Here is a 69821-nt window from a genome sequence, read left to right on the forward strand (position 1 = left end):
TCTGGCCTGGGGCTGTCAGTATACAACAGCATGCCGCCTGCAATCTGAGGGAGGAGATTCTTTAAGATGTCCAAAACAACATGCCAGCAGTTTGAAAATAAATCAATGTTACTTCTGAAAGATCTGCAGGTTGAGGTGGTGGCAATGTCATGTTTTATTAGGTTTTTTTTGGGAGCGGCCACTGTTGAAAATGGTCCGTGCTGCTGCCTCTCAGCTCCAGGGTGTTGGGTTCAATTTCAGCCTTGTGTTTGTGTGTCTTTTCAGCTGTCGAAGACAGGCGGGACAGATTGGATTGGCCCTCCCCTGATGTGTTGCCTGACTCACCTAAAGCAGGTTTTTAGTGACCCCAAACCGCAGAGCTCTAGTGTGGGAAGGAGGGCTCTGGTTCCACTCTGTCATACATTTGTCATCATGCATGGATTGCCTACGGACAGTTACTGCTATGGCATGGGGCCACTGGGCCCATTTTACAAATTCAGAAAGGCTCACCCAGCATGGTGCTCAAAGGGTTTCAGAGCATCATGCTCTACTGACCTAGCTAGCCATGCTAGCCCAGGTGTCTCATTTTAACCTGGCCTTTCTCCTTAACAGGTGAAGGAGCTGCCTCTCTGTACCCCGCCCCCCCCCCCCCAAAAAAAAAACAACAACTCAATGGTATCTTCCTTACGCCAAACCAGTAGACATAAAGCAGAATGAAGGCCCAACTATAAGAGCAGCAGGGGCTTCACTATCATTCACTGTCCACACTGTTGCCACGAATGTGGGCTACAGAAAGCTCCGTATTTACAACTATTTAGAAAAGCCAGAATCTACTGCTAACAGGGGAACGGATGCAGTGGTTTCCAAAGAAGAACCATCATCTTTGTAGCTGTGGTGTCAAACAGATCCATTTCTGCTGCTGTGAAAGACTAAGCCACTAAGTCACCGATCACCAGCAGCTCCAGGCTGGAGCGAGGGATATTCTTGTGGCAAGGTGGAGGAAACCGAAAGCTAACTGTATGCTTATACGCTTTAAACATGATCATGGCATGGACAGAATGATCACAAGGAAACAGGAATGAGTTCAGGTGGGCGACTCTTTGCACTGGTAGATTCTGGTCGTTAAAAGCCGAACCTGCTCCTTTCTCGAGGGTGAGGGGAGATGGCCAACGGACCCTTGCAACAAAGTCACATGAAAGACGAGCTGGCCACAAGGATGCCAGAGAACGATCTTCCAGAACCCCCTAGGCTAGTTATGCAACCTGAGGTTCCCAATAATGGGAAAAGGATTCAGACTGCGGAGGCAAAGACACCAACGTGCTTCCAGTATCTTTTCGCAGGTGCGCCCTCTGTGCCCAGAACCGGAGCCTTTTGCAGCCCAGGTCTCGTCCTGGTCGGTGGTGCGCCCACCAACAGTGCCAAGACCCCAAACCAGCTCTGCAGCCACTCTTCGGACAGCTGGCTCGCTGTCTTCCGCGTTCTCCTCAAGTCCGTGCCTGCTTCCTCTTTTCACAGTCCGCCGTCTGCTCTTTCCACTAGGGAACAGCCTTGCAGCTCTCTTTTCTCAGAAGCGGGGACTGTCTCAGTTTCCTGCCTCTTCTTGATAACAGCCAGTCGTAGGCTCGGCCGGTTCAAACAGGATCTCCATCTCAAAGAAACCCTAATGAAAGAGCTGTACTGTAACTGTCATCCTCCCTCCATTTGTCATCTTCTTAGGTTTCTACAGGCCCTGAACTACAGAACCAGCTCTTTCAGTGGGTTAAACCTGGCTTTGCAGTAGACCTCACTCCCTTCGAGCATTGGGTGTTCAGAGATCAAGAAAGCCAGGGAGGATCTGAGAACATGAACCTCCTACGCCGAGAGCCAGACAGACACAGCAATCAACTGAAAATAGATACAAAACAGTGCAAGAGGAGAAGGAAACAAATGATCAGGCTGTTTGAGAAACAGTTATTCTCGGGAAGTGTTTAAGAAACAGAAATTCACAGACTATGACATGATTAATCAAAAGGTCATAACAGGTTTGGCACTTTTACCCTCAAAATCGTGCCACCCATTCTCTGAGGAAGAGCACTTCCACAGAAAATGTCAGAGCCCAAGAAAAAAAAAGGACAAACAGAAAGCAGTTTTAAAGATACAAAAAATACATATGTAGAAGTTTGTTTCTCAGGCATATTACAAAAAATTAATAGTTCCCATTCTGATCAGTGAACCTACATTAAATGTTGGTATACAGTCATATGAAACAGCATATTTTTTAAAAAGGCACGTCAGTTAATCATTATGCCCTTATTCATTTTGGTTCAGCATTATTCCTGGTAACTTAAAGATATTACTAAACGAGTTGTTTAGTTTTTTTAAACGTTTAAATTTTAGCAGCTTAAAAAAAACAGAAAACAAATGCCAAAATAGTTGGTTGTTTAAAAAGGCGAGTTGCACAACAAATTGAACACCAGAAAAATGGATCTAAGTGCACACAGCAATGTATTACTTTTAAATAAACTAACAGGAGTGGAAGTTCTGTTTGCTACGGAAGCTAAACGAGACGTCAGCCAAGCGTTCATGGGGCAGGCTTTGGGGATTTGCAGAAAGTGGCCTGGGCCCGTCTAGATCCAGGAACTCGGGGCTGAGAGTCTCCTCAGGCAGGTTGACTCTCCTGGGGGACGCCACCTCAGTCAAGTCCCCGGGATGGGAGTAGTAGGACCAGCAGGTGGAGGCCGAGCCCAGGGAGGAGGTCTCGGAGGCAGGGAAGCTGGTGAGGCTGCCTGAGTCGAGGCGCTCTGAGAAGGAGGTGGACTCAGGGAGGCTGAGGCACTGGAGGTCGCTGGAGGAGAAGGAGGAAGAGCAGGGCGCCTGGGGCTCGTGGAGGTTGAGTTTGGCTACCAGCGGTTTGCCAACAGTGACCAGCTGTCTCTCCTGGACCTCCTCGTCCATGTGGGAATACTGGTAGTGAAGGCAGACTGTGAATGTCAGGTCCCTCTGCACAAAGAAAAAAACGCCCACAGTCACCCAGCTAGTAAAGCTCACGCATCAGGACAGCTTATTTTAAAAGATCTTCAATGCACGAGTGAGCTAGGGACCTTCAGTCTTTGCAGAGCGCTGAGCCGTGTGTACAGGCAGGCTGGCTCTGTAGCAGGCAGGCTGTCCATTGTGAAGAGCAGGCTGCCAGCGTCCTGGGGGCTCTCCTGATTGGTCATCTTCAAATCCACTTCCAGGTCCTGCCACACACACACACAACACACTGTTTGTGGCCTTAATTTCATAGCAGAATGATGATGGGTCTTAATATCTTAATACCTTTTTATTACAATTAAAATCGCTAATCCAGTTTTTGGTCAATAATATGCATAAGTATTTTCTTCACAACTGAAGAGATGTTATTTTTTCTCTCATTAATCACATTATTCCTTCATTTAAGTCACTGAAAGGCAGCTCAGATGGAGATGACTGCTCTATTAAAGTGAGTTTGTCTTTCCCGTGACATGGGGTGAAAAGCTTTAGGCTTTGATTCTTATTTCCTGTTTTTGCTGACATTTATCTTCTTTTACCCATAACAGAGTTCAACCGGAGCCTTCAAGTTCTCCGTGTTTCGTGTTTCGCTCCCCTGCGCGTGAAATTAAAACGTTTAACTGTTGAGACAGACTCCTGAAACGAGGAAAAATGCAAGCCTGCGGATTGCTAAAGCAGGTAAGCCCCACACAGTTTGTGAAAAACTTTGTTCACCGTTGGCAAAAGAGCCGACACGTACTGTATTACGTGTGGAGAAAAAGCTGCTAAACAGCTCGACCTGCTGCCCCTCTCGAATGACAGTCAAGGGCAATTCACACCGAAAGCGTTTCTGAAGCATGTTTTAGTCGTCCGTCTCACGGAACAGATACGCTTCCGTTTTAACCCAATGTTTCAATCCACACCGGCTCCGCCAGACGCGTGTCTCACGTCCGTCCTCCAGCATTTTCTTTTAAGCTCCGAGTCTATTTTCTTTCCGCTTGCGCACGTGAGTGAAGCGTAAAACCCACAGAAATCCATTCAAATCGCACAAAACTCACACTTTCTATATATACCCCGTGAACTATATAAGCACAATCTAAAGCAATATTCTGATCATGCCGGCCCAGAGTGGCGCACCGATAACGGTGCAACTTTTCACTTTGCTGTCACGAGCACAATAACTAGCTGATGACACCGACACGGGTAGAGTATTTTTTGAGCCACAATTAACAGAGATCCACCCGCTCGTGTCGGGTTTTAATCAGCTACACTGTGTTGTAATTACAGGTAGTCCAACTTAGGCTGTTTCTCTCTCTCTCTAATGTTCTGGTGACTTTCCCACGTTTGGATACGGAACGCAAGTGTCGGAGTTGGTGTGGATTGGACGCTTTCGCTGCGCTGACGTGTCGCTTCTGGCGTGAATTTGGGGTCACTCGTAGAATTATTGATATAGCAGGTGCAGTTAAAAGTACGCTGATAGAGCGCGTTAAGATGAGCAGGTGCTTTTCACTGCAATTAGATAAGTCTGTGGATGTTGTTGATTTGGCCAATTCGCTCGTTTACGTTAGATACGAGTTTGAGGGTATGTCCCATGGGTACTTTCTGTTCCATAAGCCGCTACAAACAAGAACTACAGGAGAGCACATATTTCAGCTTCTGAACGAATTTATCGACTGGAAAAAATGCGTCGGAGTTTGTTCAGACAGTGTACAGCGATGACAAACAGACACAGCGGTGTAGTTGCACGAATTAGAGAGGTTGCTCCAGATATGAAGTGGACGCACTGCAGCATCCACCGCGAGGCCTTGGCAGTCAAGAAAATGCCTGAGGATTTGATATCTGTTAGACTTTGCTGTCAAAGTTGTGAATTGTATCAAGGCTCGACCGATGACTTCACATCGGCTTTGGTCTACTAAACAGGCCCACCCCTCTCACTGAAATGGTAAGTGCTCAGTGCTATTTTTCTTATATGTGTGTGTGCGCGCGCTCATGTTGGTCATTGAGATTTTCTGTGGTTCCTATGAGATGACTTGTAGGTGGTACTTGGATGCTTTGGTTTGATCAGGGGTGGTACTTGGTCCAAAGCGTTTGAGAACCACTGTTCTAGGGCAATGTGCTGCCTCACCTCGGAGAAGTCTGTGAGCTGGGCGCTGCAGGAGATGATATTTGCGGGCTTGTCCAGGACGCGGGTGTAGATGATCATTATGTTGGAGAACTCGGCAGCGAAGCCCAGCTGCACCGTCACCCCACATTCAAACTGCAGGTGCCTTCGGTCTGGGAGCACTGAGACACAGGGGCGACAAACACAAAGCTGGCTAGAGATGATCAAGAGCTCCATTTTCCAATTGCACTTCCCCTCAGCCTTGTATGGCTGAGTTTTCTCCTCATTGACTGTTTCACACGCCATTGTGTCTGTTTCTCTCTATTCACCCCACTGCTGTTTCTTTATTGCTTACTACGCCGTGCCATATTGTCTTAGGTTAATAATAATAATAATCCCTTATACTTACATAGCTCATTTCTGGACACTCACCAAGAGCTTTACAGGTAATGGGGATCCCCTCCACCACCACCAGTGTGCAGCCCCACCTGGATGATGCGCCAGTGCGCTCCCCACACACCAGCTCTCAGTGGTGAGCAGAGTTCAGAGATGGGGATGATTAGGAGGCTATGATTGGTAAAGACCAGAGGGAAACAGGACTCCGGGGCAACACTCCTACTCTTTTCGGGGGTTTTAATGACCACAGAGAGACAGGACCTTGGGTTTATGTCTCATCTGGAGGACAGTGACTTTTTTTTTTACAGTATACAGTCCCCGTCACTATACTGGGGCATCAGGACCCACACAGACTGCAGGGTGAGTGCCCCCTGCTGGCCCCACTAACACCTCTTCCAGCAACAACCTTAGCTTTCCCAGGAGGTCACCCAACCATAAGTGGGTTGTCAGTTGTGAGTTGCAGGGTGATATGGCTGCTGGCAATCCTTGGGCTGCACTAAGGATACTGTTCCAAATTAGAATTTGAGCATTTATTCTAAGAATCTGTCTTGGATGACACTGGGTGTCCTTGGGCATGGTGGAGGACCAGGAGCCACTGTCCAGGGTCAGGGCTGGGGCTGTGCCCATGGATGGGATGTCAGGCTGCTCTGTGCCAGGTTGGAATTGGGGGACTGGGGATCTCACCGTGCGCGATAGCCCACTGCAGGTTGCGTGCAGACGTCACCTCTGGGCTGTCGGAGGTCCGGATACGGTCAGTGAGCGCCCTTCTCTCAGACAGGTTACTTCGCAGCTCCAGGGCCTGTCTGCCCCGCGTGATCTCACACTGGCCCATGTCTGCAGAGAGGGAGACCGGAGGAGTCACGCAGCGGGAGAGAGGGGGCTAGCCCCGACAACCGCTGAGATCCGGAGAGAAACAGACCGGGGAGAGGCGAGAAAGGCGCATCAAGGACACTGAGGCCGTCACCTTCAGCCACTCTGTCCAGCATGACCGTGACCTTCTCGTCCTCTAGGAGGCGCTGTTTAAGGAAGCTGATGAAGATGCCATTGGAGAGGGAGCCTTTATTCACTTCGTAGGCCTCAGCGTCCACACACCTGCAATCACGCGCGGAGTCCCTCAGCCAAACACAGGATTTCAGTTCAACCACTGGGGAAGTGCACCTTAGTGTGTTAATTTACAGCCAGTTCCCTTAACGTTTTTTAGTAATACAACAATATGGAATAAACTGCATGAATTTCATCCTCGCTAGAGGAAATAGTCAGGTTTGGCATCTTGTTGTATAAAAGACAGAAAGGGCTCTTTCTGTCTTTATTACAGAAAAAATCTTATCAATACAATTGAATTAATATCTGAGATTTCCTCATGCAAACTCTAAGTTATTTATATATATAAAGAGGGAGAGAGGATAAGTCACTGAAAAAGACAAGACAGAAGCAGCTGAAATTCCGTTTTTCCACAGTTAGGCACTGGCAGGTCACTCAATTCACTTTGAAGACTGCTAGCTGAAACAAATCAATGCACTGATCAGTCTTACTCTTTTATTTCTGACTCTTTAAATCCATAGGACTGTAACAGCTTTCTAAACAGGGTGAAAAGGCGGTCTGGTCAGACTCACGTGGCATAGCCAAATACAATGTTTGCCGTCACCTTCAAAGACCCAGGCTGAGGTATGATGTCGTCGTTCAGGTTCCTGGAGTAAAATGCAAAGTCGTGAATTTGTGCACCTCTGGGCACTGCAGCACTGTAAGGATACAGTAGGCCTCAACGAGACCTCCCATTCACCTGACAATGAGTCTGTCGTTGGACTACTTGCTGAAAAACAGCACTGAATCATAATGGGTGAGCGACCAGGGGCCAGTGGCACAATTCTCTACAGCTAATGACTTAATTAAGTTCGGTTAATTAAAAACTGATTCAATTAAGAGGTAAAAGGTAATGAATGAAATGTAATCAGGATAATGAAAACCAAAAGAGCTTGCAGCCAACCAGGAAAATGAGGATGAAGCCCGTTTTGGCTTGTTTATGACAAAGCAAAGCTTGTGAGGCCATTGTTGGATTTCTGTGTAATCCCGCTGCTTTTTAGGCAACTGGTGACTGTTTCAACAAAGGTATTTTACACCGATGCCTTTAATTCAGCCAGTACCTGTTCCTTGTAGACAACGAGGTGTGACTGGACGCTGGGGGGGGGGGGGGGCAGGCTTACCTTTTACGACACATGTCCAGCAGGAAGACGTTGAGGCCCGTCTCGCGCTCCTGCATGCGCTGCAGGACGTCCTGCACCCACAGGCAGTGCTCGGAGGTGTAGGAGGCCGGGGCGTCGATGGGCACCATGAAGCTGTTCCCATAGTTCTCGTAGCCGTGGCCTGCAAAGTACAGCAGCCCTGCGGGGGCACGCAAGGGCCGCCAGGGGCGGACGGTTATCACGGGCCCTGGAGAAAAGGGCCACGCTGAGCCCCTGGGGAAAATAACTGGACCAGCTGAGCAATTCAAAGGACTGCAGCCCCAAGTAAGATGAATCTGAACCTCCCTGAACGTTAGCTGTACACACCCATGCCCATTCTCGCACAACCACACTAGTATTGCTAATTGTGGGGCTTGCCATTGACTCTCAATTGTATTTATTCTTTATTTTAGTCTGTACACCACCCAGGCGTAAAACCTCACAGGACATGGTACAAGGGGACTGTGCTTTTGTGGATCTCACATCATTTCCTTTGCTTAAACTGTGCATGTACTTCATTTTGCTATGCTTTTACCCCATTCCTGGTGCGTTTTTATCGTGGCTCTTGATGTTTTATTACAAGTACATGAGGAAGATTACAAATCAGAGGTGGCCCCTTGGTCATTCGAGTCCGTTTGGTAGTTGTTAATTGATCCAAAGACCTCATCCGGATGTGCCAGGGTATGGGCTTCAGCAGCTAGCCTGGGTAGCTTACTGCAGACTCTCACAACCGCCTGCATTGTGTCCTCTGAACAGTTGAAAGAGATCCACTGGAATGACTTTGTCCCCCCTGTAACCTCTGTTCAAGCTTAAAAAGGTTCCTCTCGGTGCAGGCTGTTTTTTTTCCCTGGATGGTCTGCCGTAGTGCACTTTGTCTGAACGGTGCTACGGCACAGATGACGAGCAGGCAGACTGACCGTAGACCCCTCTGTCCAGCAGCAGCAGGAACTCGGAGACGGCACTCTGCATCTCCTGCCTGTTCAGGTCCAGCAGGGAGACCACCTTGAAGTCGAGCTGACGCAGCAGGTTGGTCAGCTCGTGCACGTCGGCCATGGGCGCCTGCAGCTGGCGGTGGTGGTGATAGTTCATGTTGCCCATCAGCAGGGCCACCTTGTCTGTGGCTGAGAGGGGGACAGACAGTGATTGGGAGAGGAGGGCGGGCTCATGTCCAGCAGAGGTCATGAGCCAGCTGAACATGGCAGAACTATCGACACTGAACATCATCAGAAGGTCAAATCGGGTCATCGAGCTCGTCTGGTTCGATTTCTCTGGAGTTGCATTACCAATATTGCTCTTGTGTGGGGGGGAAAACCCTGCAAGTATGCAGTCCCCTTGAGTCCCACCCCCTGGAAAGGAAAAACTTGGTCAACCCTACCCAGCATGCCTTTGGGAGGTAGGAGCTAACCAGAGCATCTGGCAAAACCAGGTGAACAGAGGGAGAACATGCAAACTCCCCTTAGACTAGCACCTCAATCAGTCCAGAATTGAACCTAGGACTGGAGTTCTGAGGGAGAAATGCTTGAAATTGGTGAGAAGGGATATAAGGATGAACTAAATCAACACCCAGGTAGGCTACAGTCAATTTATCTGTACATTTTAAGCAATATAGCTAACCTGATCACATGTGGAATAAACATACATATATTGGCACACCACAGGGTTTACAAAGAAGCTGCCTGTATCCTTAATTATCATGTTTTTTCATTTTAATTCAGTTTTTATTGACAGTGTTCAGACTTACCATAGAAGCGACTGAGCTGTCTGGTTAGGTCTGGGACAAATCCTGTGAAAGACAGTAAATTATTCCCAATTTTTATTTTCCAGTGCAAAAGATGCCAAAGGGGCTATATTACACAGACATGGTACTTCACAAATCATAGCACAGGTCATGGAATGCCATCATTTATGTTCCCTGACTAAGCTTCTCAAACAGTGAGCACTGGCTCAGTGTGTAGTGGAGAGGTCTCAGGTGTACAGCAAAATCAGAAGAGATTATATTTACATAGTGTGGATCAGGAATTTCCTGGAGATCATTATGTAGTTCAGTACATTACTGTGCTATATGATACTGAAGGAAATATTAAACAGTTATGTTCATTGCAACAAGCTCACCTTTCACACTGACATGCTTCAACAAAGTGAAGTTGAATATTTGACATTCAAACTACATTTCATTTTGAAATGAACGTTATTTCTTGTGATATCAGTGCTGATTATTTTAAAATCTTGTGGCCTACTGGTGAAGGATGTGAGACGTTGGGCTGTCTGGGAAGCACTGGACTGGTTTGGGGATTTATTAGTGTAGAGAGCACAGTAGAGCCCTCTGCTGGCGAAAAAGAGTGAACAAGAGGTTTTGCTTCAGTAGTGGGGGGGGAGGTAGCAGGGATGGGCTGGAAACACACCTTCATCTCTCTCATCCCAGGAAGAGCCAGTAAACGAGCCAGGACCTGAACAATGCCCATCCAGAGGAGAAAGAAAAACAAAGACAACGACATCAGGAGTTACAGTCTGTCTCATCCCCCACAGGCTTGATAACTGGAGATGCTCTGATGCCAGTCTTGTCTGCAAACTAACCCAAATGGCTGCAGCATTGCTCTGTGTGTCTTCCCTTCTGTTCACTATTCCACGGTAGGTAGTTCACTCCTGCTAAAATCAGAGGGCAGCTCAAAACTTTCTGCCATTTGTAAAGGAAACCTGACACAGTTACTATGCTGACTGCAGAACAGCCTGCCTCTAACCTCACCCTGGGTTTGTAAGTAAGCCAGTGAAACATAGCTCCTCTCCTGAAGCAGCTGCAGTCTAGCGCAAAACTGCCAAGAGTTCAAGAAAATGGAACAGTATTCTCAATTAGTTTTGTTGAACCCCCGTTAATTACTCCAGCACTGCAAGCCTTGATCCATCAGTGCTATGTACCTCTGAACTATTAACCATACAGAGAAATGCTCTCCCTCACTCTCTCTTACCTATTTCCACATGGGCTTGGTCACTCCACAGCTCATGGTAGGCATTATAGACTCTGCAGCTGTACTGGCCTCTGTCTGCGGTTGTCACACAGCTGATCTGGAAGCAAACACACAACACACACAGGCCACACTCAGCTGCTATAACAGAGTGAAAACAGCAGCACGATTTAGGATATGCTGGTTTGTGAGAGGCACTGTTACTGAATGTACAAAATCATTTGATTTTTTTATTCCTCAAACTTTGTATTAAAAACTATATTTGGGGACACTTTTTTTCTGAGGACTTTTAAGTTGAATTTCGGCAAAAATTGTTTTCTACAAAGGGTGTGTCGGGGTGTGGAACAGTATTGGGTATGCAGGTACACTGTATGGGGGGGGTATGAGGGGAATGTGGAATGGGTTGTATACAGTAGGTGTAATTTGGGTTCTGTCTCTGGACATACAAGCACAGGATATGGGATTCCTGTCGGGATTACATCTGTATCCATAAAACCAGTGCGTTACGTTTACTGTGAAGTGTACTGAGCGTCTGGATGGTGTTTTCGTTAACAACCCCCAGAATCCACTGCTGCTTCTCCAAGTGGGGGTCTTACCTGCAGACGGGGCTGGAGGGCCTGACGAATGGGCTCTTTGTTGTGGTACCACTGGTACTGTGGTGGGGGGTCGCCCTTGGCGATGCACTCCAGGCACAAGGGGTCTCCCTCAGACAGCGCCAGGGGTTTGGGCTGTGTGGCGATTTGCAGGCTCATGGCAGAAGGGAAGAAGCCACTGGCTGGAGACCCTAGATCCCAGAGACAGTCAGTGGCTGAGCGAACCTTAACAGAGCTGCTGGGGCCAGTGGTCCCCTCATCCCAGACTTGGCATTGTAGCAGAGTCATTTGTACTGTAGACACAGGTCAGTGAAGCAAGCAAATCCGATAATAAATAATACAAAGGCAAACAGAATGTTAGGTTATCACTTTAAAAGTGCAGAAAGTAAATTTCGATGTTATGTTAAAATTGTACAATCCATCAGTAAGACCTCATTTCAAATATTGCATACAAGTGTGGTCACTACCTCACAAAAAATGTATAATCCATTACCTATAAAGAGCTTAGAGTGGAGTGTCTAGAAAAGCACTTTATATGTGTAAGGAATTATTATCATCATTATTGGTAGTAGTTGTTGGTTTTTTTTCCTATTAAAATAAACTTTATTTCACAAAAAACATTTCACAATAAGTGGTTCAAGTGGGTAGCTGCGTCAGCATGTGGAGTCTGCAAAGGAACAAGTAACAGGTTTATTCCATGCTGAAAAGAGAAGAGAGAAAACACAACGTTTCGGCCGTGAAGCCACACACCTGAAGAAAGCTCCACGGCCGAAACGTTGTTTTTTCTCTCTTCTCTTTTCAGCACGGCTTTCACAATAAGTACACGCTTTATCAAATTATCAAACTTACATCAAATAAGAACTTTCTGAATCAGGTGCTTATTAGTAGTTGTTGCTGTTAGTAGTAGTATTACTATTAGCTATACCTGGGATGGAGGTGCTGCTCTGGGCCAGGCGCACCTGAGCCCAGTCAGAGAAGAGGAAGTTCTCTCCATGGTGGACTCGGCAGATGTAGTGTCCCTGCTGGGCAGCGCTGAAGGGGCAGATGACCAGCTCTGGGGAGCTGCCATTGGGCACCTAGGACACATGGACACCCTGACACTAACACAGTGCAGCTCATTTACTGCCACAGCATTTCCTACAGCACACATCTTCTGTTGCATTCTCTAATGTGCAATTTGCTTTTGTCCTTCTGATGCATGTTTGTGACAATCTGCATTTTATTAACGGAAGCTGTCTTGACTGTCTGTCAGCCATAGAAAAAGCTCTCTTCTTCTAAAGAACCTCTGAGCTCTGGGCAGGTACTGAAAATCTGCATGACGCTCAGTATAGAGGCATCCGGAGTGCACCAAGGTGCTGCTACAGGCAGGCACAGTGAAAAGAGCAACACGACACACCTGTAGCAGTGACCAGACCAGAACAAAGACTGATATCAAGCAGTAAGCTTCCTTATACTTATTTTGAGGACAAGAATGGAAACTATGTGGATTTAAAACTAAGAACAGGAGGCACTTCTTTATCCAAAGGGTTGTGGGTGTATGCAACAAGCCACCCATCCGTGTGGTTGAAGCCAGTACCCTGGATCCATTCATTACACAGCTGGGTGAGATCCTTAGAACAATCAACTACTGACAACTAAAGGTCCCGATGGGCTGAATGGCCTCCTGTAGTTTGTAACTGTTCTTTTGTGCCTGAGTGTTGTGCCAAGATGCTCTCAGTAAATCACGTATGTTGCAGCTTTCGCCATCGAGAAGTCACCGAGAGCTTGCGGCAGCCTGGGGCGTGCTGTGGGCGTCCCCTACCTCTTCCTTTCCTCTGAACCACTGGTAGGCCAAGCCCGGGGGGCCACTGGCCTTGCAGGTCAAGGTCACCCGCCCCCCCTCTGGCGCGCGCTGGGCCTGCGGCTGCACCAGAATCCGAATCTGTTCCATCACTGCAGCAACAACAGAGCCAGACAAACAAGTCATGCCCTCTGGGGCTGCGAGCATGACGTCACTGCGGCCTGCGACACACTAGGGTCCCAACCGGGCTGTATCCCGCTTACTGCTCACTGAAGAACACAAAAACGCGCTTTAAAAAGCCCTCGACTGCACGGGCAACTGGGCACCAAAGAGAAATTACAGTCCATTAAAACGGGATTTTGTTTTCAATTGCAGCCACACCTTGCATTATGTTTGTAAAAGATCAAACAAACGAGATCTGTTACAACCAATGATAGTCCAAGCGAAATCAAAGGAAAAGACTGGCAAGGTAATACGAGTGACACTTTGAAGGGCACTTGAGCACTTTATTATTTTAGCAACCTGTGCAACTTGTAGAACGTGAATTCACATTTAACCTTGCTTTATAACCCTGTAATCAAGGAAAGCCACCTCTGTGCTCTCCCGCCTGCTGAGGTCTGTGAAAAGTGCAGACTACAGCAGTCACCCTGACAGGCTCAGTGCAGTGTCTGTGTGCCGGCGGCGCGGAGACCTTTCTCAGTGAGGTAGCGCACAGCCTCCTGGTGGTCTATTCTCTTCAGGCACTGCAGCAGGTAGCCCAGCGAGCAGGAGCGGTCAGCCAGCAGGGCCAGCAGGTAACGGCTGGGGCTGCCCTTGGCACTGAGCACTTGCAGAGAGCAGCTCATCAGTTCCTTCTCACTGCGGCACAGACACAGCAGGAAGAGCAATCAGGTTGCCAGCTCTACACCGATTACAGTCCTTATTACTGTGTTATTACAGGAATAATAACTTATGTTATTACTATTGCAGATTATACAGTATTAGCAATGATATCATGAGAAACATTAGAAAACAGCTTGGTTTATTACGTAGCCTTGTCAAGCGCTGCTGGTTTGGACCCCATGCGAGGCGGTAGTAGGTCCTTCCCCAGAAGGGATCCGTTAAGTGCCAAAAGTATCCAAGCGAAGCCGTAGTCGAGGGATAGAGCAAGAGATTCAAGAGCCAAAAGAGTCGATCAGAAGAATGGAGTCTTTCCAAAAAGGCAGGATGCAGGTTGAGCTCGGGAGAGGGAACCTCAATAGTGAGCGGACACTGAGTGGAGTGAGAGGGTATAAACAGGGAAATCGTCTGGAGTGATGATTGATTAATTAGCGCGTGATTGTCTACTGTGAGAGGTGCTCTTGGCTATGTAGGGACGTGCGGTTCGTGACAAGCTTAACATTTATCAGTGATAGTTGGCCAATCCCCTGAAGGCAGGAGATAGCTGCAGAATACAGAATGAATGGTTCATAAGAATTGAAAAAATGTTCTATTCGTATAATGCTTGTTTAGGTCATATACCGTGTGGTTTATAAGATTTTGACAAGGCTCCATTCTTGAAAGCTTCTGGTATTTTATCCCCCTTCTCACCTGCAGCGCAGGTGGGGCTGGTCAGTCAGAGCGGTGGCCAGCTGCCTCCAGCCACGAGTGGGATTGTCCAGCATGTCAGCCAGACGGTGCAGGACTCCATCGCCCAGAGTTCCCAGGGGCAGGTTCCACTCCTCCATCTCCAGGCCAGGGCTGCCTGCCGCGGTGCCTTCGTGTTGGAAAGCACAGCACCCAGGCAAGAACAGAAGCACACCCAGATTACAGAGACGCCACTTCCACATCATCATCGTAAGCACGGAAAAAGGTAAAATCAGTCGAATGCATCTTTCATCTAATCCTCCCTGTACCCTTAATCTTTTAACCTGGCGCCACTGTGTATCAATCTGTATCCATGGGCTCAATCGCTTCTACATTGGGGATCATTCTGTGTGGCGTCTGCATGTTCTCCCCCGGTCCAGTTTCCTCCCACCTTCTTAATGACCTGTTCTCTAGGTTAATGGGTGTTTCAGAATTTTCCCTGTAGATGACCTTGTGCCCTGAGCTTCCAGGAGGAACACACAACTTTCCGTGATGAATAAACTTTTATTGGGCAACAGCCGTCGTCCATCCAAGCGTCCATCAAATGGTTCAGGTCCAGTAAGCCAGAACCGATCCCGCTAGCAATGAGCAAGGCCTGGTACACACTGGACAGGATGCCAATCCGTCACAGGGCAGACAGACACACAGACACCAGGGCCAATTTCCCCAGAAGACAGTTAAGCCACCAGCATGTCTTTGGACAGTGGGAGGAAACTGGAGCAGCTGAACATTAAGAAACCCACGTGAACATATCCAGGATTGAACCCTAGCGCTGCGAGGCAGCAACGCTCAACATTGCACCATTCTACCGCCCCGAAAGTATCGTCTAATTAAAAAAAAAACTTTGTATAACTTCGAGTTCAGCCGCAACCACCGGGAGGTTTGCGCTGTTCTGGTCTGACGGTCTGCGCGGCGTCACATGAGCCCACCCCACGCCCACGCTGGTGAGAGCCAGCTGGACACAAAGCGCTTTGTCTTCCTACCCGCTCAGCAACCCACGCACGCACGCATCCCCGCCGTGGCGGTGACAGGCACTGCCCTTCACTGCCACCGAGGGCAATGCGAGTTATCGACGGGAGCTTCTGAGTTATCGCTTTTTATATAGATGTCATGTACTGTATACATACGAAGATGATGACTAATAGAAGCGGAGAGCGTTCACATTGCTTTTTCGCGTTACAGATTTTGCAAGCGGGCAAGGAGTTCTGAATCTAAATGCGTCCTCTCGCGTCGCGTATTTTATCTGCCGTTTAGTTCAACCTAATAGTTCATTTAGAGCACACCCGCCTCCCAGACGTGGCAACGATTGCAATCAGCACCTTCACACCTACTCTATACGGGTCAAGGAGAAACTCTTACTAAGAATAAACCGAAAGGCGGCCGTTGATCTTAGGCGATTATTTTGCCCAGTCTTTTCAACATTTCTGCGCGTGAAATAGTATATAACTCGAACAACAATGTGAAGTTATTTTTTTCCCCCTGAAAATAAAGCAATAGTCCCCTTTTAAGGACTTTTTAAAGGTGTTAAAATCAATTGCTAGACCGTTACACTGAATCCAGCAGCGCATCTGACGATCGTACGTGACACGAGTTCAGTAAACCACCGAGCAAGAAAAGTGAAAATCGAATAGTTTCTAGAACATTTTATACTACAGATAGGCTGCAATAAAAAACAGACAATTAAGAATTAAACGTGGTTGGTTTAACACGTCTAGACACTATTATTAAATATGCGCACGGAAGGTGTCAACCTGGAAAAGAACATTTCTGTGTAAAACTTTTAAACAATTAGAACTTCGCTTTGTTAATCCATTTGTGTGACGGTTCTAACACTTACCCTTTTACCTATTTGCACACCTGGGCATTTTACTGAAGCAACCCGTTTTAAAACACTTTAGACACGAGTATAACAGCAAACCTCACAGCTGGGCGCCCAAAGGCGCTATATACGCATTTTCCCTAAAGAACTATATTATTTTCGAATTCGTAAAATTGCTTGCGCCTCTGCTTAAATGTCCCGATTCTTCCAAACCAATTGACATGCGCTTAGCTCGTATGCATTCCTCTGTCGCAGTTCCTCGGGAGTCGTGCAGTATTGTTTAAACCTGATTTACGGTGCGTCAGAAGGATATAAAAAAACTTCAGCATCGACAAATAACTGCCCAGCTTGCCCTTACCTGCCACTAACTGGCTCGTTTCCGGGAGATCAGTGCCACAGGGGGACTCCGATAAAGTATTCAGCGCAAAGGCCGGTGAGTTCAGTTTGTTTTCAATGAACAGTGTTCACCGTTCAGCCCCAGATTCAACGTGTTTGCACTTGTGAAGTACAGGCAGGATGATGAAAGAGGCAAGAAGGCGAGAGAAAAATAAAAGGAGCGACAAGCTGTGCTGCTGAAAAGAAGGGAGGGCTGGGGGCGATCGCGTCGACTGCTCATGTCAAAAGTGGTTTAAAAATTAGCTGGTTTTTACCCTCCGGCGCAGGCAAACTCGGAAGGAAGCGAAGAGCCCGACAGGCGCGCGCGCGCGCACACACACCCGCCGAGGACCTGAAACTGTTCCCCCTGCATCACGCTCAATCACTTTAAATGTTCAACTTCTGCTTTCGCCTCTGTCTCTTCTGTTCCTCTTTCCCCCCCGCTAATATTTGCATGAGCAAAGGAGAACAGTGTTTCTAAAAAAAAAACCACCTGCCGAGGTTGACCTTTGCGCCCTGACAATTAATAATCAGAAGGACCTGGTTTATTTCATGCTGAAAAGAGAAGAAACAACGTTTCGGCTTTGGAGCCTTCTTCTGGTGCGATCTTACTTATTTATACAAGCTAGATTTACTCATGTACATAAATGCAATTGTTTTACCTGCAATAGAGAATTGCTATAGCACTGAATTTTTGTAATGAATTTATCTTATATACACAGTGCCCTTTAACAAAAACATTTATTTCATATTACATGCTTCCCCCAGCCCAACACATTTCTATAAAATGTACAAGCTGTTGCATGTTCTCGTTTCACACTGTAAGCCTCCTATCTTGGCCATCAGCCAGCTCTCACTACCAAGTTTCTTTTCCTTTAACACTCTCTTCTGTGTGCTGCACAGTTCCCAGCAAAAACTGCACCTTTGGAACAGGGGAGAAAGATTCCACACTGATCTCCTCGTTATAAACGCACAAAACCCAGCAAATACATACAGTACAGGCATCTGACTGGTGCTGCCTGTGCACTTTGCAGAGGGTGTGTATCTAGATGATTTCACTGTCCTCTCTCTTGCAAACATTATAGTCTATATTATTATACAGTCAGATCTGCATCCTGGGGTGGTGAATCATCAGGGTTTCAGGACTGGCTGTGATCTGCTGATTTTTTTTTGCAAAAGTCACGTGGCTCAGGGGGGAGGACACGCACTGCTCTTCAGCCCTCCCTGCCTGCACGCTGGACTGCAGCAACTCGGCGAGGGGACTCAGGAGAAGCAAGACGCCAGGGAGAAAGTTAGAACGAGGAGACCGCCGAACCAAGAGAGTTCCGCAGCGTTCATCGCGCCTGGTCGGGGCTCGTTTGCTCAGGTCTGAAAGGGGGCGTGTCCGCATGTGCTGCTCTGTGAGGGCGGGGAGGGGGTGTGGAGGGCCATGCCAGTCCCTGAGGATTCGGGCCCGTCCGCAGCGCTGTCCTACAGCTTCTTGCCCTTGTGGAGTCGGTTGAAGCGCCACATGTTCTCCTTCCTCAGCAGTTTCCAGTATTCCCTGCTCTCAGGATCCAGGTCTTGAAGCTTTTTAGGGGGTCCCAGGTCGATCTGGAACAGCCTACAGGCAGGGAAACCAGTGAGTACAGCTGCACTGTTACCTTCTTCTAAACTTCTAAAAGTCTTCTAAAACTTCAAAACCGTACCCCCTCTGTTCTGTGAGTAACTTCCCCTAAAAGGAATAGATATCACAAAGCAGCCATCAAATAATCTAGGAAATACTTCACGTGCAAGAGCAAATTGAGAACTTCAAATGCTGGAGCAGCAATGAATAGTTGCAGTACATCACACATAGCATGAAACAGAACTTCCCTGTCTTCTTCTTATTCAGCACTGAAACAAGGGAAAAGCTTTGCTCCTTTGTCTCAAGAGGATCCAGAGCAGCAGATGCTTCAGTACCGGTTTTAAATGCCTAAAAACCATTTTTTTTAAAAAACCCGAAGAGTGTGAAGAGTAATAGTGGGGCCTGCTGAGTGCTCACCAGTCAGGGTATTGGTGGGGTGGCTGCAGTGGGGTGTCTTGGCCCTGCTTGTAGATGTTCACTCCCATAGCATGAGAGGTCAGCTTCACCGGGTCCTTGCACACCTCAGGACCCTTCGGGGCGTCCTTCACCATGCCTTTCCCCTTCCCCTTTGCAGCTGTCATAAAAGCAAGGGGAAAAAAAACCCACACACAAACAGAATTTGAGAAAGCAGTAATGAACTTGCCAAAGAAAACAAAAAAAAAAACAGAATAAAAAAGGGAACACCTTTCATCTGAAACAAGAATGCTGTTACACCTTGCAGAGAGGCATTTTGAAAAGCATGTCCCACTTTATTACAAGCCCAGAGTGTGCCTGTAATTGCAAGTTAAGATACTGGAAATCTCTCCATCTGATCGGTAGCAAATTCTGCAGCGGTTACGCCAGTGAAAAGCCGGCTGCAGCCGAGCACATCTCCTGGGGCACGCTCAAATCATCTCGTGCATCCGTGGATAACATCTAGGGGGAAAACATCTTAAACTACAGAGCTAGACGGGCCGTCTCAACGCTGCAGTCCCAGCTGGAGAGATAACACACCAGGAAAAGAGACTGGCTTAATATGGGAGTGCGAGGAGGGTGCAGGAGTTCAGAGACCTACAACCAGGCCGCCTGCAGGGGCTGCACTTGACTTCACACAGGAAGCTCTAACAGGAACTCGGCTTCTACTTCAGCAGGCCTAGCAGGAGGGTGCCTTGCTGTTCTGCTCTGCGTGGCGCCCAGCCGATTCCTGCTCTCAGCGCCCTACGAAAAACACAAATTTGTGCGCATTGCTCTTTTAACTTACGTCTCTTCTTCTCCAGCTCCGGAGCTTTGGGAACTCGATAGGAAAAACAACATGCTGCAGTTACCGACAAAGTCGGGGGGGTTTGGGGGACAATACAGATGAAAAGGGGAATCTGCGTCTGTAGGAGGAACTGGTGGAGGACTCACAGGAGTGTCTGTCAGTCACTTCCTGGCATCTACAGTCAGCAATGTTATTTATAAGACAGACAAGTAAGAGGTACGGTTTTACACAAATCACAGTGGTTTCTCAAGCTCCCCTGTGCATGTTGTGGGTTTTAATTGAAAACTAGTTCAATAAAATACAACGAGAAGGACCCAGGTTTCCACTAGTGACGGATTAACAGTGTAAAAACCGCATCCAAATTTTACCGTAGAAAAAGAAATTCTGGACGTTGGTATTGAAGTCCACAGTCAAGGTTTGTGCCAAAGGTGTGTGCATGTATATATACACCAAACATTGACTTCTTTTATTTATGTTCTATGGGAGAGGAATAGGCAGGATTGTGATGGACCATTCTTATGTTGGTGCTGCCCTCTACTGGTGTAAAAGAGAATCAACGGCTAACATCAGCAGTGAAAGCAAAGGCATTAAATACAGCATGTGTGACCTACGATGGTCTGGTGACCTGTCTGGTGTGCATTTATGTCTTGCAGTCTGAACTTCCAGGACCGATCCTGGATTGTTGCAGCCCTTGTCTGGAGGAGGGGGAGGTCTCATATGTATGGATGATTAGTACTCAACCTCTTCTATCTGGAGAAGGCCCAATCAATAAGGATTCTAAATTTACACTTATAATTAGACTAAAATCTATTATAATTAATAACAGTACTATTAATAACAGAATACAAAAAACAGAACTGCTATCAAAGATGATCTGTTGGGCAAGACTGTTGACAGTATACAATTAAATTCATTAATTTTTTTTACCAATTACGCACTTCTGGATATGGGGTTAAACGTCCTTAAGGGTGAAACACTGAAAAGTGGAAAATGATACTAAAAAAAGACTTTTGCCCAGCAGTCCATGATTGTGATGACTACTTTGATTACTACTGTACACCTACTGATTCCTACTCACTGTCCTTAGTCTTCTCGACTTCTCCTTGAATGGAAGGAGGATAAGGAGATGTGTCAATGTGAATGGAGGGCAGGAAAAGCAAAATGAAATAAAGAAGAACCATGATCTTGTAAAACTTGGTCTGGTTTCCCCCAGCAGTGAAGAGGCTGTGTTTTAGTTTTGCTTAATCAAATGCTCAAGTACAGTAATTATTGTAGTATTTGGCATAATTAACGGTAGTGTTAATTAGTGCATATCAAGCACATGATTTTCTTTTAGAGCGTTTTTAAACACCCACTATGCAAAAAAATCTGTTAAACCAATTCAGCAGGCACAGGTCATCTCCTTGCACACTTGTTTGCAAGCATCACTGCACTGCAAATGGCTTACTGACAGCAACTCTCATCTGCTGCGCACTACCACAGAAGACTTCGAATACTGCCTCCAGGTGCCCCGATTACTTTAGCATTAAGATCCTGTGCCACCCGATTGCTTTGTTATGCTGTAGAGTGTTTATAGTTAGGAAACAGAAATACCCAGCTGTGGGACAGGGGGCATTCAGCCACTCAGGGTGGATTCTGCAGCCTCCCTGAAAGACTCTTAGGAAATACAGCCTGGTTTCACCCCACCTCACCAAAACAACCTTCTCACTACTGATACACACAGTGCACGGGAAGCCCATGACATGACATGACTGGTTTCCTAAGCCAAACAAGAAGACGGTCTTAAGCTGGGCCTTTAGACTCCTGCACAAACTGCCTGCCTGTAACATATAGTAGTAAACGCATCAGACTGGCAGTTTGCCCTCAGTGGAAGATCAGGCCCTTGGACTGAGGAGCTCACCGGCCAAAAAGAGTAAAGTCAGAACCTGCGTCACTGGACTCTGAGAAGATGCCCGACTTTCCAAGGAAGCTGGCACAGAAGAGTCGCACGTAAGGTGGCTTTTTAGACTGGCCATTGATGGGCCAAACCTTGGGGCTGAAACTGGGCTGTGTACAACGACACCCACTTATTGGTACAACTCACCAGTTGGTCTACCTGACCTCTTACTTGTTTTTTTGTCATCCATCCCCGTTTTTTTGTCTTGGCAACAAAACAAAAGAAAAAAGAAAACTTGCAATGGAGGGAGGCCATCTGGTATCATACTAAGCAAAGGCCTGTAAGATGCTTGTTTCACTTAGAACTATACTGTACATAAGCACACTGGCAGTAGGTCAAGGGCTGGTATTATCTTAACTCTTTCTCCTTCAGTGTACAGCACACCTAATAGCCCTTGGGTAGCAGTGAGGTGCGGTGGTCAGGGTTCGAAGCTTGAAACAGGTTGTAGGCTCAAATCCCAGGTGTTGTACTGCTGTGGTACCCATAAGGAAGGTAAGGTCGTTCAGCTGGCTTGTTCCAGTAAATATCCAGCTGTATAAATGCATACACATAGTAGTTGCTTTGGATAAATATGATTGCAAACACAAAATAAACCACAGCACCTCAGTACCCCATCGATAAAAATGAGAAATCTAACAACCAGGAGGACGAACTGTAATTCTTTTTAATTTGGTCTCAATTTTAAACCGTAGCCACCAGCTATTATAAACTATATTTATACTTAGATAATTCACTAGAAGAGGTAAGACATAACAGTTCAAGTAAAACATGACAGACGCTTAATTAGCAAATGACAGGAACTGGGATCCATAAATGACGTTCAAGAATTTATCGCTACCGGTTATGCAGTCAGATACCAAAAACGCATTATGTCAAGCAACTCTTCGCTCACTGTAAAGTACAGCACCGCCCGCGAATGAATGGAAAGGTGTTACTCGGGTGAAAATACAGGGAATAACAAAATAATAATTGATTCAGAATACACCCTTTGAACAAATCGCACCAAGAAAGCTCAGGGTTCTTTATGTGTCAAGGTCAAATGTTGATAATGTTAGTTAATGACTTAAACGAACACGTTACTACATAATCGCCCTTCTTAAGCTTACCGGGTTTCTTCGCATATCCGCAGGCCTGGATTCTACCGAAAACATTATCTACACCTGTGCGTCCATAGGTGCTGGTCGCAAATAATCTCAATCTAGTTAAAGAAAGCAGCAAGTTTGCAGACATTATTGTACAACACCCCGATCAGTGTAGAAACACGCTTAAGATCGGTGTTTCCGGTGTCGTCACCAAGCTTCCGGTTTAGAAAAAAAACATACCGTGAGGAAGATGGCGGACGTATACGCGAATGTGCAGAAGAGCTCTTTAAAACTGAAGGGAATTGGAGAACTTTCCTCTGGGAAAAAGTAAGGACAGTAAGGGCAAATGCAACAGATTTTGTTCGTAATCTGGAATAGGGCTCTAAGAGTGATATTGTATTCTATTTAACCAAGTACAAACTAAAGTTTGGCCTAAAAGTCACATGAGTAATGTATATGAATATATTCTTATTTATCTGTAAGACATCAATATCATGTAATTATCAAGCAGGTTATTTAAACGTCATACCCTCTGTGGCAGCCGTACGATATCTGAATCTCGTACTTCTACTTGTTTGTAGACTTCGCTCTTAAATTCGCTGTTTGTGATGAACGGATCATACCGGTTTGCTTACTACGCGGGCGAACTGGTAATGGTGCTTGTGAAATTGTTTTTAATGTATTGCGTGCCGGGACTGTTTTCCCATCTGTAGGAAAAAGAAGAAGTCCAAGGAGAGCAAGAAGCATCTGGAGCAGATCCTGACCACACAGACCAAAGAAGACGAGGCGAAAAAGGTGTACCTCGATAAAAGGACTCCGGCCCAGGTGGCGTTCGATAAGACGCAGGAAAAGAGGGTATGTTTTCCTTCTTCTCTCAACGGGGATTTTTCAGTTTTGTCATTCCAGTAACAATAACACGTCGAAATGTTATGTGCTATGTATCACTTGAATTGCACGTCGGTTCGCTTATGCACTCTAAAGGTGGTGACTTAACTTCAGTACTGCCCGACACATTTTTACTCAGCTCTCAGGTATATTACAAAGGAACAAGTGATAGGTTTATTCCATGCTGAAAAAAAGAAGAAAGAGAACACAACGTTTCGGCCGTGGAGCCTTCTTCAGGTTCACACCTGAACTCTCTTTTCTCTTTTCTTCAGCATGGAATAAACCTATTACTTGTTCCTTTGCAAGCCTACGCATGCTGACGCAGCTACCCACCTGAACTACTACCGCTCTCAGGTATATTAGCCTTGCAAAGGAACAAGCCGAGGTTAATTATGTTTGTCGTGCCTATTTCAGTAGAATTTTAGGAGACTAGGGTGACTTTGGGTTGTTTTTAAATTTAATTTAGAATGCAGGACTAATGGCTTTTTTTTGCAAAATGATCATTGGTTCATGTTTATATAGTCTTCTTGTTTGTATTTCTTTTCATGTCACGCAGCAAATGGAAAGAATATTAAACAAGGCATCGAAGACTCACAAGCAGAGAGTTGAGGTAAGAAACTAAATTTTTGTTTTAACTTTGCTTTGTTTACACTAACAGTGCCCATTGGGTTAAGGGATAATCTTTTGAGATTAGGGAATGGTCCTTCAAAAAATAAAAGGAGATTTCAATGCACTGATTTTTCCCTTGTTTTGAACTTTGAAAATAAGCTTTTCTTTTTTTTTGCCTTTTAGGATTTTAACCGGCATTTGGACACCCTAACGGAACATTATGACATCCCCAAAGTCAGCTGGACCAAATAAACAAGAGCTCTCTGCCCCTCCTGGTGCTTTGGACGTGAACCTCTTTAATTTGGGGGCACAAAAAGATGTGTCCCATCGTTAAACTTCATGACTGGACATTGACAAAGGAAGAAAAAGGATTTTAGGAAATTCTTACTTGAAGGTTGAGATATGTATACTATTGGTAGTTTCCTTAATCCCATGTGTTTAAGTTCATTATTATTTTTATTAAAATGTTTTCCTGACTTTGGCATCATTTAAATCATGGTTTGGAGAGAAAAAAGGAGAAGAGTATATTCTGTACAATTCATCAATAAATATGCAGTTTCTCCCTGTAATGACATGCTTGCCATCGTGTGTATGATAACTATTTGGGTTTTACCATTAATGCCATTGTAAGTGTGTTTTCTTTTCATTAATGTTTAATGTTTTTTTTGTACTTATTAAAGATCAAAGCTCATTCATTATATTTTTCTAAAGTATCTTTTCACATGACTTTTTAATTTCCATATGAAAACCTGTGATTAAATGCAAATATTATAGACTAAACCTCTCTCATATTCCAGAATTCACAGAATGGTTCTAGCTATAGTAGCACGGCTGTGAACTAATAAAAAATGAACATAGACATAGCCTATACATATTGTGCAAATTAAAATAATGGTTTAAAGGTCACCCACGTCTTTACTCTGAGCTAAGGAAAAAAGGCTTAACAGTTTGATAAACGTGGAATTGAGTGCAGAAACTGTTTCTATAGGGTGCGTCACACTATTTGCAAAAAAACTATAGAAAAATTAGTCGACAATTTAACGAGAATCAATGAGAGAGCGGTTAATTTCCATTGTAAAATCTATTTCCATTCAAAGAGATAACAATGAAGCCTAAGGGAGAATTCAAATATTACTCGGTGTCAATAGTTAAAACTCTTAATACCAGCAGGGCAAGAAGCGATCAACATTCCTGTCGCTGTGTTGTAGATGTTGGAACGAATCTCGGGGATAAATGCCGTGTCGCCCCACTCATTGACTCTTCAAAGTGTCCGTCATGCCCTGTCTTCCGGGAAGAGGAAGAGCTGCGCCCTACTTCCGGTGTTTTGCTGGTGTTCTATGGTGAATTGGGTGCCGCTGTATGAGGATACATGGACCCGCTTTGTCGATCTCATTGAGCATTAATTTTCCCTGATAATTGCCTGTAAATATTCTTAATCGATCGCTCCACCTGGGTGAGAAGAAACGGCTTCAGGATGTCGGCTAGTGCGGTGTATGTCTTGGATCTTAAAGGAAAGGTAAGACTTGCGGGGTGGTGAGTGGTGGGGGGCTACAGTTAATTCTTAATGAGTAGCTAACCGTGCACCTGCATTTCTGTCGGACATACATATGGGGAAGTTTTGTATTTTTAGGAAGCAAAAAATAAAACCTTGCTTCTGCATTAGATGGATACAGGACATATATCATAATAGGCTGAACCAGGACAGGCAGGGCTAAGCGTGATTACACGGATTGGATATCGCAGGTCAGCGGATAAGAAACTGTTTAAATTAATTTTTACACGTCGCTGCTTCACAAAATAAGCAACGCCGCAATGATATTATTTTTTCACTGAGTTTCGTACTGAACAATCAACAAATTATGATCTGTAAAAACACGTTAAATTGTATTAATGATCACTTTTGTGAATCTGAGCACATTTGTGTACAGAATTAAGTATTGTTTTTTTTTTCATCGTAGTTCTATTGTCTTTGCTTGTAGAGGGTGCTACATATGTTGCCTGACCTAAGTGGAAGTCCTCTGTACTTGCGCTGCGCAAACCTTTCTCCTGGGGAAGTTGCCTCTAACGGCGAAGTTCTCTCGTATAGTGCAGAGAACGTGACTCTTCAATGGTGACTCAATTTTCGTCCAAATGCGAATTTAGCTGGGGAGGGGGTGGGGTGGGAGTTAAGTAATTTTCAGCTCCTTTTTTTTAAAAAAAACACCCCTGTTCAGTTTTGAAATGTTTACCTTGGCCAGTCGGGGCAGTTTTTATGTGCGCTCTAAATAGATAATCCTCACATTCCTTCCCCTGGATTTTCGTTCCATAGCAACGTGTTTCAAACCCAGCGTCCAAATCTCCCCGGTCAGATGACCCGGGCAGCACGGGTCTCGCAATTTCAAAATCGAAGGTTTTACCTTCAGACTTAAGTCTAGAAGTCTCACAACCCAAGTCCTGCAATGTAGGAACTGGGGGTCCTGTTGGGGTTTGGGGTGGGGATCCTCTGGTTTACTCCTGGTGGATAACAGGGCAGCAGGTTTTGCCGAGCTCCTTCAATCAGATATCACACAATGTGCTCTGGGAGAACTCCAGTCCAGCAGCTTTCACTGGTAACTGTTATATCATCTGTTTCTTAAAAACATTTTAACTGTCCAATTAAACAGGTGATTAAGTCATTGTAGAGATCACAAGGAAGAAGACCGAGAACCTTTCATCACAAAAGGACTAGTTAGACAAATTACAGTACTGTTATAATTAATCAGTAACACTTGTTCCCTATCTCTAAAAATCAATGATTAGGTTACTTATAAGACCGGTTCTGTTGATTTTCCCAGAGCAGTTTGAGACATATTTCAGCAAAAGCACAATACAGAGGAGAGTAGGAATAGTGTTAAATTAGCACAATTAAGGATTATTTGGACTAACTGAACCCCCTTCCACAGGTCTTGAACTGCTGACAATTTAGGGATTACCTGCAGTAGACTAGTATTTAGTATTACCTGTTAGACTATTGGCCTCTGACTGTCCTGTATTTGTAGAGCCCTGTCTATTTCTGCAGTATAGCTTGAGTTCCAAAGGGACAAAAACTATGAAGTGTGAAATCGATTTAGGAGAGCGACTGTGGTGGGACTGTCCAGGCATCGCGTTTTCCTCTTGGTGGGAATCTTGTATTTCCTCCGAAGTCGTTACTCATTTGTCTTTGAATGCCAGGTGCTCATCTGCCGGAATTACCGTGGAGATGTGGACATGTCCGAGATCGAGCACTTCATGCCCATTCTGATGGACAAGGAGGAGGAGGGCACCCTGTCCCCGATTCTGGCCCACGGAGGCGTTCGCTTCATGTGGATCAAACACAATAACCTGTACCGTATCCTTTCCGCGGCCTGGATCGGCAAGGATGTGGGGAGACGAGAGAGTAAAATGACTCCTTCCCTTCCTTCCTTTGAAGCTCCCAGTTAAAAATCTCCTTTAATATTGGCCTTTTCCGATTGCTCTGATACCTTGTCCCTCTGAGCTGTACTGACACAGCTGTGTTCATGCTGATCCTAACCTTAACCCATCCTTAACCCTCATGACCACTGCCTGTTGATGGATGCTTTATTAATATTCCTGTTACATAGATAATGCATTTAGTAAATTGTTGATAACTGGACTATACTTTTCACCTTCATGTATTCGACTTCAATCTAAAGTGTGGCTAAAACAACACCAGCTCTTGCTTTCTTTAACATGTCATTTCAACAGTTGTTGCAACCTCCAAGAAAAACGCCTGTGTCTCCTTGGTCTTCTCCTTCCTCTACAAGATTGTTCAGGTGGGAAGTGTTTTATTTCTTCTGGCCCAAAATAAACGTTTGGAATTGTTGTGATTCATCTTTTTAGTGCCTAGGCTTTGCATGCAGAATTCACTGCACACGTGTACACGTCTTTTTGTTCTTGACGTTGGTTTGAAGAAGAGATGTAAATGAACAAGATCCAGTCCAACGAGATTAGCAACTCGCAGGAAACCTGGAGACTGCAAAATGACTTCATATGCTTGTTCATTTCTGTACCTCGAGCAGTGTTTCTGTTGGCAATAAATCTTTGTGCTTTGCACAATAATGCTCTTTAATGTGAGTACAGTTCTGGGTTATGTGTTCTATTGAAATCGGTTTACTATCATAAAAGGTGCCCCTGCCCTATTTTTAAAATCTTAAAATAAAGAATTACCTATTACAAAACCTTTTAAAACTTGATCCTCTGTGCACATTTAACAAAGTCTTGCACAACATTTTGAATCCTGTTTTTCAAACGAATTATATAGTCGGCTCTGCAACCTTTTTATACTTACCAGCTTTATTTCTTGTGTGTCCAAAAATACAGCAGGGAAGATGCAATATCTTGGAATGACAAAATTACTGGCACGTGTTAGGTATTGAGAAAAAAACATCTGATGATGAAAAAAAGTGAATTGGTGTTGCTGACACTTGTATCTCAGCTGTGTGCACTGACGCTGTCCTGTGGTGTTTCGCAGGTCTTCTCCGAGTATTTCAAGGAGCTGGAAGAGGAGAGTATTCGGGATAATTTCGTCATCATCTACGAGCTGATGGATGAGCTGATGGACTTTGGTTACCCTCAAACTACAGATAGTAAAATCCTGCAGGAGTGAGTGTTCCCATTTTTTCAGCATTCCTTCTAGTTTTAACACCTTTAGCCATTTTCTAGGTATTTTTGCATTATTATTATTATTATTATTATTATTATTAATAATATACTAGTCTTTGTGTTGCAAAGAGATTCATGATCCTTGCCACAGTTGTCTTTAGTTGCTCTGATCCCATGGGATTGCATGGAAAGATGAGGATGGTATCCCTCAATCCATGTCTTTCTCCAGGTATATCACACAGGAAGGACACAAGCTGGACACTGGAGCCCCCCGCCCCCCCGCCACCGTCACCAACGCTGTGTCCTGGAGGTCGGAGGGCATCAAGTACCGGAAAAACGAAGTCTTCTTGGATGTCATTGAGTCGGTCAACCTCCTGGTACAGAATCAAACTGGAGACTTACAAAGATCGGAAGAATCAGTGAATAAATTGTGGCAGTGTGCAATATTGTAAAACGGACGCGAAATTAGATTGAATCAACTCTTCAGTTCATCTAAAAATGGCAAATTACAAAGCTTTTACTGCACAGACGTTTTCCATTGGATGGAACAGAAAAAACGTCAAAGGTGCTGTCAGGTGTTGGATATGTAACACCTTACTGCCACAGCTAGAGCTTTAGTTATTCCAGGCGTTCTTAACTTATCCAGTTATCATCTGTTATTCAATATTCAGCGGAAAGGCATTGATAGGAACAATAACATTTCTTTGCTGTGTTTAATCTTAATGCGAGCACAGTCTGTGTTAGTTCTGAAATTGTGCATGCAGGGTTTTTTTCCCTCTTGTAACCTTTTCAATTCTAGGTAATGTATTGTTAATTAGGTCTGAGGTGTTGAAGATATTAATTCATGGTTTTTAATTGGGCCGATCAGACTGAGAGTTGCAGGTGATGTCATTGTCCAAAAAAGGGATTGCAAAAACATGACCGAGTGTGGCCACATGATCACCCTGCTCGCTTGTTCACTCTTGACTTCCTCAGTTCACCGGCTTCTTTCTGGGAATATTCTCTCCCCAGGTCAGTGCCAATGGGAACGTGCTGCGCAGTGAGATCGTGGGCTCCATTAAGATGCGAGTCTTTCTGTCAGGAATGCCAGAGTTACGCCTGGGCTTGAACGACAAGGTCCTCTTTGAGAACACTGGCCGTGAGTTTCCCCGATGGCTTTTTGTTTTTTAAGCATGATGAGCACGGGGAGCCCTGCCCCATGTGCTTCTAGCTCAGAAGATCTAAAACCCTGGTTCCATGAACCTGCAAAACCGATAGAGCCCTTGCTCTTTTAACCTTATGTTTTCATTTTAATTTTAATTAACTCTTAAATAGACTTGCCCTCCCCCCTGCCAGCACCTACAGCATTCTATTTGAATTTCATGTTTTATATTTAATTATAACACTTAGGCTTTGCTATATGTTAATTCCGGCCATATGTTAAGCAGTAAGTTTTGTTTTATGAAAAGAGGGAGCTTTATTCAGTTTGTTAAATTAGCTGACCTGTTAGGAGTAGTTTCTCTTGACAGTGCAGGGTAATGCCCTCCCCCTGCCAGCACCTAATGGTATCTTTACAGTAGACCTGCTCTCCCCCTGCCAGCACCTAATGGTGTCTTTACAGTAGACCTGCTCTCCCCCTGCCAGCACCTTATGGTGTCTTTACAGTAGACCTGCTCTCCCCCTGCCAGCACCTAATGGTGTCTTTACAGTAGACTTGCTCTCCCCCTGCCAGCACCTAATGGTGTCTTTACAGTAGACTTGCTCTCCCCCTGCCAGCACCTAATGGTGTCTTTACAGTAGACTGCCTGGTAACCTGCCTTGTTGCAGCTGTCACTGCAGCTGCTGTTCTGTGCGCTGTTTCCAGAACAACTCCAGACCCAAATGGACAGGAATATGGGAGCCCCGATTTATTCAAAGAGTTTCAAGCAGAACCTCTTTTTTTGGACCAAACTGGTACGGTGCAGTTGGTGTCCCTCACTTTTAAAACACAGCTTGGAATGGCGGCTGAACAGAGTTAAACGCCGCCAAGTCAATAACTGCATAGAGTCGACTGCCATACCAAATGAGCAACAGAAATATCGGTGCATAACTCACGCAGTTAACAGCTGTGTCGATGAAAGAACGAGAGCATTGGCTGTTGTGTAGTTTGATTAGTTTTAGTCCTGATTTAAGGATGGTTTTCAAACCTGTCTCGGCTGATTGAAAACAGCACAATTTTGGCCTCTGAAGCTCCATTCTCTGAGCTTCACTATAGTGTTAAGACAGGTCTTCCTTCTGCTGGTCCTGAGGACTTGCACACCAGCTGAGCACTCGATTGAACAACAGAACTTTTAATAGACCTCATAGTAGGATTCATCTGAAGCTTTTAATGGTTTTCAGTTCCTACACATGAAAGAGGCTGCCGTTTAACTACTGCGTTTCTGAAGTAACTTAATACTCCGCCTCCGAGTACAGAAAAAACTTTGGGGAGGTTCCAGCCCGTGACGTAGGGTGAACACGAGTAAAGAGCCGAGCTGCGGGCCTGAGGGCCGGGGACCCCTGAGCTAAGGTGTTTGTCTGTGCCAGGAGGAAAGAGCAAGTCGGTGGAGCTGGAGGATGTGAAGTTCCACCAGTGCGTGCGGCTGTCCCGCTTCGAGAACGACCGCACCATCTCCTTCATCCCGCCGGACGGCGAGTTCGAGCTCATGTCCTACCGCCTCAACACACACGTGAGTTGCTTGGTTTTAAAAAAAACAGCAATCTGTAGCGTGCGGCACGGTGGCGCAGTGGTTAGCATTGCTGCCTCGCAGCTCTGGGGCCCAAAGTTCGATTTCACACCAGGGCTTCTATTTGGGTGGAGTTTGCATGTTCTCCTCATGTTCACGTGGGTTTCCTCCAGGTGCTCCGGTTTTCTTCCGCAGTCCAAGGGCATACTGGGAGGTTAAGTGGCTTCTGGGAAAACTGGCCCTGATGCGAGTGTATGTGTGCCCTGTGATGGACTGGAGTGATGTGGGGTGTACCCCACCTTGCGCCCGTTGTTTGCCTGGATAGGCTCTGGTTAATGGCTGAGTCCAGATTCGACCCCAGTTTTGAGACTGGGGTGCCCCAGCCCGCCATGTCTTATGTGTCCCACATCATTTTTTTTAAAGATTCAGAGCACCTGAACACCTGCATGCTCACGGACTAGAAAGCTAATTTAATTCTTGAGCACTTGAGAGCTGAGGAGCACTCAGGTTGTTCCAGCTGAATTGCATAATTGTACCTGTCGGCTTACAATTAAATTTTCCCAAGTATTTAGAAATTGGTGATTTTAGCATTTACATATTAAACCCTCTAGATTGGGGCTCTCTTTCTAGGGGGCACTCTAGAGCAGGGGGGCATTCCTGCAGAGCTGTAAGGATTTGTTTTTTAATTGGGAGAACTTGAAGAGATTGAAATAACAGTTAACCTGCTCCTAGTTGTCTACTAATTACTTAGATTAGAATGATAATCCGCAGACGCAGTGGACCGGATTATGGCACCCCTAATCCCTAATCCAGACCACAGGGCAAAATGGGCCTTGCAGAGTCATCACCACTTAAACTACAGAGGAGTCTATTCCAGTCCCTGCTCACTGGTTTGTACTGGGAACGGTGGATTGCTGAACCCATATTTGGACTGCTGTGGACAAATTAGGCTTTAGAAAACAGTTCAGTTCTTTCATTTGGATAAGTCATTACTTCAGGTCTTGGACACAGATGTGTGGTTTCCTTAGGATCTTTGGAGTGCAGGCGGGGCGCCACTTTTCTTCAGATGGTTTGTGTGCATTGCAGGTGAAGCCGCTGATCTGGATTGAGTCAGTGATCGAGAAGCACTCGCACAGCCGGATCGAGTACATGATCAAGGTACTGAGTCTGCCTCTTCCTTCTCCTGTCCCTCCACACCGGGTGTGTCAGACTCACTTCCTGGAGGGCCTTGAGTTGTCTGGTTAGCCTTGCAACTCGAGCAGTCAATGAGACAATTTAAAAAATAATTTTCTTAGGCATGTGTAGGAATTTTCTTAATGTTTTCTGCTGTGTTTACTCAGAATATTCAATTCACTAGGTGTAGTTACCTATGAATCACTTGGGAGCCTTGCTAGATATATTATAATTCTGCAGTTAATTAAATAATTAGACAAATTATGTAACAGAGCTTGTGTGGAACAGAAACTTAAAGACACAAGGCCCTTCCTCCAGGAATTGAGTTTGACTCTCCTGCTCTACACATTCCTTTAAGCATGAAGTTCTTATTCACCCGGTTGTGAAATGTCCAAGAGCAGCTGTCTGTCTGTGGATGTATTTGGAGGAACTGACATCTTTTTCAGACTCAGGTTTCAGATTCAAGTGTCCCTCAAATAGCTGAAACTTTCAAGCTTCAGTCTTGAAAGTTATGAAACATCTAAAGAAAGTAAACTGGTTATATGTGATGGGTGACTTCCAGTCCTCAGGGAGATGTCCAGCATGTTTTGTGGGTCTTTTTAAATCATCAGCAGCTTCAGACCTATGCAGGAGGGTTAGTGTGGTTCAATTAAGCCTTATGTTACGAGACAGAAAGATAAAAGCAGTCAGCGATTTATCTTTTGTATTTACAAATTTATTTACAATAAAAATAATATAATTATAATAACCATTACTTATAACAAGTAAAAAGAACAAACCAAAGTTCACTTATCTAAAAGTCCTGGTCCATAAATGCACTTCCATCACTTTTCTGTAGATGAAGATGTTCCCAGGATTTTCTCATTCAATTTGTATGTCCGCCAAAACAGATAAAACGATCAGCAAAGTTCAATATCCTTCGATAAATAGTAAATCCACACACAAATCCTGGCCACACGTAAAGTGTCCTCAAAGACTGCTGAATCCCATGAGCAAAGTGTGCTTGAAGAACAAAAACCCCATGCAAATCTGTTGGTCGATCGCCCTTTATATACCCGAGCCACTTCTCGAACTTTCTGAACCCCTCACGTGACCTGTCCACACTCAACGGATTACGTAGTCATTCTAGAACATTCTGATTCCGAAAACACAAAATAATATTAATTATTTATATGAAACAAAGTTATTAACAATGAACTCTCTAGTCAATATGAAACAAAAATGTATGTATATTTATTCGTAACACCTAATAGAGCTCGTTTAGACTGGAGGTTGAAGCTGTTTGTCTTGTGGTGGGCCACATGGTGCCTCCCGCGGAGGAGCAGCTGAGGGGGGTGGGGGGTCGAGCCCTCCGTTCAAGCCCCCATGCCAGCATTCACTGCCTGTGAAATCCCCCCCCGCACACACGCTCAACACAGCCCACCTCTCTCCACCAGGCCAAGAGCCAGTTCAAAAGAAGATCGACGGCCAACAACGTCGAGATCCACATCCCTGTTCCCAATGATGCCGATTCTCCCAAGTTCAAAACCACGGTCGGGAGCGTGAAATGGGTGCCGGAGAACAGCGAGATCGTGTGGTCCATCAAGTCGTTCCCGGTAAGCGCCGCGCACGGGGCGGGCTTTTGAGCCCTTTGTGACCCACAAGGGCTCGATAGGCCCACCAGCAGAAAGAGTCTATGAGCCCTGCATCTGGGCTTCCCGGTTTTCGGTGAGCTGGGACGGACGAAGAGCCGGGTTCCACTAAACAAACTGCATCTCAGCCACATTCGAGCGGCATATTCTGCAAAGGTTTCTCCTGCCTGAAAGAAAGAAATGTCGCTTTTTTGAGTTTCACCAGGCGTCAATAAAACATTTTTTTTCATTGGACACGTGAGTCATTGTTTGTAGCCAAATCATGGTTCTGTGAATATATTGCACTTCTCGTCCTTGAAAAATAATAAAACAATACATGCACACATCGTATAAAATAATAATTTGACCGTCTAATAATTTCAAGATAGGTAGAAACCTGTTTCTACAGGTCACACTCAGTCACCTATTTTTGTAGACTGATGTAATTTTATGTATTAATGTATATAAAAAGACTGTAGTAGTATTATAACTTGGATTCATTACTTTTCTCAGGGAGGCAAGGAATACCTGATGAGGGCTCATTTCGGGCTACCCAGCGTAGAGGCTGAAGACAAGGAAGGAAAACCGCCGATAAGTGTGAAGTTTGAGATCCCCTACTTCACCACCTCCGGAATCCAGGTAGGCGCTGCGTTACTGCTTTCTTCCACCAGATGGCGCGCTGCCTTTACAAAGCGCTGCCGAATGCGAGAACAGACTCTGGAGGCAGCGCAAGGCGGCGCTATTGGTTCACGAAGGAAGCGTGGCGCCCTCCAAATCGTTAACGTGGGACACATCAGCGTGGGGGAGTGCACGCCGTACGGAGCAGCAGGAGCAAATCTTTTTAGTTCTGAGGGGATTAAAACGCATAGGTAGTGTGTTTAATCCCAGCATTTCCAAAGATATATTTATTTCATTTTCAGCAGGGGTACAAGTGCTTCTTACAATTTAGAATCATATAATGTTGGGAGTGCAATATGTCGTAGGCTTCAGCGTGAGGGTATGTTCTTTCTTAAAGAGTTCTGGTATCAATTATTAGACGTCCCTGTAGTATCAGACCCTGAGTAGTGATGACTGCGCTGAATTTCGAGCTTGGTGCTTTGTCACAGTTGTATCGTTTCAGCGTGAAGCTCGCTCGCTCATTTTTTGTCTTGTGTTGGATTGGGCCAGGCTTGGATGGGATGTTTTGGAAGACGCGACCTCTGGGGAGCGTTTTTTTTATTAAAAAGCTCAGGTGTGACGAGGCAGAGAGAGCGAAAAGGTGTGCGCTGGTGGGGGGGGGGGTCTGCAAACCAACATGTGCTTCTCTCTGGGCAGGTACAGAGCGTGCCAGCCCTCAGACCTGTGCTGCCACTCTGAGAGGGCAGGGCTGGGTCTGGGCGCTGCGGTTTCTAAGAGCTGCTCCCTGTCTGAATGTGGCGGGGCCTCGCTGCGCCCTGTTGAGGATTCCAGGGCAGGGAAATGAAGGGAAATGAAAGTTCAGGTGCACAGCCAGGTGCCGCAGACCAGTCGTCCCTGTTTTTCCATTTAGAACAGCCTGGAGGACAACTGCTTGCCATCCAGTCTGCAGAGAGGGATAAGCCTGCCTCCAGCTATTTGTCTGGTTGACTGAAAAGGCTATTTCTCTCTGCCAGTGTACCTTTTTGTCTCCAGTGTTTTTGAGCTGCAATTTAGTTCAATCCGAGAGTAATTAATTTGTCTTACTCACCATTTTGTTGCCTGTTTTCCTGTAGTGCCCAATCTTTTCAACACCCCATTTAATCTCCATCTGTCCATTTTCCAACTGCTTTATTCAGTTTGGGGGGAGCCGGAGCCTATCCCGACAAGGACGCACGCACACTCACACCAGGGCATGTTTTTCCATTTTCAGTCTTAATTATCACACTGCTACATCTCCTCTGCGAATGATCACATACTTAAAATCGAAGTTATCCTTAAAATGGAGCATTCCTGACCTACAAAGCCCAGTACTGCTTCCTGACATTTATTAGTCCCGATTTCGGTTGCTGTACGTTAAGTCTTTCTGGTACAGTGCTTTGTAGTGATGCTCAGACTGCTCAGTCCTGCTGTATTGTATGGAAATGGCTTCACCACTACTACAATACTCCTCGTGCTTGTGCCATGTGACCTTCAGAAACTGCCTGTCGATTGTAAGAAAACTCCACAGACAAATTGTCTGTCTGCTTTTTGCGCTCAGTATCACATCCAGGAAGAAATGGATCATCAGACGATTATAACCTGGGTGCCAGAAGCAGACAGACCCGTTTTGATGCATTCTGGGAGAAAAAACAGGATTCTGGGAAAGGTCCTAGACCAAAAGAGTTAAGGTCCCCAGGAGGTGTGCCTGACTGGAAATCTGCATGCATTGTGAGACATTGTATCCACCGATAGTTACTGTAGATGTGTGTTTCTTTTTACTGAGCAATTTCTTAACAGCAGCTTGAAGTGGAAAAACAGGATTTCCCCTCATATTTGGTTTAATCTGTGCTGTAATACCTGAAAAGCTAATTGAGATAAAACATGCTGTAATTACCGTCAAGTTACGTGATTAATTGCTACTCTTACTTCAAACAAACTGGCTACAGCTCTGATTTCTGAGAATTATTTTTTTCACACTATTAGTCCAACAGATGAGGCCAGTTACTTTATTAAACTTATTGTGAGTTTTTCCACATGCTTATGCCCAAAGGATGTTATTGTACAGCTCGTTTCTTGTACGTTTTATGGGTTATTAATCACAGAATAAGACATGTTGAAACATTTCTAGACTTACAATAAGGAGCATGGCTCTTGCTCTTGAGGTGTGAGAAGAGGCCTCATGTTCTGCAGATCAGCATGGAGTATTTTGTTTTTTGATCAATTTCACTTTAGTTTCATACCTCTAAAGAATATTAGGCATCCCAAACGGAACTGAAATTTGAAAAAAAACCACAGATGCTCCCATTAAAATTGAATTTCTCATGAAATGAGGAAGTTTTTGCAAGAATGGAAAGTGGATTTTTTTATTTAACCTCTGTTAGTTAAGATGCTGCTCTTTTTTTCATTCTTTGTGAGTGTCATCTTGGGTAATAATCATCACTGTTGCAGCTTCAGAGCTGCTATGCGTTTGTATAGGTAGGTGAATATCTTCCATCTGAGCTATTTTCAAGTCCAGGCACTCCTTCATCAAACCAACAATGAATCACATCTGATTTAGTACAGGGTGTAAGAAAACGCATAAACGAATAATGGTTTTGCAGGCTGCAGTGAAAAGGGACTTGAGTTAGGGTTATTGAATCTCGGAGCATGAATAAATTAAGACAAATGCCACTTAAATTGGTATCCCAGCTCTGTATCAGACATGAACACTGCTCATCATCCGTCAGTTTGTGGGTGATATGTGGTGAGGCTCACAGCACAGTTGTGTCAGCTCAGTCTGATGGACCTCTGTCTGTATGGAGTTTGCATAGTTTCCTTGTGTTTGTCTGGTTTTTCCTGGGTGCCCTGTTTTCCCTTCACATCCCCAAGACGTGTTGGCCAGGCTTAATTGATGGCCTAGTTGCACAGCCCTGCGATGCAGGGGGCAGAGTAAGTGTGTTTTCACTTCCTCCCCAGCAGTAAAGAGGTGTACTGATATTGGTTGGATGGATCAAACAACTACTGTGCACCCTGAGCAGGCATTCCAGAGAATTAATCGAAAAACAAAAGATCACAAAGTGGTGAGCTCTTAGTCTGGAGATGGTTAAAATACAGCTCAGTCTATAGTGCACTTAAAGAGCTAAAAGGAAAAAGATTAGAACTACTGAATCTGTGACCAGAGTGTCTGTTTTTTTGTAACCATACTTTGTTGCTGCACTGGAGCAGGTAAATCAGTTATGTTTTTTTTTCCACATTTGTCACCGCGCGAGATGCCGCGACTTTGAAGACTTAAGGCTTGATCGCGCCTAAACTTTTGTTTTTCACACTTTCAGAAAGCACAGAGGTCACGTCCTCGTCTTTATCCGCAGGCTGAGGTGCTGCCTCTGGCCTGTGGATTTTCTGATCAAACGGTTAAGGCAGGGCTAAGGGACTCGACGGAAACCACTTAGCTAGCCGGAAAAGTGTCGCCCTATCTAAGTGGTTCCCAGTCCTTGTCCTAGTGAAGAAGCAGAAGAAGAACGGTAATAATTATTCATTTGCTGTTTGTCCCCAGCTCTTTAACATGCTGGAACTGTTCTATTTTGTTAGTGAATCAAAATCCCAAGCTTGGGACTAGAAACAAAATGCAAATTTTGCAATGATGCAGCTTCTTGTTGCTTCAATCAGTTAAGACTTCGAAGATCTAATGAAGGTGGGATGGGATGAAGCCCAGCAGGTGTGTGGGTCACCAGAGCCAAGAATGGGAACTGCTGCCCCATCCCAACGGGGTCCAGCACACGGGCTGTTTCCGTCTTGCGTTGGGAGGCAGGAGAGTCGTTTGCCAGCCACTGCACGGGGGTGACGAGCTTTGAGGACTCTGGGCGTTCGTGTCAAGCAAAATAAGGGAAGCAGAAGCCTTCCTAGGAGATGGGAGTCGTCGGTCTATCTCGGCTGATGGCTTTTTTTCAGGGGCACACTGTTGGTGTTCTCCATTCCCTGTGGCTTGACTGTGTAGCCGGCTGCCTCCCGATGGCGTTTGATGTTTCCATTAAGAGCGCAATAAAGTGCCCGCCGGCTGAGCTTTATTAAAGGGATCAAGCCGAGCAGCCCAGCCATCGCTGCTGTGCATGCGCGCCACACGGTCATATTCGTATTACAGATGAAAACTGTACAAAAAAACAAAAAGCCGGGCACCACATAATCGGCTTCTTAATTAGACACGCCGCATATCAAAGTTGTATTTTATTACACCACTAACTGCTGGGGCAGATGTGCATTAAGCATGGAAAATAGTACCCCGCCACCTTATGCCTGTGCTTTTGCCATTGTAGAGGAGAGGGAAGTTGTTCAGGGCAATTATACAGCAGCAAGAGGGGCTTATGTGTTTTACAGAGAGGGGGAGAAAGCCACATCATGGCCTCTCTTTCTTTCTGACGTGTAATCAGGCCGAGTCTGTAGGCTGTATTTGACGTTAGATGGCGGTACTTGTAGAACAGGATGTGCTTTCTCGAAGCTGATGGCCGTGCTGCGTATCGGGGAGCTCATATTGCGTAGTGCATGGCGATGGCGGTGGGGATTCTGCTCCTGATAGTTTATACAGCCTCACGGCAAAACAGACGAATGACTTGGAAACAGGCCAGAGGCGCCCAGTTTTATGTCAGTCCTGCAGGTTTGCTGAGATTTCCAGCCAACAACGTGAAATAAGCTGGTTTGACAGCATAATGATTTTTTAAAAAACGTCCGTCTAGGCTACGTACCTGCTGGGCCCGGAGTAAGACCTGCGTAATGGTGGAAATGATTGTTTTGAAAAAAAATGGAGTCACCAAAAACATGCACCCTCGTTTTTTTTAGCATAGTTTTTTTTTTTTTACTCTCCCATCTGTTATTTCTGCTGTGATTGGAAGCAGCAGAGATTAAGATGGTAATGTGATGAGTGCACAGCACTACAGCATTACTGCCGGCCAGTTAGATCAGATTGTCTCACGAGACCTGGCGAGAGCATCTGAAGTCATGCTGGGCCTTATCGTACATATTGACATACAGTTCAGATGTGCGACTTTCTGTCCAAGAGTTTAGTTTCTCAATTTTCTTGGTGTTGCACCGGTTTTTGTCCCCAGTAGAAAAAAACATTGAGCATAAACTCATCAACCTTATGCAGAACAGTGTAAGAATTGATAGTAAAGACTGTGAACAGAAAAAAGATCTCTAAACCATGCATGTACAACTGTTACTTCAGTAAGTACATTTACTGGTCTGGATCCCAAAATGATTTAATAAGGTTCAATCTTTTTACAGCAATTTGCTTTGTTCATGCTGTTCCAGCTTTGTAGTTTTGAGTCCTTTCTATAGATAGGCAAACCTCTGCCTGTCATTTCACAGGCTATGGACACTTGTTGTTTCCTCAAAGAACAACATAGAGTCTTATAATGTGACCTCTAATGCAGATACTACTAATGTAATTGTGCAGCTATTAAGAACATTCTAAAAGTTCAAGAGATAAAGCGAGACAGCGAATGAGTACCGATCTGTACACATGATCAGATTGTGATGAAGTGTTTTGTGGTTTTCTTTCTGTTTGCTCAAACGCTGAGGAGTCACATTCTAGAATACGGTTTGGTCCATTCAGAAAGAAAAAGTCCATAGCCTGTGGAATGACTATAAATCATGTAAGGCCAGATCACCCGAATGCATATGTTAAGAAAAATATAATAGTAAATCACTTAGGAATCCTGAAAAGTAAAGGTGTTTAATTTTGATAACTTTATTAAACGACTGTGTATGTCTTTTACAAATGAAATTACAAGCATACAGTCTCTCTTTAGACTAATATAAATGTCAATCTATGTGTAGGCAGAGTGTAGACAGTTTTTTAGGCTTTTATTATAACAATACCAACAGTATGTAGATAAAAACAAAAACATACAAGCAAGTAGAGGCTAGATGTACATTGGAACATCTGATTCAGATGAGAGATGTCTTAAGATTAGTTGCTAATTGAAATCAACTATATCTTGAAAAACGTTGGGGTATCGGGGTATCAACAGCATAGTGGGGTAGCTTGATTCTCATTCCCACTATGTAAAGCCCGTGAGTATGTAGCCCAGAGAAAATAGCCGTTGTATATCCATAGAACCTCTCCCTGTCAAATGTCTGAGGGCCGGAGAGGCCAAGAAGTCTCCATCTATAGTCTTGACTTCTTTTCCTAGAAGCATCATTTTGGTTGCCCGGGAAACTGTGCCAGGCAATTCTGGCAGTTTCCTTACACCTCTTTTTAACAGCAGCTGCAGAGAGTAGGTTTTGGCAGTAATGAAAGGACCTTGAAGCAGATTTTAAATAACTGTACTGATATAGAACTCGTGCTGCATTTAGGACTGAGCCTTGCATCACTGGCCAACTGTGTAGGACAAGTGTTACTTAAATACAGTAGGTATATATATATATCGCATTATTATAATAGAACTGAGTGTTTGCACTTTCATCCGAGAAACATAAACCACATTCAGAGATGTGTACAGTAGGAGTGGAGAACTATTTCAGAGTGACTATCCCAGCGAACCTGCTGACCTCTCTCCAGCTGTACTCCACAAACGGAGAAAGGCCCGAAACCTGTATTCGCCATCTGATGGGAAACCAAACCCAGAACACATCATGACCACTTCAAGCGGCGGACTCCGATGACCGCGCAACAGCTCCCGGGTTTAATTAAGGCCATTTTTAGCACCCCGGTCTAAGGTTTTATTTTAATTCCTGTATTAAAGAAGGTTAGCAAGGTAACCTTGCCAGCAGGTTTAGCAGGTTCAGTCGCCAGCAGGTTAAGCTCATGTTGGGGAAACAGCTTTATTGTGCCATACTTCCAAAAGTCTGGAACAGGCCATGCCATGTTGTGGAAGCCCACAGCTTGGCTTTATTCAGGAATAAAGCTGGATAAGATCTATGGAGCAATCAGCTACTAGCAACCGAGCAATACTGATGGGTCAAAGTGGCCTCCCCTCGTTTGTAACCTTTCCTGTGTTCTTCCGATCAGAGTTATCTGTAAAGCATCGCAGATGGTTTTCATAACATTGTGAAACTTTTCCTAGCCTAAGAATGACAACGCGCCTCTTGCTGTTAGAAAACCTCGACTACACAAGACGCATAGAGGGTGCAGCTGCTTGTTGGTCTTAAAAACAAGACCAGCGAGTTGTGTGGAGGCGAGGGCAAACATTTACTGAATAGACACATCTTCTAGAGCCGAGGAGGGGCTAGAGCTCGAGCGCAGTCCAGCGTAATGCCAGTGTTCAGGTTCAGAAAGGGACACATGCTGATCATCGGGGGGTCTGCTCCTGTTTTTGCCCCCACCCCCCCCCCCCACGCCAGCAGATCAGGGCACAGCACGGCCGTTCCACCTCCCGTAACGCTCTCACGAACGGGTGTGGCGTCGGTCAGTGGTGCGATCGTAGAACATTCACCCAGGATGAGTAGCTGGAGGAAAACCAAGAGTGGACACAAAAGCATGTCAAGGTAGTGATTTTAAACATGCGCGATTCACAGCAAAATGGCGGATGAACCTGTGATTCAGTAATGGGATGTACACCCCCCATGACGTTTAACCCCCCCCCTCTCCGTTCAGGCCTCCTTTTTGTATAAAATAATGCAATTCTTCTCCTTAATTAAATCTTCTTAAATGTCTATTTCGGTCAACCTGTTTAGCGACCGATTCTTTTCTTTTCAGGCGCACGGCTATTTTGGTTTTTATTGCTCCTTCAGAAGACTGGGCTCAGGCCTGTCAGCTGGGGTTTTTTTTCCACACAGACGGCGGCTTTAACTCGGCCGGTCAGATGGGAAAGGAACGATGCCCAGAACGTTCGCGCGCTTGGAGGTCACCGACGTTGCTTGCTAAGCGAAAATGTTTGGGAAGCCGCGTCGCAGCGCATGGCACGCTGTCGTCAGAGCGTGGCGGGGAGAGACGCTCGGCCTGGCCTGCCTGGTCAGTAATGAGAGAGGCTGTCCAGGGCCGCAGCACCCACTGTGGCTGAACTTGCATTTCTTGGCTAGTTCCATCTTTTCTCTCCTCAGCCAGCTCTAACATGGAATTAGTGTTTCAGGGGAGGCCGCTTATTTTAGCTGGAATGTCTAGACTGTGTGATTCCAGATCCTCAGATGTTGCAGTCGCATAAGAACACAGCAGGCTGGGTGCCAGTGGGATCGTCTTTTATAATAGACATGTTTTCTTGAGTCAAATCAAAATAAGAACAAGGCGTTAGTGAGCTGTCCTTTTTGACAGATTTACAGTCTACCTGCCTGCGTACAAGCCATTTCAGTTTTTCAAAAATGTTTTTTTACTAAAGCAAATTGATCTGTTGAGGCAATGTGAGCATTAAAGCAAGTCCTTTAATATTGTAACTTATTGATATGTCGGAAAATAACATTTGGTTTCTCAAATCTGGATCTATTTAGCACCGGAGAGCTGCGTCATTTCTTTCACTGGTTCAGTTTCAGTGTGCTTGCGCCATGATCTTCACATCCATGTGAAATGGCTCTCTTTCTGGCAGGTACTGTGTTAGGGTGTCGGCGGTGCTGTGTTTTCAAATAAGGGGTTTCACTGTTGAATGGCTGTCTTCCCTTTTTTTGAGCACCTAGTTTTTTTTTTCCAAATATCAGCACTCTTATTTTTTTTTGTTCTTCTGCTGAGCGTCTTGCAACAGTAAGCCAGCGTGTTTCTGGGAAGCGCACCGGGCTGAATTGTGCAACACAACTGAAGTACAGTAAGGCTCCTAGGGGCCAGAAGGTCAGGGTTTGGACTCCCCCAGCTGTGCATGATGTGCTGCAGATGTCTGACAGATGTGTAGGCTTGTCATTCTCTGCTGCAGCGAAGGCAGGTCACGCTGATTGCAATTTGCTTTGGTACCGAGGACCCTTAAGTTACAACAGTGTTACCCTTAAAGCCAGTGTTCCCCATGAACACAAAGGGATGCGATTTCTTTATGTGGAATTAATAGAATAAAAAGTCTAGTCTTAATCTTAGAGCATGGTGGATGGCTGAAGTCTTCAGTTGTACAGCTCTCAACTGGGGCCAATTAAAATGACACCAAGGACTCTCTTTCCACTGCGATTGCTTTTACTTATGAGGGTATTTTAAACCAAACCAGAGGTCGCATCGTAAGATCTGTAGTAAAGTATGCCTTAACACGGTTCTCAGGTATAGAGAACCCCCTGCAAGCCAAACACTGCATCATGCTGTTGTGAAGTTTCTTTTTCCCCTCTTGCATTGCAGTGTGTGTGAGCTGGTAGAGAGTGTGACTAAAAATATCAAACACTCATGTGTAATCAATTGCTCAAAATTACACAATGTGGTCTTAGGTACAGCATCCAAAATATGGTACAATTTCGCAACATTGAAAACTGAAAAATGTGAAATGTTACACAGCAGTGGAAGGTGCCATTTCCCTAATTTGTATTAATATCTTACGTTTCTTAACCACTTCTCTATAAACTGTTTTTCTTACATTAGTGTGCAAAAGGTTCTCAGGCTCCTGAGCCATTGATTTGAATAGGCAGCCCTAGTGTGGTACAGTACATCTTAAATTAGTCATGGGTGCCCTTTTCTTGTTTATTTTGATAAAGCCTTCCGGGTGTTGTAGAAGATGCTTAGGCACATCGACTATTTTAAAACCAGTGTACTCATGAAAAATACCTTGTCAGCTGAAAAGTGGTGCTTTTTGTGTGAAAAGGAGGGTGATAATGCCAGGAAGTGGTTTCCTGATTTTCATGGAGCAATCTCTGTGTTATAAATTAATTTGTGCCTGGATTAGCAAACCCTCTGCTTGAAAGCAGTTAGGGCCAAGCACACTGGTCTAGAACTGGTTAAGAAATAAAAGATTTGTTGTCTAAAATCTTTCCAAGCAAAACCCATCAAATACAGCGGGTTTCCTACTGGCTCTGGCTTTTAAGTAAGGCATTGTTTGTCCATGCAGGTATAAACCATCAGCATTCACCACTGTCCTATGCAGACAGAATTTCAAATACCCCAGTATTGAAAACTGTGTTCACTTAAGTGTGGGTATAGCTGTTCCAAACGCATCCTGCATTCATGCGATGCTTCTTTCACAGTGGAAAACTTAATACGCACATGTGCACAGCAGTAAAGAATGCAGACGTACAAAAGCAATCAGTTGTGAAGAATCACAGATGTGCAGCTTCATAGCTTGGTTCAAGCCTTGCAAGGTTCTTCAATTCACTATTTCTGACTTGACCACAGCAGCACTTAGACATGCTTCTTGGGCCATTTCATCGGAAAAGAGAACTAGCAGAAGAGGGGTGTTTTCGTGTTTTATCAGCCCCGCTGCACGTGGGCTTCAATGCGCCAGTGCTCCCATTTGCATGTTGCTGAAAGAGCAGCAGCACCACAAACAACCATAGAAGTATTCCAGGTAAACTGTCTCCTAAGGCTAGTATTCCTATATGAGGGGGGCCTTGGGTGCCAAACTGGGTATATTTTGGCCCAGAAAATGTCTGCATTTCGCTGGAATGCCCTCTTTCATCCATCTTATAACCACTTCTTCCAATTCAGGGTTCAAGGAGAGCTAGAGCCTATCCCAGCAAGCAACGGGCTCAAGGCAGGGTCCATCCTTGATGGGATGCCAATCTGTCACAGGGCACACACACAGATACACACATGGTGACACCAGTTCCAATTTTGCCAGAAGCCAACTAACCCACCAGTAAGTTTTTTGACTGTGGGAGGAAACTGGAGCACCCGGAGGAAACCCGTGGCGGGGGGGAACATACAAACTCCACACAGATAGCACCCCGGATCCAGAATAAACCATGCCATGGAATAGCTGTTTGAGACGTGCAATCTTCCAGCCACAGCTGAGATCCTTCTTGCATGCAAATGTAGCACTTTCCCATCTTTCTAGTCTCTCATCACTGGGTTACTCTTATTGTCACATTATAGAGTTTTGCAGACGCCAATGGGGAAGTTGTTTTCTCTGTGTGATGGCAGGCTGGTTTGTTATTGTTTTACTTGGAAAGCTCAAGTTTCATACTCGCAGTGCAAATACCCTAAGAGAACTTATCAGGCAAAACAAACACACCCTCTCCTGTTGTACATCCTTCGTGGTGAAAGAATGCATGTTTTGCTGATGGCGCATTTAAGAGACAACTTCCACATTATCATCTGTCATATGATTAATGTAGAGGTGGATTTATGATTATTAGGTTTGTGAGGACACTAGTATTTTAGGAAATTGGACTGTAGAAAAATAAAAAATATATAAAGAACCTTGCATGTTCTCTGTTTTGGATCATCCTAACACACACATTTGCCAATAGTACCAAGTTAGGGGGCTGTGACTTAAATAAATCATGCTCTTCATGAATTAGTGTCATTTAGAGTTTGTGGAAACCACAGATTTTTTTTTGTATTCTTTACCTTTAATGTTTGCTCTGCGTGTCCATAGATTATCCAGGCACACAACCAGCTGCCTCCTTTCAAGGTAACAAAGTCATGGCAAGAACATCACACAACTCCATTAACCTGCCAATGTCTTCCTGTAGGTGCGCTACCTGAAGATTATTGAGAAGAGTGGGTACCAGGCCCTGCCGTGGGTACGATACATCACCCAGAATGGAGGTAAGACTTGATCCAGAGACAAGAACCGCCCAGTGTCACTCACACTGTTACCTTTGGCTCACTCCTCCTTTAGAAAAGAGATCAGTCTTTAAGCAGAAGTTTGCAGTCCTGGGTTCAGTGCATTTTTCAACTGTGGAACCCATGGAATTAAGTGGTCTTAACTAATCGTTACGTCTGTAAACCATCCATCCATCCATCCATCCATGTTTATAATTTACTTATCCAGTACAACGTTGTGGAGGAGCCGGGGCCTGTCCCAGTAAGCAACAAGCACAAGCTGGGATAGACCCTGGATAGAGCACCAGAGTGTCGCAGGGCCACACACAGACACAAACACACATGCTCACACCAGAGGGAATTTTCCCAGAAGCCTATTTGCCTACCAGTGCATCTTGGGACTGCGGGAGGAAACCCACATGAACCTGGGAAAAACGTACAAAGTCTACACACCTAGAGCACCCCAGGAACTGACATCCTTCAACTGCGTGTGCCTCTTGTGCTTATGAACGTGTTTATGCCAATCAATTCAAGATTCATGTACATTTAACCGGATTGACCTGGCTTGATTTCTGAAGCCTCTCCACAGCGCACTGTCTCTGATAACAGTGCATCTTGCTGTGTTGGGGAAGGAAGGAAGCCACAGTCAGCAATGTTGTTTTTGGCTTCCATTGTCCATTTGTCTTGCCCAGAATAAATGGCTCTTGCATGAAAAATGCACCTAAATAAATCACAGGCTGTGTGGATGAGGCCAGTTCATGAAATACTCTTGATATCAGCTAGAGGAAAGTATAAATCTCAGAAGATCCATACGGAGTTTTTCTGTTTGGGTGCTAGTTTGGTGCATGCTGAATGTGCCAAGTCAGGCCGGTTTTAGAATTTGGGTTTGTCTTGTTTGGTTTGGCTTACAAAACCTGGAAATGGCATTTTTTTTTTCCCCAGGTAGGGTTTTGTTTTTGAATGAGTTTCTTTAATAAAAACATAAAAGAAATACCCACACTCTTAAGACTTTGAAAAAATGGTGTGCGCTTGAGAGAACTAGATAGCTTCTGTTGAAGTAAATTACTGTTGTCTGTCAGGTGGAATTAGAGGAAAAAAAAACGCAACACACAACATTGAATCAAGACATTGGAGACACTCACAACCAGTCATTACCTTTTTCACAACAAAAGAATGAATCCTTTGAAGGAGAAAGAATCTCACGTAAGAGTTTCAAGCCCGGGGTTGTGAACTGACTGCCGCAGAGTAATGTCTTCATGGGAATCCTGTGCCAGAAATCCTGAACTCTGCAGTGTGGGGTTAGAAGATGACTAATGGTAGTAGCCCAAAGGGATTCTGCAAGTATGTGTTTTCTTGAAAATGCTTTTGTTGCTTTTTGTGTTCATGCCTTGGCAAATGTGCTTAAAGACAGAACAGTTTAAAGGGGGGACTGGAATGTGGGCTGGGGTAAGGTGGGATCGTGTTAAAAAGAGACTGTACTGGTTTTATTTACTGGATTTTGCCCATCGATAAATGTGGGTTAATCGCAATAGACTGGTGCACAATAGGAGAGCTGACAATCCCTATTCTTAGAGCTCATTCAGCAGTATCCTTAAGGAATGGATAGTTCTTTGTTGGGGAGGGATACAGTGTGAAATAAAGAATACTGCAGCAGATTTTTATTGAGCTACAGCCATTGCACAATGAAAAGAAACGAAGGACACCTAAGACAACCAAAATGGTGGAACTTTCCAGCAAGAGGCGATAATCTGTAAGGTTAAACAGATGGGTTCTTGTTGAGGGATGATTCTGACAACACAGGAAATAATAAGGGGATAATTAGAAGGTAAATAATTAGAAGGCAGGAGTAGGAATTCGTGGAACCGCACCGTTTGACAATAGTGCCAGTTTTCTCTGGGATTATTGAGATGCCGGTTTGCAGTTCACAACAAAATATGTATTAAAAAGTAACAGTATCTCATCTGGAAGCCTCCGATTTAAACGCGCCTGTTTCCTGAATGCAGGCTTTTGGTGAAGCCAGTCTCCCCGCAGCACAGGTCAGGACAGACCGAGTTAAACACGAAGAGCCCGACTGACTCCAGATAATGCCAGTACTTCACGAGCCCGGTGCAGGCCTTTAGCCGGGCTGCAGCCTTTAAGTGGCTCCTTGCGGCTCAAGCTTCTCCTTCGTGGAAGCGCTAAGTAGAGAAGGCCGCTGGTTTCTCCCACACGTCGGCGGCAGGAGCTTTTCGGCAGTTCAGCGTTTTCTTTCCGTGAAGTTAAGCGCTAGTGGGTTCCACGTTGGCGAGTACTCTTGCACAGTCGGAGGGATGGGACAGGAGGGATGCCACAGGAAGCCTTTCGTCAGCTCTCGCCCGTGGTGAGAGAGGTGTCGGTCCCTGGTTTCGTCCAGGTTTGAGCTGATGGGCCGCTCCATTCCCCATTCTCTCTGGCTCGCCCTGAGCCGTTATTCCAAGCGATTCCTATTCTCCGAGAGCCTCCCTCTGCTCCCTGCCTACATCTCTGGGGTTTCAGCTGTGCAAGGTTTAGACTTAGTTGGAATTTGTTTCTTCTCCAAACACAAAATCCCTCTGTAAACCCGAATGGAGAAATTCAAAGCACTAGGAACGATGTCCTGTACTTGGGGTTGTAGAGCTATGTGTGTACATTAAAAGGCATTAAAACCGCAACAAATGAGTATTGGAACCAATGGTATTTGTTGCGTTATTAATGGCTTTCAGTACGTTTTTAAGTTTCATTGTTTGCGTGTTGTTCTGATGCTGCCTTGCTCTTTTGCTTTAATATGAAACATCGGAAAAACATACAATGTACCGCGAAGCTTTTTGAAGAATTAGGAATCGGCCTTGTGTCTTATGTCTGCTGCCATGGTGGCACCACAGCTGCACCACACTCCTTGAGCATGCCCCCCTGGCAGTGCCATTCACCCATCGGAACCAGCAAGCTCCACGGTGCCATGGTGCGAGGAGACGTGTCTCTCGCTGGCATCAATCAAGGCCAGCGATTCCTTTTGGGGTAGCTCTGGCACAGCCAGCCACTTTCTATATGTCACCCATTCCTGGCGATTCTCAGACACTTCCATGCCACTGCTTCGACAGTCCCAGTCTCTGTCACCAGCCGCTGCAAAAAGCTCGAATCGGGAACATCTGAAAAGGTGCTCTCCTGGCTCCTCAACTGCTTTTTCTGTTGGAGCCAGGAGAGAGCCTATCGCATTCATTTTTAAAAAGTGATGTGGTATTTATAACCATTTCTATTAGGCCTCCCTGTGCTTCAGGAACATATGATAGAACTGTGGTCTAATAAACAAACCACTGACTGTATTTCCTAAAAGCTGTACAACATCTCGCATTAAACAGAAGGTCTCTTCACCAGTGAGACTGGTGAAATACAAGCTCGAAAAGGAAAGCTGAAATTAGTTCATGTTTCTAAAAAAAACCTTGTCCCGCAATCAAAAATCAAAGCTTACATGATGAGTGATGTGTCGGCTGTATCTCTTCAGCTGGACTTATTTTTTTTCTGGTTTTGGAGGAGCACACACAAGACTTAATTAAAAAAAAATACCTTGAAAACAGACAAGTGTTAAAAATAGGCATGCCATTTTCTACAGACGTCCATTTACACAAACCTAGCAATAAAAAAAAAATATATAAAAAACAGTCCTCTTCTGGTTTGTTAATGTGTAGGTTCGTTAGGCCACTTAAAAAGATTCGTCAGATTTGCAGAAAGGTTTTTTTTTTTTTTTTACTGCTGCTGTTGTTGTCGCAGTGTCCTCCCACTGCAATTACACGCTGGGCTCCGAGATGGGAGCGCTGTGTGCGCATGTAGCAAGTGTGGGGTCTAAGCGTGGGTCTGTGACGCCACTCCTAGGCTCTGTGGTTTCTCTGTATTCCACTGGAGCTTTCTTGTGGACTGTGGAAATCTGATGACATGATGTCTCCTGTGTCACTGCAGCATGGCTTGCCAGTCTTGAGTCAGCACATTTTCCGTGCTGCACTTTAGCAAATTACTGTACCCAGTGCACTGCTGCACTCTTGGAGTATTTAAGGCCCTCACATTTAGGGAATCGGGCTCAAATTAGAGACCTCCCCACTGTGTGTGTGTGTTTAATACCACCTAGCAATTATATACTTTTGGGTTTTTAAACGCTGCTCCTTTTTAATGTTAACATCTCCCCAGTCTTTCAGGAAACCAGCCTGCTGTTTGAAGGGGCCAGGCGACATTGTTCTTGTGGTCTAATTTTATCTGTTCATTGCAAACAGACGCAGCTGTGCCTTTTTTTTGTTCTATACCCTCTTTGCTCCAGTTCTAGTAACAGATCTATAGACGCTGTGGCTGAGCTACATGTATACATGCAGACTTGAGGTTGTTCATACAATATTCCATTTAGACTGACTTTTCAATCCAAAATGTTGACGAGATAAGATCCTTTGTTGTCGCACAAACTCAGAAACTAGTGGTGTCTCAAACACGGCTACATATTGTATTATTCATGGAATTGAATGGACTTCTTCACTATGTGGTCTGAGCCACGCTGGGATTATCTAAGCAAAGAAAACGTTCCGTTGTAGCAGGTCTGGCCCCACGGGCAGAGTAGATTCTTGAAAGACTTATAGGGCCCAGCAGCAACTGCGATAAGGTGGTGTGAACTTGTTTGTGCCTTAAAAATTCTTTGGACTTCCCATCAGCAAAGAGCAATAGAGCCAAGGACTAGGGCTGTTTCTACTGCTGTTGTCAGAAATCTGTGTGCACAATGTGAAGCTCAGCTGTTAAGATAAGTACTGCGGCAGACCATATGCAAGATTGTGTTTTCCTGAATTCATGTAAAACCCAACAACATTTACTAAGCCTCTGCTATAGCATCATAATTTCACATTGCCAGGCCTGGCTGCGAAACAAAACTCCTGAAAAGACGGACACCGTGCCTTTGCATCCTTTCCTCATTACACCTTTGACTGCAGTTACAGTCGAGGAATTATGAATCAGTTTCATGAATCACCCCTTGAAGCAAGACACCTGATAACTTCATGAATTCCCATTTTATTTCCAACCGGGTGCGTTTTTCCGCTAAAAGATGATCTTTTGGTGACAAAATAGATTAGACCAGTGTACAGTGTTATTAAAGCAAGTGGAAACAACAGGTTTCCTCATGAATCATGCACAGAATTCCATCTCAACTTACCTGTGAGCTTGTTGGATAATAAGGTCTCTGCAGCTGTTTCCCCAAGGACTGGACTACTTTTCTCATCAGGCCAAGAGCCCCCCCCCTCCCTCCTCCCCCCATCGTTGCCCATAGCAACCATACAAATATGATTCCACTATAGGCTTTGCACTTAATTGTTCTTAATATGGAAATGATTTAAATGCAAATTAAAAACAGACGTTTTAGGGCTCAGGAGGAAGATCGTTCCATTCTATATAGAAAATCATCGTATTCCACACCACCCTGTTTTCAGCCTTTTGTTTCCATGACAAAAACTTTCTCCAGTGTGTGGGCAGTGTGTTGTGGTTATGAGGCGCTCCGACTGTGACCCTGGGGTGCTGTCCAGGGTCGAGCCTGGATTTTCTTTCCTTCCTTTCCAGGCTCCTGCTCTCAAGTGATGTGTTAAATCAGCAGCATTTGACATTGTGCTCCTTCAGGGCATGAGAGAGCTTGGGAGATCTCAGGTTTCCACTGACGCGGGGAACGGTGGATAACTGCATCGTACGAGGAGTAAGGCCCAGGCTGCTGTTTTTATTATCACAGCTCTTGCAGGGCTTTCTCAAGCACTTCTGGCTGTGCGATTGGGGAACACAACTTGTGAAAACAATAAGCTGTTTTTAACAACTAATTTGAAGCTACCTGTGCAGGACAAATGTCCCTTTTTTTAACCAGAGAGTGCAGCTGGGGAGACCTCAATACCATCACCCACTCTGAAATTCATTCTCAAGCATGTCATAACTTCAGCTTTGCTCAGATGATCTCCTAAGAGGATAGTTTTCCTCTTCCGGGAGCAGTCTGGATCATCCCTGGCAAGAAAGGGTTAATTTAATTCCAAATAGGCAGAAGTGTTTCAGTGTCCCTGGGGCGGGGGTAGGATTTTTCCCCTGTCTTGATGGAAATGGCTTCTTTTCACTGTGCAGGCCCGGCAGCTGGAGGCTGGTACAGTATTTTTGTTTTTGCCGTGTCTTAACTAGGACACCGAGATCTTGCCAGCAGGGATCTGTTTTGGGGCCCGTGACCTGCGACTGGTCTGTGGCCAGCGTCGCTGACGGAGAAAAGCCGGCACAGGAACACAGGCCTCTGCAGGGAGGGAGAAGCTGTAATTGCGAGTTGTCGTGAGTTTTACTGCTCCCTGGCAGCACCCTTGGCCACCCTCCCAGACTGCCTCTGGTGTGATTGGGCCCTGTGTGATAGATCAGAGAGGGCGGTGTGCGTTCAAAGACATGGAGCTGTAAATCAGCTCTTGGCCTGTTCCTTGCTGCAACACGGGCTGCTAAAAAGCCGACTCAAGCAAAAATCAGAAAGTACGACACTCGAACCAGTTATGTTTGTGGAGGAGGATTGATCCTGGGATGAAACAGCTGATAAACATTCTGCTTTTCGGGCAGAATAATGTCCTTTCTTCTGCAGTATTTAGGTACTGTTCTCAACCCGGTATCAATTAGTTTTTGCTTAAGGTGCTCAGCCGCCTGTTTCGGCAATAATTGTGTTCCATTGGAGTTCACATCTTTGATCCCTTGATGTAAAGGTTTTTTTATTCTGTTACTGTCTTGATCCTTTTCACACTACCTGTGTCATGTGCAAAGGGGTTGTTGGCTTAAAAAGGAAAGAACCATTTACACACGACAAACGTTGAGATCTGTGCGCTCTTGTGCGAATTTATATGATAAGTGGGCAATCCTTAATCGCAGAGTTCCTTGGTTGGTTAACATCTCAGTTGCAAAAATTAGGCAACAATTAAGCAATCGTCCAGATCCGTTCAAAGAAAAACATGCAGCACTGGAAAAATGCGGCTTTTCCTGAAATCGTGTAATACAGGAAGGGGAAACAGCATTTCTGCTTGAGTGTAGTAGGACACGTGATGCCACTGTCGGGTTAACAGCCATGCTGTTCTGGTGCTTTGCTGGGTGTAAACAGTGGTGATAAGTTGTGCCTTTGTTGAGCTTTGATTTAAAATTTCAATCCCCATTTCCGACTGTTTAAAAGTGTTTTTCTATCCTAACTGAATGGCTAAACTAAATTTTTTTTTTTGCTCTAAAAATTATCCATGCTTTTCTTACAACTGCTTTTAAATTATTTGGTATGAAATCTGAATAAACAGCTCTTCTTTTTTCCCTGGTTCCTGACTTACTAATGTAATCAAATATCGTCTTTTTTTGTCTTCTAGACTACCAGCTGAGAACACAGTAGAAGGAGCCCCAGTTGGACACCCAGAAGATTCCAGCTATTTCTTTACTGTACATTTGCAAGAAATATTTGTTGTATTTGTGGCACAGACCTCTAGTGTCTTTATTTTAGTATATTAACATTTCAGTCTTTCCAATCCCCAAGCTGAAGGGTAACCTCATTCGGAGACAAGTAACTCTGTCACCTCTGTTGCAGATACCATTTCAGTAGTGTTGTTCTAGAAATTTGTTACATTTGCAAGAAACATCTTTAGTTTATATAGTTCATAAAATCTCAGCAAACTGAATTAGCATGCCTAAATTATGGCACATAGGCATGATTTTTAAAATTATGGTCAAAGTAGGTTGTTTAAAAACAGGCAAAGCTTTAGGTTATTTAAATTAAGATATTGCCTTTTTCCCCTGAATGCACTGGGGGAAATAACTGTGAAGGTATTCTGTTTAAAGAAGTTGTAACATTGTTTAATAGGTCCATCAAAGCTTCAGTAGAATCTTATTTTTTTCACAGCCTGACCAATGTGCCTGAAGGAGTAAAGGCTGTGAGTTGTTGCATTGTGGACAAGACTGTTGTGTAAACTGTAAGATTTCTTTTTCTACCACAACCTCTCTATTTCTTTGTCCAGGAGGTCACGTTTCATAGGTAGGTCAGTTTGTTACCGGGCATGAACTAGAAAACAGGGAAATCTGAACAAATGCCAACAGACTTAATGATTTTTCGTAGTTCAAAATGACGGGGTTAAGCAGCCTGTTCAGTTACAAACCGAAGTATTCATGATTATTTGAAAATGTCTCTTCTCCATTTCTTGTACTGTAGGTTTATTGTTGCAGTATTAGTAACTGTTATGACGAAACAATGACCAAATTGCTGCATTAGGTATCAGTGTGATGTTTGTTTGGAATTAGTTACGTGAAGAGGGGTTCCTCAGGTGTACATTTTGAGAACTGCAGCGCTAAGACTGCCCCCTAGTGATAGCTGTAAAAAGACTGAAAAGGTCTACAAATAAACAACCCTCATCTGTGCTCTGTTACATGATTGAATGAATGATTTGCTTAAATGTTTTAGATTTTATCCCAGGCCTTGTCCAGCAGATGTTCTGAAGGTGAACCACAGACTCTGTAAATTGATTAATGGCCTTTAAAGTATATATATATGCAGTTGTGAAAATAATTAGTTCCCTTACTTGCTTAAGCATTTAGATGGAGGTCTTGCAGCTTTTAGGAAGGCTGAATCCCCAGTGGAGTTCTTTGGAACTTTAAATGTTTGAGAACAATGTGTGTTTATAAGTATGGAGATCTGATGTTCTTCAGCAAATGTTTTTATGAAACTGCAAAGGGTTTTGAAATAGAATACTTCATCTGTGGTCAGCTACAAATTACTGCGAACCTTTTTAAAAGGTAAGTGCAACTGAAATGTTTACTGAACAGTGTTACAGTTCCAGTGTATGAATCTCTTCTTTGCCTTGCTGATTCAACGTACAGAAAGAGTTGATGCGGTACAGTGCTAATCTTTTTTTCAACGCTTATTGACTCTTCTGTTAGATTTTCATTTTCATTTTTTCCTTTCGAGTGGTTACTGGTTGTCCCTGAAGATGGTGTAGCCCAGATGTATGTGGGAGGAACTGTTATGCTTGCTGTATAGCTGTAATGGTACTTCTATATAAAACCAAGATCAACACATTAAAACGCTGCATTAAAACACCTGTAAGAGGATCTCATATGATTAAAGGGGAACTTCTAAGGCATGTTTCTCAAATCTCTTGGCAGCAGAGCTATGCCAGATGAAAGGTTAAGGTTACAAGTGTTTTGTTTTATGTTTGTAATCATTTCCTTCTATTGTTTTTACTCTTATAGTGACAACTACTGACCACAGACTGGCACAGAATGCTTGATTTCAATTAAACAGGAAATGCTCTCAATTCTGAGTGCGCCCTAAGGAACAACTTCATCTCTGCAAAGTGCAGAGCTCTTTAAACCATGGCAGACAAAACAAAAATTGATAGTAACAACGGGTCATTCACACTCCTCACTTGCTGCTATACTGTAGGTGTTGTGTTTAGACCCCCAGTAAATAGTTCTGCTGCTCTAGAGGATTAGGAAAGTCTGAAATCCATCACTTGCAAAGCAAATTCTGAAACCAACAACCTCTTAAGTCTAGTTGATTATTTAAGAATAGGGTGTAATGCTAAAAAACCCTTCATTGGGGGGGAAACTTACCGATTCTTAGGACAGTAGTTCTCCTATATCTCCCTGGCATTCCTTTTAATCTTTATATAGCATAGGCCTGATTTTTTGCGTAGCCATTACCATTGCCATATTGGAAGCTTTTTGTGTATAAATTGAATTATTTGTTCTCTGAATGGCCTGGATGCATCTCAGTCTCAGTCCGTGTCTCTCAGCTGCTCGTGCCTGGGGGAGGGGGGGGGGCAAGTTTAGGGCAATTGTTCCTCCTGGCTCCAGTTGCAGTGATGCAGCTCCTTTGTCATTTCTTGTTTGCCATCAGTACATTGTTAAATCATAAAATACTGAGCACCCCCCCCCCCCTTGAATGTAAGCATTTAATTAAAGTGGTGTATATTGTAAATGCCTCCAGTCAGCCTTTCATGTTTCATTAGACACTTGGGTGAAATAAGATGTTTTTGCCCCCGTTGACTTCTGTTCCTAAGGGAGTCGCCTGGAGAAAGTTTGCGCTCTGAGCCAGGCGCGGCCCTGCGTGCCGTTTAGAGATTGTTTTCCAATTAGCGTAGGTGGGTTCAGCGCGGAACGTCAGGACTGGTGGTGCGAACTGTGTGCCTTCAGGTTTGATTTGATTAAAATGTGGTTTTTCATTGGGGAGAAAGGCGAAAGCTGATTTAAAAAAAAAAAGAGGAGCATGAGATCATTGCCTAAATGCACAGCACATACATGTCGGAGCTGAAGAGGCATTTCTGCATCTCCGTGCCGAGCTTTGATTTTGAGAAAGCATGGAAAGTTGTCGGTTTTGAAAAGCAACGACAGCGATGGAGGCAATGCTGATGTAAGGGATAGAAATATAATGTCGCCTATTTAGGGTAAAATGTAAAACATGAGAACAGAGCTCAAATCAGGAAGCCCCAGCTCATTTTTCACTCGAGAGGAAAAAAAAAACCAGTCTGCGTGAGCCTTGAATCCCCTCCCTGTGGGCTATTTTCGAACCGGTGCTCTGTGAACGGCGGCGCTGGCTCAGGGGCTTGTGATGTCACCCGCACATTGATGCAGAGGACTTGGGAAATGAGCTGGGAATGTGCAGAGGAAGTGATTCAAAGGGGAACAGGCTCGGCGCTGAGCTCTGCCACTGGCTCCTCTGGAGCGGGTTCCTGAGGGAGGGAATCGCCGGGCTCCGTCATTGTTCCCGCGCGCCAACAGCGTCCCCTAATTAGGTAAACCTTCGATTGCAGGGACCCCCCGCGCCAGCTGGGAGCCCGTGACTGAGAGTTCCCAAACATCACGTCATGCACTCGAAACAATGGAGCGCCGAGTGTGATCTAATTTAGTTTTATGTTTTAAATCAGACGCCTTCCCCCCCCCCCCCCCCCCCAGCTTCGTCTCCTTCTCATGTTAATCTCACGCTGTGAACATCCCAGGCTGTCTTATATCATTCCTTAAGTAGTTTCACAGGTAGGCTGGTAAGCTGATAAAAGTAAACCAACACAATGTGCTGGGTTTTGGCTCAGGCCTTCCCTTCCCATCCTCCTTCAAAGACGAGGAACACAAGAACAGAGCATACTGGCTCGTACTTTGCCTCATTTTTAAATTAGATTTGTTTATTTTTTCAAACTGGGTGCATTTCATTGGAAAAATCACTCAGAGCTGGAACTCTAATCATCCTACCATTTCCTAAGGCTTGTATAATCTGCACCCAATTTTGGACTAATCAAAGCTGGCTTTTTGTTAAGTGCGGGGGGGGAGTGTGTTTAGTTATAAAAATAAATTGACATTTGTACTGGTTTCAATGGAACCACATCAGTTAAAATGCCTCAGATCTCTGTCTTGAGGAATGATCAGAGCCAACAATGGGACTTAATTTTTTACCCAGTAAAACACACTCTCCCTGGAATGCACGTCTCTTACTGCAAAGAGCTTGAATTCTGAAATATTGAAACAAACTGAGACTTTTACATTCACTGCAAAACAAGATAAATAATACTCTATCACTCAGAAACTAGTATTTAGGCGTTGTCATGGCTGTGAAATTAATGGGTCTGAAATGTAGGCGTTTGAACAGCCATACACCTATAGTCCAAATGTTTGCAAACCAAATATGAGGATTACTTTTGTTTGAACTAAAATTCCCTCACATATATTTTAAAATATCTGCCCTGTTATTATCTAATCTTCATTGTTGTCCTTCGTACATAAATTGCTTCTGGTATTTGCTTGTAGAAGCCCACAATTCTGTGTATGACAGTGGACAAAAAAAGGCTGAATATTTGTTGATTAGCTGTCAAGGTTTCCTGGTAAAGCACAGAAAGTATTGACACAGGGATAAATATTGAAGCTGGCCTGTAAAATTAAACAACTGCTTTCATGGTAGCAATGGCTTAAACATTCCTGTAAACTTAGGAAGTAAAGAGGAGGCATCTGAATCTAGCTCAGCTTATTAAAACCCTCACAGCTTGACTTAGTTAATAAGCTTCTGGGTACTGCATTTTGTAATACACCTAAATTTTTAACACCTGTTAAAAATAGCAAGCTCAATATCACATCACAAGCATGATCAGCGATTGTAAACTAATACTTGATGCACCATTAGTACCATCCACCTTCTAAGCACTTCCAGTTCAGAGTCATAGGGAAGCCCGAGCTTATCCCGGCAAGCAACAGGCACAAGGATGGTAAACGCCTTGGATGAGATGCGGGCCCATCATCACAGGAGCAACAAAAACGCACACTCGCCCAGGGGCCATTTTTTTTTCCCCAGAAGACAATTAACCTGTTGGATTGTGGGAGGAAACCCATTCAAACGCAAGGAGAGCATACAAACTCCACACAGATGGCACTTCAGGTCCCCAGCGCTGCAAACCACTGTGCCACCATTCTGCCCTAAAGCTAATATTACACAATGGAATGCCGGTGCCTGCTGATTCCAGCTGAGCTCTGTTGTGGTCTCTTAGACTTTCTGGTTTACAGTTTCTAAAATTCTTGCACACCGTTTTCGGCACCTTCAGCGCACTGAACTGTAAGTAGTCTGTCCTCAGCTGACACACCCTTGTTTCTGACTATATGGGGGGAGAGGGGGGGCTTCACAAAGTTCAGAAACCACAAGAGCATGCTAACACGTCACAGCTATCGCTCCACATCCTGAAAAAAAAAATACAGCAAGTGGCTGTCTTTCTCTCACACACACTCCCCCATACCCATCTTTCTGTGTCCTTCTGTCCATCTCCACCTGGTCAGCCCTCCTAGCTTAACTTCTCCATCTGTATTGGGAGTCTTGACTTTTGTTCTTCTTCCAGCGACTGGCCTTCAGCCAAGCAGTTTAAGCCAAAACAGCTCGAACCAGACTCCTTAAGAAACACTCCTAAAAGCATTTACATAATTGGCCGATGTTACTCCTCGCAAAACAGCTCTTAGTGAGTGATCAGTTTCAGATGAACAGACGCAGCTGAGAATGGCGCTATGTCAGGCACTTGGACAAGGACTTTTCCCCCCCCCATCTTCAGGGGCTCAATTGGTTGCAACTCGTGCCATTCATGCACAGATGAGGGTTACCAGTTCAATGGTTTTGAGTTTTAAATTGTTCTGCTAGGCTCCTGACATAAAACTAAAATCAATTAGCCTGTGTAAAAAGACAGCAGTAGACAGCACTAAGAGCAGGTCTGGGAGATGAAAGCTGGTTTAAAATGCTAGGATTCTGATCTCCATCACATGAAATATATATTTTTTTTCTCAAGAGTATTCTAGGATTCTCATTGAAGACAGGTCTCTGGTGAGGTCCAAGTTCCCCTCCTTATCGTGTTAACATGACAAATGTATTCTGCCAGCAGGAATCTACTGGCAATCAAAGCAACATCTTCTGCTATCTGGTTCTCCCGTATTTTAATCTGTAATTATTAGTCCCGCTTGGGGCACTAAGCACTTGGCACATCTAGCTGGTAAGGCTTAGATTTCATTCAGCGGTCTGATTACAAACAGATCAGGTGAGATTTCTTCGACGGGATAGCTCTTGCTGCCCACACGACACCGAAAATCACAGATGTTAAGTGCATTTTTCCCAGTCTATATGCCTGATATTACATTGAATACATTTATGACGGCTTCTGTGCTATTTTTGGTCTTGTGGAATCCATTAGCCCCCACCAAGAGTGTGGAATGTGCCTGTTATTAGTTTTCAGAGCAAGACAGTTTAAATCCTCAGGCGCAGGGGACAGTAATTCTCTGCTCTCTCCGGGAGCTCTGATTAGAGGAGAAAGTGGCCCTACCAGTTATTAAATTCCCAGGCCTCAGCTGCTGAAGAAGATGTGCACGCTACCTGCAAATTCCATGAATTACCTTCCTGCCTGGGTGCTCATTAAAGGATTACTGTAAGACCCTAAGCACCATTTTACAAAGTCAGTTTTCTCAGCTTCAGCACCACTTCAGCGCTAAGTAAACATAAACTTTGACCATTTGGAAAATATTTTCTGAAAAGCCATTTGTCTGAGAACCCCTATTACGCACATAAGCAGTTCCTTGTCATTAGCGACACTGTCTGCCCTCGAGATTTGGGAAGCTGTTTCTATATCATTCCTCAGTATGGTTACAAGAGATGGGAGGAGGGTGGAGGTGACCTTTCTCCTTCACACACTTTTATGTTTATATTGACATTTACAGGACAGGCCAACATCACTGTCCGGCTGTTTTTAAAGGGCCGGTGTTTTCCAAAATAATAAAGTACCCACCCTCCCCGGCCTTGTTTTTCAGGACTTGGTAACTTTAATACGTCTGCCCAAACTATTTTTTCTTATAAAAACACACTTCATGTATGGTCCCATTAGTAGGGTTATACCTACCCCCCCTTAAAAAATATACTGTCCATCCATTTTCTGACTGCTTCTTCCAATTCAGGGTCATGGGGAGCCAGAGCCTATCCCAGCAAGCAACAAGCACAAAACAGGTCATACCCTGGATGGGATGCTAGTCCACTGCCGGCCTCAAAGACCGGGACCAATTATCCCAGAAGCCAATTAACCCACCGGTACGTTCTTGGACTGTTGATGGAAACCAGTACACTGAGAGAGCACCCACACAAACTCCACACAGACAGCACCTCAGGTCTGGAGTTGAAACTAGTGCTAACCACTGCTCCACTGTGCCACCTTTCAAAGGTATTGATGCAGATTACCAACTCACACACTGGAACAGCATCGATATCTAAGAGAAGCAACATTGCTATAGATTCCATAAAAATGTCATTTAATAACACTAACTGGAAAAATGTGTGGAAATCCCAAGATCTATTTTTTATACCATGTGAGGTCTAAGAGCTTATTAATACATTATATTGATACAATATATTGATTTGTAAATTACTTTTCAGTGTCTCCCCTCCTTCTTACTTCTGCCTCAAAAATGTCGAATGTACCCAAAATTTACTCTACACTTGTCATTAGCCTGATATCATTCAGAAGGATATGGCCCTTTTAATATTCCAAGGTGTCAACAATCACTCCAAATATAAAAAAGAAACATGATATTGACCTTGGATAACAAAACAGAAAATAAAATATTGACGTTGCTCTTAGGATCCTTTGTTTGCTTGGTAAAAACCAAATTATATATAATTAGAAAATACTCCGGTTTTAAATTTCCAGCTTAATTACAATGCATTGTGAATGAATCCAAAATCCCTACGCTGCAAAACACCTGGTAATAACCATAAAGCATGTAGGAAAGCCCTCTCATCAGAACGCTTTATTAACAAGTTTTAACATTTGTTAATTTTCATTGCACTACAAAATGAAAAAAGCATTCTTCCTCTACAAATGATAGAGGTCCTGCCCAGACAGGTGTTTACTCATCATTAACACAGGCAACAGTTTGGTACGAAAGGTGAAAACGTTTAGCACTGTAACACTTCTAGAAGGATGTTCTAACTTTGGCTTTTACAGAACAGCAGTGTTCTGTCTTTCTGCTCCAGCTGCATTATAGATCTTTCCCTGGATTGGTGTAATTGGAGTGCAAGGTGAATAGTGTAAATGATTCTGCATTTTTCTCAGAAAGAGAGATTGTTAATGTCTTTTCCTGCAAAACGTGTTTTTTTCCCCTTGTACTTTGCAGCCTGAAACTAACCTCTCGCCCCTCATGCACGCCGACACAGCTCCTCTGTCCTGAATCTCTTCGTAACAGTTACAGACTGACCCCCAAACGGCCTGCAGGAAAAACTGAAAGCAATTTTACCAGTGGCAGAAGGTGGGCATCAAAACCACAATGTCAGTATCAGTTTTAGTGAACATGGGTGTAGTTACTGTAGTTTCAAACTGCACATCCGGAATACAAATTCTACCCAGGGAAATAGCATCTAAAAACACAGTGGGAGAAAAGGGAACAAGGTGCCCAAGATGTAAAGAAAATAAAAGGGCAGCTACCTCATTAGTGAACCCAACCTGATTTTAGCCTTGGTTTACTGTTGACATTGTAAAAATAGTGCCATACATTCAGTTGCGTTTTCTCTTTGTAATAAAAGAAAATGCTCCTGGAAAAGGCAACCTCCATTCAGAAGGGTAAATACTGTAGAATAGTAAAATAAAAAAAAAAAATCCAACCAGATTTGTCTTCTGAGGCTGAAACCTGTTACTGCACATTCTGTACTCAGCTGCGAGGAATTCTAACGTACACTCCTGAATTAGAAAATCTTTCTCTTCTGTATTCATTAAGAGCTCCCGGAAGTCCTCCTGCCCTGCGCCAGTGTGAACAAACATGCATTCCCACAGTCAAACAATGAGTAAGCTTGGTAATGGGTTTTCTGACTGTTGCAGGGAGTACAATACAAAGCCCACATTGCAGCGCAGGAGAAAGTAAACATTAGAAACGGTAATAAAAAGATAAAACGTGAATGAGAGCACCATGCCAAAGTGATTACTGCAATCGATTAGGTCAGCCGAGCAGCGTGCGTGAGTGTGCTCACGGGCAGAAGGAGGAGTGAGTTTCTCCACCCTTTACCTTCGCTGGACTCGGAAAATCAGCAAGGCTGGGTCCGGTCATTCCTGGGATGAGAGCCCTCCAAGAAAAAAAAAATAGGTTGCCGCTGGAAGTGGTATAGGTAGACCAGTAGGTGGCGCTCCCCCCCCTTGCTGGACTAGACTTTCTAATCATTGTTCCAATATGGGACACTGTGCTGGGCTGTAGAAGATACCAGCCTCTGGGTGAGACATTGAACTGAAGTGTCATTGCTTGGTCATTAAAGATCTTATGGCTCTGCTTGTAAGAGTAGCTATGTTAACTCCAGTGTCCTGGTTAAATTCTGCTCTGGGCCTCCCTAAAGCATCCGACAAGCCTTGTACTGGGGCAGCTGGTGTAGAATGGCAGGCATGTGTCCCCCAGGCGGGGCTGCACTCCATGGGTGGATGAAGTGGGGCCCTTCCTGTACATAAAACCTTTTGGGATTCTCTGGGATGAAAAGCACCATATAATTGCTAGAAATTGTCAATTCATTCGACTTCCATTGCTGAAGTCTGTAGGCCTCCTTCACAGCCTACATGTTGGTGACAATGATGTGTGGTAACTGAGTAGTTTCCGTGTCACAGAACTTAAGTATACCATTACTAACCAAGGGGAATACCCTAGATTTCCCTCGCAGTATATCTATACACACTGCCAGTGCGTATAAAAAGCAAATTGTCACATAGCTTCATTTCCACAGTTTCTTATGCAGGTATGACTATTCAGTAGAAGGAAGCACAAGGGATGAGATGTTCAGATCAAGGAAATCAGACAAAGATCCTTGTGTTTTTATTTAAAGAGGTTTGTCTTTTAAACTGCTTCTTAATAAATACATGTGGACTGTACTAGCAATGCATTCTGGGGAGATAAACAGGATTAAGCTAGTGTTATAAACTCTGTTGACATCAGAGCAACCAAAAACCACAAACAACTATTGTTTTTTACAGTCTTTCTTTCTCACTTCATTTTTGCTTGTCTCCCTCAACATGAGCTTTACCTATGGTATAATTATGCCAGCTGGGCATTGTTGAGCAAAAATTAAGTCTTGTTTTTTTTACAAAAGTACATGCGTCCAGCCTCCGATCTTCTGTTCAGGAGCCAAACGCTTTATCGATGTTTTTTTCTTTCAAAATTGGCAATTTTATGAACCAGATAATGAGGTAAATGGGTAATAGGTAGAGTTACCTGTAGGTAACCCATTGAGACTTACACCTTGATCAGATAAAAAATAATGGTGCACACTTTTGTGTTCAGGTCAGAACATATTCTATGATCAGGGTCTGCAGCACTAGTTCTTGAAAGCCCCAAACCAGTTATTCTTACAGGTCACCCTAAACCACCTGTTGTTTAGAGAACAACTGTTCAAGCAAATAATCACTTAAACCTGTAATGTTTCAACGGACACTGGACCTTCAGTACTGAATAATAAAACGATTTGTGTTCCAAATGACCTCTAAATTATTAAGTTGGATAAATGATCATAACTTTAGCTTTTACTTTACTTACTTCATAAGTTTCAGGCCCTTAGAAATGAGTGATTTGAAAGCAAGTGAGATAAGGAAACAATCGCTCATTTCCACAGATCCCAGAGCAAGACAGCCTACGGTGCTCTCCGTACGGTGCTCTCAGTTCCAATGGTGGCTCTCTGAGTACACATGGACACATATTTGTGACAGCCTACCCTCTAGCCTGATCTGGTCAGAGCTCAGAAGCTAAGGACCTGATCAATACTGTGCTGAGAGACCCCCCAAAGAAAACCAGGCCGGTGTTGTAATTCATGGCCACTCAGTGAAATAACTGAACCCGTAAGAGAAGTGATGATACTGTAGATATACTGCCACTCTCCAGTGGTTTCCTGGTAGAAAAAAAAATTGCAAAGCATATAATCCAGTGACTTTTTGTTCCAGTTAAGGACTCATTTTGGTGAAGAGCTCAGCTGGAATGAAAAGCATCAGGTGTGGGGGTCACCTTATCCAGGCCTGGGAACCCTGGGCGCAGGCCACATTCATCCCTCTGAGCCAGAATTTGCAGTACTGATGCCCTAGTATGGGAACTAAGCACAGTGTGCTGCAAGACGCGCAGTCTTTCCGATGAGACAATGAAGAAGGTTCTCTCACCTCTCTGCCTGGTCTGCTGTGCGATGAGCTGGTGCAGAATGACCACTGTGTGTCTCCCAGGTGGGGCAGCTGGTGCAGAATGACCGCTGTGCGTCTCCCAGGTGGGGCAGCTGGTGCAGAATGACCGCTGTGCGTCTCCCAGGTGGGGCTGCTGGTGCAGAATGACCGCTGTGCGTCTCCCAGGTGGGGCTGCTGGTGCAGAATGACCGCTGTGCGTCTCCCAGGTGGGGCTGCTGGTGCAGAATGACCGCTTTGCGTCTCCCAGGTATGGCTGCACTTCAGTGATGAAAGAAGTAGGTCTGCTTCTATGTGTAAAGTGCTTCTAATACCTTTGGAGAAAAAGTATTTTATTATTATTATTATTATTATTATTATTATTATTATTATTATACGCATAATCTAAATGACTAAATTTAGTCCTGATGTTGAGCCAGGTGTTTGAGTTTCAGGGATTTAAAAAAGTTTGACAGGTTAATCACAATCACAATGAGGGAGGAATGGTTAAAAAAAAGTCCCATGCTGAAAATAATTTGATGTGATGCCAGTACTGGGCACGCTTGGCACCAGCAGGCAGTTTACCTTGGATGGCATGGTTTGCTGCACTGTTCTACAACTATGAGTTGTACACTCTCTGAGCAAACAGGGGGCGCTGTTGCCTCATGACCCTGTTAATGCTTACTGCAGCGATACTGTACAGAGCCGCTGAACAAACAAAAAAGTTAAGAGATTAAGTCTTGCTTGATACTTTAAATAAATCAATTCCATGCATTACCACAGATCTTACCTTAACACACTGGAAATAAATGTCAACTAATATGTGGTACATCTTGATTTTTTAAGACATTTTTTAAAAAATTTATTAGCCTCCACCTTTCTAAAAAATAACTAGAAAGAATAGAAAAAAGACATGCTTTCACACTACACAGGCCACAGCTAGAGGTCAGCACCCCAATACTCTCATCTACTCATTACTGCTTTGCCTTGTACATCTATCCTTCCATTTCATTAAATTCAGGGTCGCATAGGAGCTGGAGTCTATCCCAGCAAGCAACGGGCGCAAGGCAAGATACACCCTGGATGGCATGCCAGTCCAGTACAGGGCACACACTCACACCAGGACGATTGTTTTTGGCCTGCGGGAGGAAACTGGAGCACTCAGAGGAAACCCATGAGGATACAGGGAGAACATACAGACTCCACACAGACAGCACCCCAGTTCTGGAATCGAACCCAGGGCCCCCGCGCTGTGAGTCAGCAATGCCACCGTGCGGCCCTTGTATGTATTAAAGTATAATATTAATTACCCACAGGCAACTGTCAAGAAAATACATTCTTCAATTTTGTCACAAATCACACAGAAGTGAAAGTGATTTTGAAATGTACTCCACAATAAATTCTTCTACACAAATCAATAAACTATACTACACATTTGTGTTATTTTCAAAAAATTGCAAAACAGCAGAACTGAAAATGCATACATTCAAGGACCTACTACTCCTTCTTTGCAATCAGGGTAATTTTACAAAATGCAACCACTTCCTTTTCTTTCCTGGCACCTCATTTTGGCAGAGAGCTATTCTTGTACCTGCCCAATTGACAACAGATGCTTGTTTGCTTTGAATTGCATTTTCATTGAAATCACACCTTACTTTTTTCACTCACTCCAGAGGGCAGACAATGCCCTCTTGCTTGTTTAGCCATTAAATCCTGATTACTCATCCACTATCAAGTTTAGAGCAAAAGTTCTGATAGCAGGAGAAATCAATCACCCCAGTGCAAACTAGCTCATAGTCCTGAAAAACCTACTCTCAAGCTAACGAGGAAATAATTATTGTTTTAGTAACCACTGATGGCCAAAGAATACTGTAACTTATTGACAGGTACCTAGCACAGGCTGGTTATAACATCATGCTGAGACCTGGAATGCAACAATGAAATCTTAAAACAGTACAGGGATTCTTAAAACAGTTCTTTTGACACGTTAATTTGCCATCATGTCTAGTGGATCCTTTTTAAAGAAGTCAGTATTTATGACTTGTAAAAAATCCATCACAATTCTATATTCATTTTGCTTCACAAAAGCCTGCTTGACAAGTAAAGTCCCTTATCTCCTTGGACACACAATGTTTAATCATGTCAACGAGCTGTCAGCAGGAGGCATTTGTAGCTGGCAGGGGAATTTTAGATACAGGTGTTGGAATGAATGTTTTCTCCTTTGTAAATGACATCATGCCCACTCTTCAACCAACCCCACGTACTGACAAGTTAATAAAAGGATGTTGCAAAGTGTATAAACAACTATTTTCATGAAGCAAAGACAAAAATATCCAAACTAGTGCCTGATGTGGTACAACGAAGAGTGTTGTAAAAGAGGAGAGTGGAATTTGCTGCAAATTTGTCTGACATCATTGTGTGGCAGGTTCAAAAACTATTTTCCTTGGAATCAAAGTCAGTCAAGTCGTCACAACCCACCTTACCAAACGCATCAATAGCATTAGTGTCATGTCTATACAGTCATCACAGGCTCACCGACAGGTTTTTTCAGATTTGTTAATGTTAAAATGTTAAAAAAAATGTTAAAAAGCTTTTGAAAAGACAGGTGTAATCAAATCTCAATCATCTATTTTTTTTTCTACTTCTTTGTGACCTGGGTTTCTCTAGTGCCTAATGGGTGTTAAGAATGTAGAGGGAAATGAATGCACATGCTCTTATATAGCATCATAGCATCTTTCACCAACACCTAGCGAGGTGGAAGGGAACTGTGAAGTTAAAGGAATATGGCACAAGGGATTTCTCTTCAAAGAAGCCCCTGGAGTTGAAATTTATGGAACAATCTTTTCCTGAAATCCACCACACTGCTGTGTGGAAACTGGTCTGGGGAACTTGCTGGAAGCTGGCTAGGCTTTGTATACTGGTGTAATGTTCACGACAGCTCATCAGGTAAAGAAGTGATAAATGACTACAAAAACACGGCTCCTTCATACAGCACTTAGTGTTCCCCTTTCTCGGACAGAAAAAGGAAAAAGAAAGATCGTTAAAATTTATAATTGCGTGGAAGTAAATCATACCTGTGTGTCTGTTCACAGGTCCAGCACCAGTGAAAGAAACTACTTTTTTTGACTGCCAATATGATATCTACTGTACATACTGCTGTTCAATAGGTGTAGACATCTAAGACACATTGAGGAGTGATCATATTTGTATATGGTGATCATCAGCAATTTTCCCAAAGACTTCATGGGTGTTTTTACAATTATAACAACTGTGTTGTTTTGCGTGTCATTTAGTGATCTTTAATTCGCCTTACTCCAAATCTTCATCACAAGGAAGGCTATGCGTGACCAGAGTTGCAGCAGCTAATCCATCACCTTACCAATCAAATCTGAATTGCCAGGTGTTCCTCGTCATTAACATCATTTGTTCCTCTCTACACACCTAGCAATCTAAAAAAGGCTACATTGTGTGCTACAAAATCTGGAAGGATTAACTTCTTAAAAACAAAATGGCTTGAATTTCAGTAGATGATTGCCATAGAATTGTGATTAAACATTAAGAATAAAAAACACTGATCAAAAAGAACAGAACAATGCAAAACGCTTAAGACGTGCTTGCCCACACAGCACTGTATCTACCAGGAGAAACGTAGTATTTCTTACATAAGCACCCAACTCTACCTCCCCTCTCCAAAACCCTGATATCCTCCCATAAATCACTCATGTTCCTTTTTCTTATCTCTTAAAGATTTTCTTTTTTTAATCCTTAAACACCTGCCTAATTACGGGCTTCTGTCAGCTGGGGGTAATTTAGAACATTCCAGCACACCAAAGGTGTTCTGTGCATGGTGAACTGTGACCCAGGTAGATTTCCTATCCCTCAAAGAACTCAAGGTTCTTTTTGCAAATTTCTATTTTCGGTTAATATCACAATGAGAAATCTATGATTTTCAAGCATTTTGAAAGAAACACCCTGGTTTCAATTTATAGCAACAGGAAATCCTGCTCTTTTTTTTTGTAACTGCTAGTTCAAGTCGTACACCTTAAGAGATTTCTAACTCTCTTGCCAAGGGAGAACTAAAACGTCTATTTTCAAGAAACAGTAACTAGTGGCCGAAGGCAATTTTGCATTTCGTGCTTCTCATAGAAGCACTGGCTGCAGTGCTTGTCTTGACAAACGGCTAGGAATTTGCTCTTGTTGAGGTATTTATATATATTTATCTTCAAACAGTTTTTATACCGAACCGAAGAGTCTTGTCTAGTTCTATGCTCAAGTAATGCAAGTGGACTGAGCTTTTTTTTCAGCTACATGCCCAACACTGTATGTAGCTCAATTGAATTCTGAGTTCTGCCTAAGCACGTTTTTTTTTATTCACAGACACAGAAACCTCTTTAGTTCTACTTGTGTGAGAAGGTGCTACCTGCCATCCTCATAAATTTTCAAAGCCGTAGCGAAAACCGGAATCCAGATTTGCTTTAAATTGCAGGCTGTTGTTCACTGCCAAACGTAGACTGCATGCAAAGAGCATGAATCAGTCTTTGAATCTTGGAAACAGAACCGTGGCCTTTCACTGAGACTGCTTTGTGCGCTGTTGTAACACTGAAGTGAAAGTACACACACATACTGCATCATTCTGTGTGTTTAAAAAAGAACTAAAGTACACAGAGATTCCTTGCTGGTCGAGTTTAATGTGGTACCAGCTTGGC

General features: G+C 44.2%; 4 protein-coding genes across 8 annotated transcripts; 2 read left to right on the forward strand and 2 right to left on the reverse strand.

Moving 5' to 3' along the window:
• Positions 1 to 1917: 1917 nt before the first annotated feature.
• On the reverse strand, positions 1918 to 17169 carry malt2 (MALT paracaspase 2). Of its 3 annotated transcripts, none has more exons than XM_088907572.1 (17): positions 16799 to 17169; positions 14586 to 14751; positions 13708 to 13874; positions 13038 to 13168; positions 12162 to 12312; positions 11240 to 11427; positions 10647 to 10743; positions 10086 to 10130; positions 9425 to 9466; positions 8601 to 8804; positions 7666 to 7843; positions 7078 to 7152; positions 6429 to 6556; positions 6149 to 6298; positions 5093 to 5250; positions 3060 to 3197; positions 1918 to 2958 (listed from the first exon to the last, which is right to left on the reverse strand). In XM_088907572.1, exons 2-17 carry the CDS (start codon positions 14720 to 14722, stop codon positions 2482 to 2484), a joined length of 2466 nt encoding a protein of 821 aa, XP_088763698.1. In that variant the 5' UTR covers positions 14723 to 14751; positions 16799 to 17169; the 3' UTR covers positions 1918 to 2481. The 3 variants fall into 3 exon arrangements, with proteins under 3 accessions (XP_088763698.1, XP_088763699.1, XP_088763696.1); XM_088907573.1 differs by having other exon boundaries at positions 17091 to 17156; XM_088907570.1 differs by lacking the exon at positions 16799 to 17169 and adding an exon at positions 16459 to 16688.
• A 369-nt stretch (positions 17170 to 17538) lies between these two features.
• mrpl54 (mitochondrial ribosomal protein L54) lies at positions 17539 to 22894 on the reverse strand. 2 transcript variants are annotated; one of them, XM_088907575.1, is made up of 5 exons: positions 21745 to 21977; positions 20740 to 20763; positions 19662 to 19694; positions 18839 to 18995; positions 17544 to 18418 (listed from the first exon to the last, which is right to left on the reverse strand). In XM_088907575.1, the coding sequence occupies exons 1-5, from the start codon at positions 21860 to 21862 to the stop codon at positions 18286 to 18288; spliced, it is 465 nt and encodes a 154-aa protein (XP_088763701.1). In that variant the 5' UTR covers positions 21863 to 21977; the 3' UTR covers positions 17544 to 18285. The 2 variants fall into 2 exon arrangements, with proteins under 2 accessions (XP_088763700.1, XP_088763701.1); XM_088907574.1 differs by lacking the exons at positions 19662 to 19694; positions 20740 to 20763; positions 21745 to 21977 and adding an exon at positions 22704 to 22894 and having other exon boundaries at positions 17539 to 18418.
• A 17-nt stretch (positions 22895 to 22911) lies between these two features.
• fam32a (family with sequence similarity 32 member A) lies at positions 22912 to 24867 on the forward strand. Its single transcript, XM_088907577.1, has 4 exons — positions 22912 to 23006; positions 23393 to 23534; positions 24121 to 24174; positions 24357 to 24867. The coding sequence occupies exons 1-4, from the start codon at positions 22930 to 22932 to the stop codon at positions 24423 to 24425; spliced, it is 342 nt and encodes a 113-aa protein (XP_088763703.1). The 5' UTR covers positions 22912 to 22929; the 3' UTR covers positions 24426 to 24867.
• Positions 24868 to 25484: 617 nt separating this feature from the next.
• On the forward strand, positions 25485 to 56429 carry LOC148813862 (AP-1 complex subunit mu-1). 2 transcript variants are annotated; one of them, XM_088907452.1, is made up of 12 exons: positions 25485 to 25689; positions 27363 to 27519; positions 27897 to 27964; positions 28663 to 28793; positions 29023 to 29170; positions 29805 to 29931; positions 31338 to 31480; positions 32564 to 32635; positions 34087 to 34245; positions 34774 to 34899; positions 46393 to 46468; positions 53830 to 56429. In XM_088907452.1, exons 1-12 carry the CDS (start codon positions 25648 to 25650, stop codon positions 53850 to 53852), a joined length of 1272 nt encoding a protein of 423 aa, XP_088763578.1. In that variant the 5' UTR covers positions 25485 to 25647; the 3' UTR covers positions 53853 to 56429. The 2 variants fall into 2 exon arrangements, with proteins under 2 accessions (XP_088763578.1, XP_088763580.1); XM_088907454.1 differs by having other exon boundaries at positions 25486 to 25689; positions 31341 to 31480.
• Positions 56430 to 69821: the final 13392 nt, after the last annotated feature.

This window comes from Atractosteus spatula, chromosome 28, assembly GCF_055471065.1.
Source record: "Atractosteus spatula isolate fAtrSpa1 chromosome 28, fAtrSpa1.hap1, whole genome shotgun sequence".
Classification (NCBI taxonomy): Eukaryota; Metazoa; Chordata; class Actinopteri; order Semionotiformes; family Lepisosteidae; genus Atractosteus; species Atractosteus spatula.

Excerpts from the sequence above, each read along its gene's own strand:
- mrpl54 (XM_088907575.1), bottom strand. The coding sequence starts at position 21,862 with ATGATACCAGATGGCCTCCCTCCATTGCAAGTTTTCTTTTTTCTTTTG. Across the intron at positions 20,764-21,744 it reads GAGGTCAGGTAGACCAACTG|GAGAAGTCGAGAAGACTAAG; the intron begins GTGAGTTGTACC and ends CTTCCATTCAAG. Across the intron at positions 18,419-18,838 it reads CCCCACCAATACCCTGACTG|GCTGTTCCAGATCGACCTGG; the intron begins GTGAGCACTCAG and ends CCCTGCCTGTAG.
- LOC148813862 (XM_088907452.1), top strand. The coding sequence starts at position 25,648 with ATGTCGGCTAGTGCGGTGTATGTCTTGGATCTTAAAGGAAAG. Across the intron at positions 27,965-28,662 it reads TCCTCTACAAGATTGTTCAG|GTCTTCTCCGAGTATTTCAA; the intron begins GTGGGAAGTGTT and ends GGTGTTTCGCAG. Across the intron at positions 46,469-53,829 it reads ATACATCACCCAGAATGGAG|ACTACCAGCTGAGAACACAG; the intron begins GTAAGACTTGAT and ends TTTGTCTTCTAG.
- fam32a (XM_088907577.1), top strand. The coding sequence starts at position 22,930 with ATGGCGGACGTATACGCGAATGTGCAGAAGAGCTCTTTAAAACTGAAG. Across the intron at positions 23,007-23,392 it reads GAACTTTCCTCTGGGAAAAA|GAAAAAGAAGAAGTCCAAGG; the intron begins GTAAGGACAGTA and ends TCCCATCTGTAG. Across the intron at positions 24,175-24,356 it reads CTCACAAGCAGAGAGTTGAG|GATTTTAACCGGCATTTGGA; the intron begins GTAAGAAACTAA and ends TTTGCCTTTTAG.
- malt2 (XM_088907572.1), bottom strand. The coding sequence starts at position 14,722 with ATGGAGGAGTGGAACCTGCCCCTGGGAACTCTGGGCGATGGAGTCCTG. Across the intron at positions 13,169-13,707 it reads GCGCTACCTCACTGAGAAAG|TGATGGAACAGATTCGGATT; the intron begins GTCTCCGCGCCG and ends TTGTTGCTGCAG. Across the intron at positions 7,844-8,600 it reads GCTGGACAGAGGGGTCTACG|GGCTGCTGTACTTTGCAGGC; the intron begins GTCAGTCTGCCT and ends GTGCCCCCGCAG.